At 43.6% G+C, this 70,731-nt stretch overlaps 1 protein-coding gene across 5 annotated transcripts; it reads right to left on the bottom strand.

Moving 5' to 3' along the window:
- Positions 1-25,298: 25,298 nt before the first annotated feature.
- On the bottom strand, positions 25,299-70,311 carry LOC128339688 (glutathione S-transferase LANCL1-like). Of its 5 annotated transcripts, none has more exons than XM_053283994.1 (10): positions 70,287-70,311; positions 55,610-55,707; positions 50,016-50,133; positions 39,745-39,952; positions 36,976-37,111; positions 35,096-35,242; positions 31,738-31,920; positions 31,074-31,250; positions 28,176-28,248; positions 25,299-26,729 (listed from the first exon to the last, which is right to left on the bottom strand). In XM_053283994.1, exons 1-10 carry the CDS (start codon positions 70,294-70,296, stop codon positions 26,653-26,655), a joined length of 1,227 nt encoding a protein of 408 aa, XP_053139969.1. In that variant the 5' UTR covers positions 70,297-70,311; the 3' UTR covers positions 25,299-26,652. The 5 variants fall into 5 exon arrangements, with proteins under 5 accessions (XP_053139969.1, XP_053139968.1, XP_053139970.1 ...); XM_053283993.1 differs by lacking the exon at positions 70,287-70,311 and adding an exon at positions 66,700-66,748; XM_053283995.1 differs by lacking the exon at positions 70,287-70,311 and adding an exon at positions 63,511-63,517.
- Positions 70,312-70,731: the final 420 nt, after the last annotated feature.

The following is a 70,731-nucleotide window of genomic DNA, read 5'->3' as shown; positions in this document are numbered from 1 at the left end:
AGCGTGGGGCACCCTGGGATGTGGGAGGGGGAAATCCTCCTGCTCCCAGCTCCTACCGTCGCTGCGCTGCTCATGTGGGTGGTAAAGGGGAGCAGGAGTGTAGCTATAATTGAGAGGATAGGTTCAATGAACCTGGGCCCCCAGCTCCTGAGCCCCCCCCCCAGCTCCTTTGCAGCAGCTGCCAGAGGTTGTGTGTCTGAAGCCTCATTCACAGTGGAAGCCTCATTCACAAAGCAGGTTCAGACATAGTGCGGTAAGTCCAGTTGGTGGGAACCTTCCATTCCCACGAGTGCACACTTTTGGTGTGAGCTAGACTCGCCCATTTCCATGTTGTGCGAAGTTGTCAGTGTCAGGTTTCCAGCAGCACCTTTCTCTAGGAACCTGGCATTTGTAACCAACTTCACATTTTGATTCCCTATTCAAACAAGGGCAGAAGGGTGATTCTTGCCAATCCCACTTCCCTCTGCTGTCCTTTGGACTCACCCCAAAATCTGGTCTTGAGGTCCCCCCACTCTCCAGGAACATATTTTCAGGGGGTTGAAGAGGGAAGACAATGAGATCAGATAAGAGAGAACTGTGGCCTGTTCTGCACCCATCTACCCTGCCTTCTGCCCCAAAACAGCGCCTGCAGCACCAGTCCCCACTGCCCTATCTCAGTACTTACTCTTCTCTGCAAGAATGCCTTGTAAACTACCACAATAAAATCATGTGCAAAATATGTATGTGAAAGAGTATTTATCTAAAACCCTTTTCAGGCATGCAAAAAAAGAGACAGTGCGGGGGGTGGTGGTGGTTTGCAATATACTCGTATACAGCACCCTGAACCTGGAAGTCCCACCCTGGTGGTGCTGACATGTTGGGAAGCAACATCCACCCCTCACCCTCCACACTTTTGGTGTTTGTCTGAAGAGGCCGATGAGTCTGGGGCGCTCAGCTTTCCAATCACAGAAGCAGCTGCCTCCACGCTTACGATGTTTGCCTCTTCAGCTTCTCCGCACATCAGTACCAGGGCAGGGCTTTCTTTTCTTTTCTTTTCTTTTCTTTTCTTTTCTTTTCTTTTCTTTTCTTTTCTTTTGCATATCTGAAGAGGTCTTAAATATTCATCAGATTGTTCCAAAACCATCAGCAAAAAAATGCTGACTACTACTTAATACCCTATACTTGAGTGAGACCACACGGAGCAGTAGCTGTACAAATTGCCAGATCTTTTTAAAAAAGCTTCAGAAAATCTGAACAGCACACAATTAATGTACAGAAAGTACAGAAGGGCTCTTGCAGAATCAATGCCTTCTGCATCCCATACCTTGGGATGACCTCTTCTCTTCACAAGTTCAGAAAAAGTGTACAATAAATCGTGGAGGATGAAAATGATGGCACCTGCTGTCCACCACCTCCGAGGTCCACACAGTCCTTGTTCCTGTGTATGCAAAGCCCATGTGTGTACAGATAGTACATATGCAGGCTCAATGCGCAGTGTGGGAAATGCACAGCTTCCTTCCTGAATGGTAGGCCAATGCATGTGTGTACCTCTGTATGTGTAGGTTCTTTGTTTACAGAAATGATGAACATATGAAAACCAGAGCAAGGGCAATGGGCACTCCCCCGCTTCAGGTGTTCATTGCACATTGGCTCTGTAAACAAAAATGAAATGTCTTTGTAAAAAGGCGGGCGACTTATAAACTTAATCCCGTTAGGTAACAAGCCATGAAAAAAAATTCTATGCATGTGCTGAGCCAATGGATAAAAAGTGGCCTGTGTTTCTGAACGAATGGAGAAAAGGAGTGCTACGTGGGAGTGTTGTGTCAAGCAGCTGAGGCACTGGCTAAGTTCCAGCAAGGAATGGGAGACAATTATATGACTAAATTTGTACAAAAACCGTGACATAACTCTGGAAGACTGTTAAAGCCTGGGCTGTTCTCCTTCGCACTTGCTGCACCATCAGATGGCACCTCCCAGCAAGCAATGCTTTCTGCGAGTAATTAGTCAAGCCACAGACCTAGGTTATAGAGCTCCATGTGAGTAATCATTTACACAAGCAAAGACATGGGGCAGACCATGTGTCGGTTGTCTAGTACAAGGAATGTACTTTGTGCCAAGAACAGAGAGTTAAGGTAAGGAAGTTTCACTACAGTGTATGTGACACTCAGCTAGAACATTCCAAGCGCATGGAGAAACCTTTCTTTTTGTTTATGTCTGTTTAGAGCTGTTGCTAGGGTAGACTGAAGAAATCCAAGGAGTTCTCAATCATTTGATATAAGCAACGGGCATAAATCTTAGAGGAACTTTGTTAAGACTTTTGTATTTCCATCACAACTATGATGGTCAAGAATGCTATCCCAGGGAAGAGGAAGAGGAGAGCTGGTCTTGTGGTAGCAAGCATAACTTGTCCCCTTAGCTAAGCAGGGTCTACCCTGGTTGCATCTGAATGGGAGACTTGATGTGGGAGCACTGTAAGATATTCCCCTCGGGGGATAGAGCTGCTCTGGGAAGAGCAGAAGGTTCCAAGTTCCCTTCTTGGCATCTCCAAGATAGGGCTGAGAGAGATTTGTGCCTGCAGCCTTGGAGAAGCCACTGCCAGTCTGTGAAGACAATAGTGAGCTAGATGGACCTATGGTCTGACTCAGTCTATGGCAGCTTCCTATGTTCCTATGGACTTTACTTGGTGTAAACTCGACATGTAAATGTATACACTTGGGGAGAATTGGATTTCCATAAGTTCAGAAAAAAATGTGTTGTATGAACTGGAACTTAGACTTTGAGGATGGCCTTGGATATGCCCTTGGAGTCTGAAATCTCTGAGAAGTATGCTTCCTTTTCTTACCTCCCTTCCTGTGGGTGGGCAACTTACAAGTCCCCTCCCTGTGGGTGGGAAGCAAGAGCAGACCAGGAGCCCAGGAGTCTGTAATGCTTGCCTGGGGGATAATGGTGGGGCCAGTCGCTCCTAGGATGTTTATACCTACAGGTCCACACCTGGCTCTTCAGAATCCAGTGGGAACAGCCAAAAAGGAGACCAACTCTCCCTTGAAAAGGGAAGTGATAGTAGGGAGACTTGCTCCATGTGATGAACTGGACGCATTCAAAGGAACAAAGGCAAGCAGAATGAAAGATTGAATATGGGTATACAGTAACACCATAGCTGACAGGAAAGAAGGGATAAGCCACTAACTCCTGAAGGGAAGAGAAAGGAAGGGAAGGGAAGGGAAGGGTAGTGCTTGTAGTGTAGCCCCCTTTGGGTTCCTTACTGGGTGCTTTCAGGAGTGAGGTTAACTCTGGGCTGTGTTTTGCTTGTAACAGGGTTGTAGCATCCATTGGACAAGGGGGTGTGAATGTCCCTGTGCTGCCGCTGCCCTCCATGCCTGCTGCAGCCCTACCTCTTATACTGCCCATAATATTCACCTCTGGGGAAAGCAGGCCACCTCCCATGGCGGTGGTGGGCAGACGTCTCCCTCCCCCACTCCCAGCTGGCCCATGACTTCTCTCAGGACTGTGTGCCTGCACACTCCGATTATGGATAGTGTTGCGTGTCGCATGTTGGGCAGCAGTGATGCGTAGGGGAGCAGTGAGGTGAGTAACCCCCCCCACACACACACAAAATCAAGGGAGGGTCCTCGCAGATGGAGGGGGCATAGATCATGAGCAGAGTTCCTGAGCAAATCTTGCTGTAGGCACAAGATAGCTAGCACGTGAGCAGAATGCCTGTAGGCACAGAACTGCTAAACTGCCATGTCCAGAGACTCCTTCTTATAGTGGTTCCATCCTTTGATGTCTTCTGGATCACAAAAGGTGTTTTTCTGCTATCCTCTGAATATTGTCTTTTAATTACCAAAATTAGCTCAGGATATTTGGTCAGTCCAGAGAGATCTCTGAATCTCATCTTCTGTAAACTCTGTGCTGAGAAGGGAGGGGCGGGGAAATCTGCATCTAAGATGCTGCAAATTGCATTTCCCCCCAATAGGTGTTAAAATTCAGAGTTAGTAAGGGAATTGATCCTATTTGGTGTCAGACAGTCATTCTTACTTCTTGTGTACCTCTTATCTAGTGTGTAATTATATTTAAAGTAACATATATGTCCGTGAGACATTCAATACATTTGTAGCCTCAGTGAGGTGAGATTAAAATCTGCAGACGGATCTCTGTATGCATTTGGCTATGTTGAACTTCCATGGAGAACAATACAGTTAATCACTGACAAGGATTTAACACTAATAGGAAGGGGGAGGAATCAGCCCCCTGGCTCCTTCCACAGACACTTGGTAGTCAGTGGTATTAGCATATGGATTACAGCATTCAGCATTCAGACCTGGCTTCATTGTGTTTCCTTGCATATCCATTTTAACAACACAATGCTGGATCACCTCCTGCTCCAGAGCAGGGGGAGCAACATCCTAGTTCATCTTGAGTTCAGGTATCACTTCTTTAAACTGAAATCAGACACAGGCCTATATTTCACCATACTTCTGAGTTGGTACCTCTGGTTCTGATATGTTATAGACCATTCATAACAGCGTGCCCTCAAAGAGCGCACACCAGCCCCCACTGGGGAACTTTCTCCCTGAGCTGCTGGGCAGCTTGCTATATGCCTGGCTTGTAAAGAAAAGATTGTTGCTGAAGGCTAAGAGTATTTACATGTGCCTCTATGTTCCCTGCTGACCAGCCCAGCCCCTGTGATGAAGAATTGGCCTTCTGGGGTGACATGGATGACCCACTCTCCCAGTACCAATATGAGAATGAGCATTTCCAGTAAAACCGTTTGCCTGTGTTTTATCTTAATTACCATTGAGGAGATCACATTTTATTTTATTTGCTTCGGGAGGCCCCAAGCAAAGACCTCCTCTGAGCAGCCGTGGGCTAGACTCTCGAGGAGGTTTGCACTTTTCGAACTCCCTAAAAGAAATGTAACTCCACTGAGGAATTCACACCAAATTGTTCAGTATGTGAAGCTTAATAAGCTAAACAGCTGCAAATTTAGATGCTGTCATGTGTGATGGCCTGAAGCAGGAGTCTTAAGCGGCATTTGGGAAGCTGGCTTTCACTCTGCTTTTGGCTGGGAAAAGAACAGGGAGACTGCTTCACTGACAGCGCCAATTCGTATTTGACCTAAGTGAACAGTGGCAGGTGCCTATCCGTTTCTAGGCACTATAGCAACTGCGTTCTGCTTCTGCCTTTGACAAAGTGGAAAGTGAATGTGATCATCAGTGTCAGAACTGCTGTCTCTTGTGCCTACCTCTCATCCTGGACAGTGTGACTTGACAAGCTCAACATGTAATGGAAAGCAGTGACAACACTCAGGATTCATCTGCTGGCTCTTTATATGTCCCAGTCCTAGACAGTATTTAGACTCCTTTCACTTCATAATAGGGCTTGCTATAAGTCAGGAGTTCTCTAACTTTGCTCCCCAGCAAAGGTTCCCTCTAACAGGGATTCCCAGATGTTGTTGACTACAACTCCCAGCATCCCCAGCTGCAGTGGCCTCTGGCTGGGCATTATGGATGTTGTAGTCAACAACATCTGGGAATCCCTGTTAGAGGGAACACTGCTCCCATCATCCTGGAGTTGGGGACGATGGGAGTTGTAGTCTCTACACCATCTGGAGAGCCAAGTATGAGAACTCCTGCTGTAAGTCACTCTGCATCAGTAGCAAAGGAACACTGCATACATGCTTAGTAATTAAACTGACTCATGGGATTATCAACGTTTGTTATGGTACCACATGAGCTCAGATAAGTTAAAGTAGTTTCATGCTACCTAGAAAACAGGCATTTGCACATCCTTCAAAATAGGTATATCCAAAATGGTTTTAGTATGTTCACACCCGCTGTAAAGTTATTTCCTGCTCACATCTTTGTAAACAGTAATTAGTTGGTTCAGATAAGTTCTTTAATAATTAATTAAGAGTTCTAACCATGCCATTTAGATGGCTTCACATTTCTCAAGGCGCTCTAAATAACCACAGCCAGGGAGACATGCAGTGGATAGATCTGAATCAGGGAAGCCAAAGTTCAGATCCTCACTCAGGGAGGCCAGCCACCATCTGTCAGTCTAACCCACCTCACCAGGTAGTTGGGAGGGTAACATAAGGAAAAATGCAAATGTGCTTGACAAAAGATTTTAAATATAACAAGCTAGGCTCAAAAGCTGTTGGCTTCTGACTAAGCACTTCATCATTGCTGAGGTGATTGCTTAAAATGCTGTTCTCATTTCCACAGCGGCTGTTTGATTTTATATCTGAAATAAGTTTTCGTGAAAGAGAAACGCAAGTATGTAGTACACTGCTCTGGGCTCCTTGGAGGAAGAGCGAGATATAAATGTAAAAATAAAAATAAAAATAAAAAATAAATAAGTTGCCACTGGATGACCCATCATTACTTCTGAGCATCCCAGAGGAACCAAAATCAACAGGATAATGCAGAAGTTTGTTGGGTGGAGTAAGTTTTTATGGCTTCTTGGTCAGAAATAGTTGGCTGTTCTTATGCAACCCAGCCTCTTCCATACATCTACATTTGCTGTGAGAGAGCCTGGGATAGCCACTCTCCACATGAAGTGCAGAAGGAGAGAGCTCTGAGCAAAGTATTTGACAAAATAATTATTTGCAATTAATTACAGCATGTGGACAATACCGAAGTTATCTTGGGAGTAGAATTACATGTCACCACTTTAGAATGGATGGGGGAGAAAGGCAATTCTGAAACATTTTTACCGTTGCCAACATTTTTATCAGCTGTTGCACCTGTGCCTTTAACAGCAGCTTGATGTGGAGGCATCAGCAATTGATAGTGCTTTTCTGCTCTGAAAGCGCCACCTGCTGATTTCTACACATCACACTGCTCTTAAGATATGGGAGCAGGCCAGGACATCCCCCCCCAGTCAGTTGGCAATCCTACCTAAGAATCACTAAATAAGAGCGTGCACTTATGCTTTTGAAGATTTCCCTCAAGATTTCCATAACTATATTTTGAGTTATGAAAGCCTCAGTGGCTGATAGCCTGACTAACGAAGCGTGTATGCTTCAAGTAACTGTGGGGGCATGACAGGAGGCTGTGTGCAACTCCCCCTTTCCTTCTGTGGGGATGTTGCTCCATCATAGTCCTTGGAGTCTGGAGTGCTCCCTGCACTCTGGAAGGGCCTTGCAAGATCAGAAAACATGATGCTGAGGGATGTCAGCCACTGTGAGCCAGGTTGTTCTACAATTCTGCTGGTTTTCTTATCATAGACAAGGGGGGAAAAGGCCTTTTGTATGATAAGCTTAATTGCCATTTGGATTCACGTGAGGCAAAGAGTAGAAGGTGACTCTGTTGGGACATGAAGGGCTTATGTACAGTTATGACAGGAGCAGCAGTTCCAAGAAAATTATTGTACACTCACTAACATCAGATGCAGGGGGAAGACAACAGAAAACAAAGATTTGGAGATATTAATGTCTAAAACAGAGCACAAGATGCCAGTGAAAGCAAAACATGAGCAGATACCATTTCCCTATAGTATGGGGTGTTTTTTTCTGTGTGACGTGTGTGCAGGAGGCTGTGTCCATTTGCCAAAAGGAAGGACACCAACTGCTGTGCCGCATATAGCGCATGGCTGACTTTGCAGTTGTGCCTCATTGCCCTCTTGCTCAAGGTTTTCTAATTCTGTCTCAAAGCAATATCAGTGTCTCTAGGCAATCAGCCCAGAGGAATGCAAATTACTCCTTCTAGAACTCTCCAGCACCTTAGCCTTTCTCAAGGGGGCATGGCAAAAGATAAATAGCTTCCTGAAACTGCAGTTGTTTACTGAGACTCAAAAGTACAATCAAGAAGTCCACATTTGGTTAAAAAAAGTAATCCAAACTCCATTAAAAGAAAAATCAAGATTTCCCCCCCTGAGTGCTATAGAAAGCTGTGAAGATGGTAAATTGATATGCTTTACTTGGGACCCAAGAGTTGAGGTTTTTTAATGATTCCTCCCCCCATGAAGAGATCTTGCTACACATTTTCAAATATGATTTCAGAGACAAGAAATCTGTTTAAAACTAAAATTGATGTGTTATGAATTCAAATGCTTTGTTAGATACCCACTAAGAGGTAGAATTTCAAGAGAAGCATAGCCTGTATAAAACTTTCTCTCTGAAATAATTCAGTTGTGGATGACTAGGGGGATGCTTCTGGTTAATTTTCAACAAGTTTGTTAATTTTCAACAAGATTTTTATTCGTTTCCTTTAAAAAAAATACCCCACTTTAATTATCCATAAAAAATGATTTGTTCTTTTCAAATGGACGATTGTTTATTGGTGACGATGACACCACTGGAGAGATCACATGAAAGTGGCACCTAAAATGTAACTAAGAAATTAGTGACGGCCACTTCCTAAGCAGCACCTGTTCACAGCTGCTCTTCTTTGGAGAGATCTGTAGTCAACACAGAACTCGTATAATCATGATTCTCATCATGCAGAACCCTTCACAGGGGAAGGAGTTTAGCTGACTGCATCCCAAGCTCAGAATGTTCTGCCTCGAAATGGGTTTTTTTGAGTATTCCAAACACAAAACTGAACACCTTTCAAATGAAGGGCCTGTTCTGATCTCGGAGCTTGGAACCCTGTTCCAAGTAGGGACGTTTCAAGTATTCGGAGTGGCACTAGGGTGGGCGGTGGGAGGTACCTTTAACAATCATTACCTGGTTACCGCTTGGACTTGCCAGCCCTGCCCACCCCCCCATGAGCAGTGGCACCCTGCCCAGTATCTCGTGCTGAGGCTGCCCCATTTATGGCACTCTTGGGGCCTCTGTGCACGTGCGGCAGCCATTTGTTTGTATGCAAATGGCTGCTGCATGTGTGGAGAGGCCGGAAGAGCACGGTCAGAGCACGGTCAGAAGAACACGGTAGATGGGACAGCCTTGGCACGAGATGCCGGGTGGGGTGGTGCTGCTTGCGGGGGCTCACAGGTAGGTGGAACCAAGGTAATGAATTTTTAAAGGTACCTCCCACCATCCCTTGCTACCATCCCTCGCTCCCCCCTGGCTGAGAACACTCAAAACCCAAGCTCATTCCATCCAAACAACATGCTTGACTGGTTGTTCTGATGGAGCATTCTGGGGATTAGCATTCCATTTCAAGATCGGAACAGTACACAAGTCCCGTTCTGTGCACATCCCTATTTAAAATGTGAAGATTAACCACTGTGCAAGATGCTAATTCTGGCATACTTGCTTGCACTATGTGTATGTTTAAAAATAAAATTTATTTGAAAGTTTTGCAAACAATTTGAATTCTTATAGCTTCAATGCCCCACGGTCTGTGCACTTTCACGTTTTTCTTCCCGACTCCTTCCTGGAATGTGTAACAAATACTTCTGTGTAAGTGCACATTTAAAGGAGCAGTGTCTTCCTCAAGTTTCTTGTCTGAGATATGGAAAGGAGGTCCTGGTGTGGTCAGCCACTGTGCTGGCATGGTTCGTTTAGCATGCAGATATGTTATAGATTACGTTCCCGAGGCGGGAGGTTACATGCATACATACATACATGCATACATACAGGTCAAGACAGCCATAAGAAGATAATGTTAACTCAGGAAGGGAGGGAGAGAGAGAGGAAGGAAGGAAGGAAGTTGGGGAAGAAAGATAGAGGGGAAGAGCGAGAAGAGGAGAGAGGAGAGAGAAGAAAAAGGGAGGGGAAGAGATAAAGAAGGAAGGGTGAGGGACAGGCCTGGGCCTGTCAGCAGCCTGAGAGGAATGTGTCCATGGTGGTGATGGCAGCGAAGAAGGGCCTGGTCATCTGCTACTCCTGCTCCTGTGGAGAGGAGCAGGAGCGGGGCTCAGGTGAGGAGGTCCCTGGAGTTAGTGGCTGTGGCTTGGCCAATCGGCGTCAGCAACGCTGCAGCTGTAATCAACAGGGGTGAGGGGGATGGAGCAACAGGATGGAGGAGGAGGAGCAGGAGAATGGCTCAGGTGAGGGGGCTGTGGTGGGGGTGAGAGGAGCAATCAAGTACTAGTGAACAGATGCTCTGCGTGGGTTAAGCTAGTTTTTGTTAACTACTTTGACATGTTAGGATTGATGAAGGCTAATATTGATTCCATCACCTGCCAGCAGCAGCCTTATTGGGACAATCCATCTCTGAATCGAGAAGACCTCTGGGTTTGGAAAAAGGGTAATATCCACCAATATGGGACTCTGACCCATAAGGGCAAGGTGTTAACAAAACAAGAACTGCCAGACAAAGCAGGGTTGGAAATCTACTCTGGTTCAAATGCTTGCAAATAGCTCATTATGTCTTTTGAGGAAATCTTTGGAGCCACACCACTATGAAAAAAAATTAGCCAGTAAACTTCCCATTTGCAAAGAATTACTTGCTCAATTTTATGACACTATTAATTCATGTCAGTGGTATGTAGATCTTCTATATACAAATAAGTGGTCACAAGACTTTGCAGAGGAAATAATTGATAAAATCTGGCCAAAAATGGTCCTCAAATACCTTTCAATCCTCCTCTCTGAATATAAGTGAAATAACCTTTAAAATGCTTACATTTTATTTTATTTTATTTATTTATTTAAAAATTTTATACTGCCCTTCCAAAAGGCTCAGTCACCAGCCAGGCTCGCCTCTATATTTCCAAACAGCTCTGTTGGAAGAATTGCAGAAGTAAGAGCACTTTCCTTCATGTTTGTTAGACATGCCCTAAGATCTGTAAGTTTTGCTTATATTATCTCTATACCAAATAAGCAGATCCCTATATTGTTTTTATTAGACAATCCAGCACTATCTTCTCTGAGTAAATTTCAGAATTAACTTGTAACTCTCTTAGAATTAACTTGTAACTCTCTTACCCAGAATGTTGGGGGGCAATATGCTAAATCATTGTAAACCGCTTAGAGAGCTTCCAGCTATAGAGCGGTATATAAATGTAAGTGCTATTGCTATTGCTATTAGTAATGGTAGCTAAAATTGTTATAGCATCTAAGAAATTGGGTCATTTGTCTATTATAGAAATGCTTTATAAAACTCTTGGATATAATGATAATGAATAACGTGACTGATTTCCAGACTAATAAAGCATACATGTAGCAAATGTGCAGCACATACTATGGGAAGAGGCAATTTTAGTCAATTTCTCCTTCCCTCTGTAGCCATTGTGACTCCTGAAAATACATCCCTGAGGACTGTGTAACCGTTAGGGACATATTTCTGGGAGTCACAGTTAGTTACAGAGGAAAGGGAAGATAGATTTTTAAAAACTCCCTTCCCTATAGCACATGTAGAGTCACTACACATGTCAACTTACAATTTTTTTAAAAAAATTATATAGTGAAAATTATTTTTCTGAGACAACTGCCTTATTTTAGTTATGTAGAAAGGAGAAAAAACACTTTGACCCATGCAGGAAAACTCAAGGTGATTTATACTTGGTAGCTGTCAAAAGTTACATCAAGTTATCAGTCTAGATTTCATTTGATTGTATTTTTGGAGATACACTGATATGATGTCTTATTGTATCAATCAATCAATTTTTATTGGTACGGCTACAGACCAGCAAATAACAGTACAGATCAGAGAAAGAGGGAGATTTCTTATTGTAATACCCGTGGTATTCATTCATTCATTCATTCATTCATTCATTCGATTTTTATACCGCCCTTCCAAAATGGCTCAGGGTGGTTTACAATTAAAACAAAACCATTAAGATCAGTTAATAATTAAAACAAAAATTATAAAACAGTATAAAACAGCAATTAACAATTAAAACATCATAAAACAGCAATTAAACAATCACCACAATTAAAAAACCCTGAAAACCAGGTTACAACATTAAAACCAATTACAACTATTTTAAAAACCTGGAAGGCCAGGCCAAACAGATAGGTTTTAAGGGCTCTCCTGAAGGCTAGTAAAGAATTCAAATTGTGGATTTCTCCCGGGAGTGCATGCCATAGCCTAGGAGCAGCTACAAAGTAGGCCCGCCTTTGAGTCCTCACCAGACGAACCAGTGGTAATTGGAGATGGACCTCCTCCATGTGTGGAGGAGGGATCATGCAGAAGAAGGCACTAAGATAACTCAGACCTAAGCTGTTCAGGGCTATAATTTGGGTACAACTGAAAAAAGAAGTATTTTGCCTCAGGGGAGAATCCTGGTAAATTGTTAGTAGTAGAAGAAGATCTCTGCAACAGTGTTGGAACTATGAATTTAAAGGGGTCTCTGAGCTTTCAGCGCCTTCATTTCTAAACCTTCTGGGATCTCTTCTCAGCCACAGCCAGTCCTTAACCTACTTCAAACAGCTCCTCCATCCATAGGCTATATGGAATTTTAATCCCAGCCAAATTGACAATTATTCCCTTCTCATTGAATTTGGATTGAATGTTTTGTTGTTGGCAGCTTTGAAAATATTCATGAATATTCTGTGCTATCTATTGCACCAGCTCAACCAGACAGCATTAGAAGCTTCACCGCCCCAAGCACAATGCAGTGGATATTTGATTAATGGGAAGGTGGGTACAAATAAGCACGGTTTCTAATGCTGAATGGAATTATCCAGCTATTCAATGTGCCTTGTTGGACATTCTATATGTTGCACTCTGATTATGCAACGTCTATTTATCATACTTAGTGTACTTTAGTTCAGGTGTATGTCAGGAAGCTAACATGTAAATGTAAATAAATATACTCCTCTGTCACTGTAGTCCTGAGAGCTAGGAAATGATATGTTTTCTTTGTAAAACATTAAAAATAAATATCTTGTGAGTGTATCAGGCATCTAGAGAATGCACAAATGTTGTTTATTCCTCCCGCAGCAAGACCATGGTTTATAGTTCATACAGGAGGTTGGCACATTGACAGCCTGATGGAAGGGTGGCAAAGCGTGGGATGGGGAAACTGCAGTTGGCTGCCCCTCCTATAATATCACAGATCTGGCTGTGTCTATAGGAAGTTACAACAGAGCAAGAGTTCTAAGGCCCCAGGAATCAAATGCTGTTCTGCCGTGTGAACTGCAAGGTTTGGTGTGAAGGGCAGTGCTTAACTATAAGGCTGAGGGAGGTGATACATGCTGGCATCCCTTCCCACCCAGCAGTTGATCACTTAATCTGTTATATGTGTATGTGTGGGGTGGGTGGAACGCAGTGGCTAGACCCAGTCCAGACACTTTCTCAGTAGCAATGCCCGAATGACATTGTCTCTGGGACAGAAGAGAAGAGCAGAGGCGTAACTATAGGGGGGGCAGGGGGGGGGGCACGTGCCCCGGGCGCCATCTTTTCTGGTCACGTGGGGGGCGCCGCCATGACAAAAAATTTTTTTTATTATTTATTTATTTTTTTGTTAATACAAATGTTTCCTGCTCAGTGCAGCAGCGCTGCAGCAGTCAAGGGAGCGCATCGGTGCCCCCTCGCCCACAAGCGGTCCCTTCTGCGCCGCCCGCGCCCCCCCCCATTGCTTTGCTGGCGCCTGGCGGCCAGTCAGTGGCCTGGCTTGGCGGCCGTGGTGGGCGCTTGTGAGGAAAAACCTAAGTATAATGTAGTATGTTGGGGGGGCGGGGGGGCACCATTCAGTCCTTGCCCCGTGCGCCATTTTCCCTAGTTACGCCTCTGGAGAAGAGTGCACGTGTGGAGACCTGACTCTCTGAATCAAATCCCCACTTTCTTTCCCTCTTTTCTCTGTGGGAGAACAAAAGGAAGTGGATGCTTAACTATCATCTCCCTTGAGAAAGAACAAGATTGGAGGTAAGCCTATTCCCCCGCTTGTTCCTTCTGCAAAGAGGGATGTGGACAATGGCTCCTTAGCTGATCAGGCCTCAGCACAATCAATCTAAATTCTCTTCATGATTTTATGGTAGGTATCTCCTAATATTTTATTCCAGTTTCTAAAGGATGCATGAATCACTTTGAAATCAGGAGCTGAAACGTTCAATCGGACTGCAGTTGTTTTTTTTTAAATCAAACTTAACTTTAGAAGCTGCCCTTCCTTAATTTCTTAACACACCCCTATTCCCATGGAGATTTATTAGGCTTCTTTAAATGTCCACAACCCCCTGAGACCTTATTTAGCAATAGAGTCAAGTGGTATGTAGCTCAAGAATGCCATTCTGCTTCTCGTGTATCCTGTGTGATCAGAGGTCGTTAGCAGGAGATGTACAACAGCTTTCACTGAAGGATATATCTATCAATCTTAGAGAATAAGGCAGCATGTCAGGACAGAGTGAAGAAGGCCTCCATGGGCTGGAGCCAAGGATAATGGAAGAAGAAATACTGGGAAAACTCCCAACAAAGAGACCATATATTCAGTACTGAGGTATTTAAATAATTTATAGTACCAATGGTACTTTTTTTTTTACTGCAAGCATTTCCTTTAGTTCATTTAATTTGATTGTCGAAGGCATGAGGTATGTGAGAGTATGCTAATTTGCCACCCCCCTCCAGCCTCAAAGGCAGGATGCCCCTGAGTACCAGTTGCGGGGGAGGAACAGCAGGAGGGAAGGCACGCCCTCAACTCCTGCCTGTGGCTTCCAGCGGCATCTGGTGGGCCACTGTGCGAAACAGGATGCTGGACTAGATGGGCCTTGGGCCTGATCCAGCAGGGCTGTTCTTATGTTAATAAAGACAAGAGGCAATGCAACTGGAAGGTGTGGGCACAACTTTATTAAACCGAACATCCAAATAAAGCAAGATAACAACAGGATTGGACTCTCCACCCTCCTTCACAGTATGGGAGTTAACAGTCACTCTGAGCCAAGATGACGTTTCCTTCCCTAAATCAGTGTCACATCCCTAAGGCTGATCCCTGCTCATGCTAGCCAACCCCAAAGAGGTTAAAGTATGCACCAGGAGTATTGTTCCCTCCAAGCCTTAAGGTTGCTGATGCCCCTATGTCAGAGAGAAGTCCTAGTCACAATTTCCTGACCCATGAAGCCTCTAGGGAACAACTGCAACTCTTGTCACACTTAAGATGTGCCTTAGGGTCCTCACCATTACACTTTTCTATTGTTCTTCAGACTCCACTGTACCAAGGTGAACCTAACTAACTATGGCAAACGGTGTGATGTAGACAAGGCTCTCTATGACTGGTTGATCAAGAAGTCAGAAATTCCTGTCCAACATAACAACCAGCCAAACTGTTGCTCAGGATGGGGGTGGTGGTGGTGGGTGCCTTGCAAGTGCCATGTGAGCAGCCAGGCGAGAGAGCTGATGGCTCCTCTATACCCTGCCACCCAGCTCCCAGCCAATAAGTGCACCCCACCCTAGTGCTTTTATCAAGGCTGGGTGGGGCAAAGATGCCGCATCTGAGACAGGTGTATCCTAGCTTGTTATTGGTCACTGAAGGCTCATTACCATGTCTCAGACAGATACTGGAAGATGCACCAGCTCTATCTTTGCTAAGTTTGGAAAGACAAATCCAAAATGGAGGGACACTCACTGAAAACATTTCTCTGCATGCCCTTATAATCTGGATTTAGTGAGTGAATGCCACCCACTGGGTGGTATACGTAACAGAGCATTCTCAGTTGATCTGAGAGATGGTTCTGGAACTTTCAGTTCCATTGACAGCTAGTGTCTGCCTCTGGGCTGCATTAAGCATCAACCCTCTATGTTTGAACTTTCAGGTTCTCATGATGGCCAAGGGGACTTTTAATCAACTCCATCCGGTGAGAACAAGACTGTATCTTGGTGATCTGGACGTTGTGGCTCATTCATTTCTTTTCAGTTTACACTACTTACATGAATGCTTTCTATATTAGGCTGTCTTTCATGAGAATATAAGAACTGGCATGCTGGATCATATCAAATAGCTATCTAGTCCAGCACTTTCTATATCAACAATAGCCAGAATAAAATTTTGTGAAGATTCACATATATGGTGGCACTATCCATCCTATGTTCTTACTCATTAGTATTCACTGGAAACTAGTTCTGAAGACAGAGATTGTACTTGGTTGCTATGTCTAAAGTAACCATTGATATGCAAGAATGCACATCCTGGGTAACAAAAACCAAGGTACCTGGATCTGGCACCAAGCCCATTCCTGCCCTTCCTGTATTTCTTACACCAGGGTTTTCCAACATTGCATCCACTTCTAAAAACTTTAATAATGTGTGGAATTGTCTCTAAGCTATATAAGACACACTGGGAAGTTGTTCCAGAATAACTCCAGCGCAAACCCAGGTAGTCTTTTCTGTGAGCAGTTCCTAATGTCATTCTGGGCTGCAGCCACTGTTACAAGAAAGCTTTTACTATAGGCCTCACATTACTACTTAAAATATATTTTAGCAAAAGAAAGCTAAAGAAAAAGAGTAGAACATGTATGCATGCATGCAAGCTAAATATATTTTAACAAAAAGTGGGCTAAGGAAAAAGAATGGAACAAATGTAAAAAAACTGCAGACTAGTTTGACTAAAACTAAGTTTGCTACTGACGATTCAATCAGTAGCAAAATTGGCTACTGATGATTCCATCAGTAGCAAAATTAGTTTGTTTAGTCAAGCTAGTATGCTATATTTTACATTTGTTCCATTCTTTTTCCTTAGCCCACTTTTCCTAAATAGAACCAGATAAATCTAACCAGATGCTAAGTCGAACCAGATACTTCAGCGGCCATAGGCAAGGGAAACATTACCACATTTAAAACAGGAGATATTACTTTAAATTTCCAGGCACATTCTGCCTCAGTAAGGCACAGTCATTCAGGTATGCAAGACTAAAGATCTCAGGTAACCTTAATGAAGACATTTTATGAAATAGGAGTCTTAGGTTTCAGGGGAGTATGACCTCAGACCTCATGTGGTCTAACTGAGATCCTGAATTCTGAGTTTAGCCAGTGACACTAATAATTGGGTGTTTTGTGTTGACCCTGCCTCTCTCTACAAGGAAGGCTTAACATGCACGTTTCTTCCCAGTAGGAGTCCAGGATGGTGGGGAAAGCAGTTAATGGTCCATCAGTACTATTTAGGCTATATTTGGACTAGGCAGACTCCATATTAGTAGAAGATGCAGATGTTGTTAATTCTGGGACAGGCCTATGTATAAGGGGCCAAACAGGAGCATACTGTCACTAGTCACATCCTCCACCCCATATCCGCATATTCCCTGACCCCTTATGATTCTAATCACAGTCAGGATTTTGCCCTGGATTCAGCACTAATCAGTGTTCAGCTGGTCTCAGCATCATCTGGAAGTTTGCATGTCCCGTTTGCCTAGTTTGGTGTTTTGTTGGATTTCTGTGCTTTGGTTCAGCTAAGCAGGGAGGGAAGGTTGTGTTTGAAATCTGAAACTTGGTGAGATTCTGTTTTAATCTTGAAATGTATAGATATACATATTCTCTAATATTTGCAGATGAAAATATACTTTTGAATGTGTAGTGGGAAGTGTGTACAGTTATGACTACAAGCGTGCTACAAATGGAAAGTAAGTGCTAAAGTGCACACAGAGCACACATTCTCACACCAAGGATTACTGCCCAAACTCCTCACCCATTACACACTACTAGGACCAGGAAGACCTGAGTTCAAATCGCCAATCAGCCATGAAGCTCACTGGGTGACTCTGAGCCAGTCACGTATCTCTCAGCCTAACCTACATCACAGGGTTGTTGTGAGGATAAACATAACCATGCACACCTCTCTGGGCTCCTTGGAGCAAGAGCAGGATATAAATGTAAATATGACATGAGACGTGATGGATCCACCCACCCATGTGGAGATTTCATTTCTAGAGTCTGGGGAGGGATCTGAATATTGAAGAAGCCTCTCTCACCTTTTGAGGTGTAGAGCGAGATTTAAAATCCAAAACAAAATTTTAGCCATTTTTTAAAAATACAGTTGGTGCTGTGGTTGGGTCTTTAAGATACAAAATATGCATAGTGGATCAAGTATGTTGTTGGGTCAGTGTTAGTTGTTGAAAGAGCATGCAAGCTTTTGAGAAGAGTCTTGTTGCTTAATGGAGAGTTCTGTGCAATGCAGAAGCCTTGTACTTGCATACCTTTACAAGCAGGACCAATTAAAGATATCACCTTACCTGCAAAGTATGTATATGCGTTTCAAAGAGGGAGCGATTGAGGTCGTACTGGTTATTCCAGACTCATAAAACTTCTCGGCAGCCTGTCTTCTCTTCAAGAGCATGGTAGTGCATAATGTCTAAACAGAGAGGGGGCAGGGTTCGAGCTGCCTGAAAGACCCACTTTCTGATACAAAAACATTTCTCTCCTTATCTCAGATGTGTAGGAATTGGCCTGAAGATGGGCATGCTATCTGTACATACTTGGTGGCATTCATTATCCATTCTAAAGGCTGAACTCTAATCAGACATGAGGATACAGGGAGGCACATTATTGCACAGAAACAGCAGATTGTGCGGAGACAACACAGGTTGTAGCCGAAGCAGGGAAACTAGTACAACTGAATTATTAGTCTGTTCCGCTTGGGATGAACCATAACAAACAAAAATCCAAAGTAGAATTCACACAGCTCTCTGGGTACAAGAAACTACACAGCAACATTGTTGTTTCCCCCTCCAAAGACTACTTGAGGGAAGGGCCTGGATGCTATAATAAAACTAAGGCAATTGCTGGAAATACGATCGCCTCAATTAATCCGATCAGGGCCAAGTCGTTATGCGAAACATTTGTTCCAGTTCTGTATGCTGTTGCATTCTGAAGGGTAACTATTTATGGGAACAGCTCCAACTGGATTTATGGACGATGAGGAGGTGGAGGAGCCGTCTATGGTTTCAGTTACAGTTCGCCACTGTGCACAGTGCAACAAATTGGGCTGCTGTGAACATCACTAGCACAAGCACTGTCCAATCAAAATTTTTATCACTGACCGGAAATTCTTGAGCCGTGAGGGAATGCTGTTTGCAAAAGGCTAGGTCTTATTTCTTAGCCCTACCCAAGCTCAAAACCTTCCTTGGTTACTCTAGCAGCAGGCTTCTATATCCCTGCCTGCTCCTATTCCTACCACTTCATTAGCTCTTACAGTGAATTAAGGTTCAAATGGACACCTATTGCTGTAGGACTTGGTCCAGGTTGCTTTTCTGGAGATGTAATGGCTGCTTTATATTATACAGAAGCACTCTTACCCCTGGACTTCCAGGCCAAAGTCCAGGGTCTCCACAGCTCCTGGGGGCCTACAAATCCTCTTTATTCTGTCTGGGTGGTGTGGTCGCCCAGCTGAGCATGGTGCTTAATTTACAGGCGATGGGGAGGGGGCGGGGCGGGCTCCAAAGGCCTTTAGGTCCAGGCTCCAAAATTACCTAGGTGCACCTCTGTTTATACATAAGCCTCTGTAGCAGGGAGGCTGGAAATCCGCAGGGCAACAATTGTGTAGAGGACTGTGGAGTTACCTTCCAGTGTACAATCTGTTCTAGCAATTCTAATCTTTAGAAACTCATCCCTTTTCTAGGCCTCCTGTCTGTGAAGAAAAACCTTTTGGGTTGCATACTGACTAAATTAAGTTATGACTTGGGTTATTCCTGCCTAACTTGTCCCATTGATTTAAAGGGTGTTTAGTGACAACTAACTAGTTGGTATGAGAAGCCATGACTGCAATCCTATGTACATCTATTTGAGACCAAGTCCCACTGAAATCACTTCGAATTTACTTGTGGGCTGCACAAATAGATTAGATGTGTAAGTCTTCACAGATGTGTGAGTCTTTCCCCATACAACTTTCTTGTGCCCTGTCTTAGCTTACACATGATGCACTGGCATCCTGCCCCCCTCCAGTGCAATTATATTTATTTACAACAAATATTTATCTCTCTTTTCAATTCACGTTCCCAAAGCGGTTTGCATAGATATAAATAAAATGTCTCCCTGTCCCCAAAGGGCTCACAGTCTAAAAGGAAACATAAGGCACACATGATCAACAGCCGCTGAAGGGATGATGTGCTGGGGATAGAGAGGACTAGCTACTATGAAAGTAAAGTAAAGTTGTGCCGTTGAGTTGGTGTCGACTCATGGTGACCACGGAGCCCTGTGGTTGTCTTTGGTAGAATACAGGAGGTGTTTACCATTGCCATCTCCTGTGCAGTATGAGATGATGCCTTTCAGCACCTTCCTATATCTCTGCTGCCCAATATAGGTGTTTCCCACAGTCTTGGGAAACATTCCAGTCGGGATTCGAACCGGCAACCTCTTGCTCGCTAGGCAAGTTATTTCCCCGCTGTGCTACTATGAATATTTATATACTGCTCTTCAACCAAAGTTCACAAAGTGGTTTACAAAGAAAAATAAATAATACACCAATAAAATGGTTCCCCTGTCCCCAAAGGGCTCACAATCTAAGAAACATAAGGCAAACACCAGCAACAGCCACTGGAGGGATGCTGTGCTGGGGCTGAATGGGGCTAGCTGCTCCCCGCCCCCCCCTAAATAAAGCGAATCACCACTTTAAAAACGGAACCTCTGCTAGGGTTAGGGTTACACATGACTCATGCTCTCATGGGAAGGTCTATGGCCACCCCTTTAGTCTTCCTTTGCACTGGTTTCTGCCTTCTTGCTGTTCATGACAGTAATGGCTATCTCACACTCTCTTTTAGAAAACAGGGGTGTATGGAGGATCCTGGGACAACTGTTTTTAATCCAAGGGCAGCTGTAGAGACATGCCACAACACAGACGCCCCATCGTTCTCAAAGGCTGCAGTTATAATGTATAGAAACCAATAATTCGTGAAATGTGTATTGTAGAGTAGGAAGTGCGAAGCAGTAGTAGAGCCTTTCATGCACCTCCAGTTACAAGCAGCTCACGAAGCAGGGCTGGGAAAGGGGCATCTGCCTGAACCTCTGGAGAGCCACTGTCCGAGTAGACACTGCTGGACTAGACGGACCGAAGGAAGCTTCATATGTGCTCCTGTGACCAAGAAGAATCACACTGCTCCTTCAAGAATCACACTCCTCCTTCCTATTAGAAGTTCAGAACTTCTGCTTTACCTTCCAGGGTGAAGTTTTATTTATTTATTTATTTATTTATTTATTTATTTATTTATTTATTTATTTAATTTACACCCCGCCCAAACTTGCATCTCTGGGCGGCTTAGCACACACTTATTACAAAGCAAAATACAAATGCTACTTGGGGCAGTGCCATAAAAAGGATTTGGGTGGTAGGATTGCCAAGCTGGCAGCCAGAGGACTGGTCTTTCCCTATAAAGTTGCCAGCGTAGCCAATGAGATGTGGGGCCTGAGGAAGTACTTGGCTGTTGCCCTTGACAAGAAGCGAAGAGGGAGGTACCTCTGTCTCCACCCGAGGGAATTGTGAGGTGGCAGCCAAGCCCCACCCTCACCTTAGGTCTCCCTCAAGTAAAGATGCACTTCCCTTGAGTATAATTTCAGCCCCCACAACTCAGCAATCACGTTAGAAATTTAAAAAAAAAGGGGGGGGACCACCTTTGGGTTGCCTATTGATGTGGAAAACCCACTCTGCATTTCTGCATTGCCTCCAGCAATTCTGAGCTCCAAACACACAAAAAACTTTCTCATACAGAAAGATCTTCATACTTCACATTAACACCTGAATTAGAAGAAGAAGAAAAAAATCACATACATCCTTGTAAATTGCAATTTCAGTCAGATTTACATCCCAGCATGTATTTTTCAGAAATCCAGCTGTAATTCAAATTATAATTTATGGTTTATTGTATTTAATTTTTTTATGATGCAATCGGATGCAAAAAGTCTCCAAACTCCTCCACAACAGTAATGGGGAATGCTCCTGATCTGTTTTATAGGTGATCTTCTAGGCTAGAAAACTCTGGTCCTCTTAGGCTAGAAAACCTAAGACGACCAGAGTCCTCCACAGAATCATTATGGGTGACAATAAGGACTGAAAGGCAATGTGTTACTAGAGATGTGCTCCTTCCCTCTGGATCAAAACACTGAGAGTGACCTGGAGTTGGAGAAGCAAATCAGAGAGGCGTCAAAGAGAGACAAAGCTGTAATAATGGGTGACTTCAATTATCCTCACACAGACTGGGCAAATTCAAGTCCGGGTATTGACAAAGAGATCAAATTTCTAGACATGCTAATCGACTGTGCCTTAGAACAGTTGATCGCAGAACCAACCAGTGTGGTGTAGAGGTTAGAGTGCTGGACTAGGACTGGGGAGACCCAAGTTCAAATCCCCATTCAGCCATGAGACTTGCTGGGTGACTCTGGGCCAGTCACTTCTCTCTCAGCGTAACCTACTTCACAGGGTTGTTGTGAGGAGAAACTTAACTATGTACACCACTCTGGGCTCCTTGGAGGAAAAGTGGAATATAAAAGTAAAATCAATCAATCAATCAACCAGAGAGAAAGTTGATTTAATCTGGAGTCCAATGCCACTTTCTCTCTGGTTGATTTGATTTTTTACATTTATTTATTTTGACATTTAAGTCAGGAGGGTCAAATCACCATACAAAGCATAGAACTTATTCAAAACCACAATAATGCTCAGTTGGAATGTATACAAAGCAGGAGGAATGGATACCGCAGAGGATGCTGACCATATCCCTGCTCCAGAACTGAGCTTCTCAGGCTGAAGAATTGGGCCAATTTGATAAGGAGCACCTAGCATCTGGGGCTTTTTCATTTGGAAAAGAGGGGACTATGGGGAAACATGATAAAAGTATATAAAATAATGCATCAAGAAAATTTTCTCCCTCTCTAACGAGTAGAACCAGGGGCCATCCCATGAAACTGGAGGCCGGGAAATTTAGGACCAACAAAAGGGAGTACTTTTTATTTAATTAATTTAATTTATTACATTTTATATCTCACTCTTCCTCCAAGGAGCCCAGAGCGGTGTGCCACATACTTGAGTTTCTCCTCACAACAACCCTGTGAAGTAGGTTAGGCTGAGAGAGAAGTGACTGGCCCAGAGTCACCCAGCTAGTTTCATGGCTGAATGGGGATTTGAACTCGGGTCTCCCCGGTCCTAGTCCAGCACTCTAGCCACTACACCACGCTGGCTTTTCCCTCCATACTGTGTGTTATCTATGGAATTCTATTACGGGATGTGATGACGGGCACTGTTTTGGATGGCTTAAAAGGGGGCTTAGATAAATTCACAGAGGACAGGTCTATCAATGGCTACTACTCTGGTGGCTATAGGTCACCTCCAACTTCAGAGGCAAGATGCCTCCAAATACCCAAATACCAGTTGCAGGGGAGCAACAGCAAGAGAGAGAGAATGCCCTCACCTCTTGACCGCAGACTTCTCAGAGGCATCGGTGGGCCACTGTGTGAAACAGGATGCTGGACTGGATGGGTCTGATCCAGCAGGGCGGCTCTTATGTATGACCAAAATTCAACTAGAGAAATTGTTTTCCCAGCATGAAGATACAAAACATTACCTGTTGAATTTTGTGATTTCTTCCAGTTAAAAGGTGCAAGATCTCTGGCAGAATCAAGCTAGAGATTTACATAACAGGCAGTATAAAAATATGATCAATAAAGTAAGCCAGCAGCCAACTTGTATCAGAGGTGCCCTGAGACTCAGACAATACCAAATCCTAGCCTGATGTATGTGCTGGTATGGTTGTCAAGAGGAGAAAGAACTTTAGTACTTGCCATGTATGGGAAACTGCTGCCACTTTTTGTCCTGTAGAAGCATCAGCTGTTGGCAATAAGCACTTATAGTATGAGTGGAATGAAGAATGCTCAGCCATTCAATAGGCCACAAACCATCTGAATCTTTTGCAGTTTAAAGGGGACTGGGAAGTGGAAGAATTTTCAGACGGCTGGTTGAAGGGGAATGTTAGACATCACAGCTGCTATGAGGTAAAAGGTTACTCTTGACTAGTTAAGCGTGTTTGTATGTAATGGTCTCATCTTTGTCCCTTAAAGACAGCAGTCCTTTGTGGGACTCTTTAGGTTGCCTTGTACCATACCACAGTGGTGCAGCCATCACCCCTACAATACTTCTGTGTAGGAGGGTCTCCAAAGAACTGCTGAGAGCTCACCACAACTTCCAGTGGTATAAAATGGAAAGGCTCCACCACAAGGGCATGCCTTCCTAGAGGCTGCTGGTGTAGCTAAGGGAACTTTCCCCATGTCGGCCTAACAGTGAATCAAGCCACTACAAGGAATTTTCACTCTGCTGATTCACACAAGCACCCACCAGTGTATGGGATCAAAACTGGGTCATGCCAAGAGTGCACCTGCCTTGATGTCACCGCAAGATGTCCCGACACACTGTCAAGGCACATCCTTTATTGATGTAAGGGGGATATTCACCTGAATCACCTTTCTACACACATACTCCATGAGGAGCGATTCAGATGAATGCCCTCTCCTCCAATTAAAGGATGCCCCAACAGTGTTTCAGAATGCCACAAGGTAATGTCAGGGTGGGCATGCTCTTGGTGTTGCCCAGTCCCTGGCCAGTGCTTGTACAAACAGGCCAACCAACTCTTGAGCAGCAGCTACACAAGTGTGAGAATCTCCAATTCTTTAAAAGGCCTTTTAAAACCCATCTCCTACATGGGATCACTGCTGGGATCCACATGGATGCTGGCGGTTCTCACGGCCAGCCAAGCCACGGTTTGGCTCTTTAAGCCTGAGCTTGGCTTCTTGTGAAAACAGACTCTAGAGCTAAGCCACTTTAGCACTGTGAAAGAAACTGTCATGTACAGCTTGAGAGAACAACCATGTCATTATGGCATGACTGAAGAGGTATTTGAAAGCTAAAGCATACTTCAGCCAGATGCACTTTTGGAGGTGTAATTTTTTGCTAAAATAAACTAATGTCCCTAGGGAATTTAGCAACTTCGCTAATTTACCTTGATGGTTGCACTAGAACATGTACAGCATCCTGCAGATTGTCAATGTAACACAAAAACATTGAACTACCGCCACCTGCTGGAGGGGAAACACCGGTCTTTTAGAGTTATCCTTACAAATAATCAGTGAAAATCTCAATGCTTTTAGATAGAACAGTTCTCATGAACATCACCCTAGTCACACATTATGAACCGTGTACAATGTATGCAGGTACAGTTTATTCACATGTTATGTTGAAGACAGCTACAGGAGTACACTACCCATTTGCATCCTGCATTTCATGAGGCCTGTACCCAGATTCACTTTTAACATGAGTGCAGGTACAGTCATTCACACAAGATTATGTATGTGTACAGACATCTGAACATTGGTACAACATAGTGTCCAAATAGAGCTCCTGCTCAGACATCATGTTGCACAGGTGTACAGAGTCTGTATACAGGCAGGATACAGCCTAGCATACAGCAGGCTCAATTTATAGCACACTCTTATTTTGAATATTTCCAGATGAATTCTCTATCCCCGAATATGCTATTTTCATCTATTCAGTACACATTTAATCTTTTAAAAAAGCAAACCAGGGTATTTGTTCAAAACATCTTTAATGTACGCAACTATGACACTCAGCCAACAGCAGATTAGCCTCACTGTGTTTCAAAGACTTCAAATTAATTGTCCACACAATCAATGCTGAAATATTTTGTTGGGAAGTCAATGGCACGGCAAAGTTTCCATAGTGAATCCTTAATATCGGCCTCACACAGGTTATGCTATAGGTTTGCCTAACTGAATTTAATATGGCTGTCTAAAAGATAAGGTCAGCATTCTGGTTATCGTGTCCTTCTTAGCTGCTGATTATAATAAATACGGGAAGATCTAAAGTCATTGGATGAGGGAAGACTAAGGAACTAACACCTCCTAACAACCACCAACTGGAAGGAGTAAGCAGTAAGCTGCCAATAACATTTACCTTTGCACATCAGTTACATGGCTCTAGCTTAATGTTTGGTGTCCACCTAATTTCATAAAGGTGTATAATAAAAGGTGCTTTTAAACATATTCCAAGAAGCTGCAGCTTAGACCAAGCTATCAACAGGCTGATATCAAAACACTGAGTGATAGATAGCCCTTTATAAAAAGCTCTCCACAGTGTGTCGCTGTGCTACAGGGGACCCAAATCTGTTCACTACAGACAGAAAAACGTGTAGGCCTATGTGTCAGCCTATGCAGTACATGCTTGCTGGGCTTGGGAAACCACAGATGTCTGAAACTAAAATGCAGTTTCTTCCGTGGATGCTTTAAGGGTTATAAATTTGCTCACTGACCACTGACAAAGAAAGCAAGAAGCAGTAAAGAAAACCTTTCCATATGAAGCAGAAAGATAATAGTTAGACTTTGGTACATTCCTGTCATAACTGTAGGAGACTCTGCAGTCTTCTGGGGGACATCATAGTTAAGCAGCTTGATAGGCTATTAGCTGTATAACTACTAAAAACCAGGACAAACCAGCTTCATATGTTTTATCTTTTGTAACTTCCAAAAACAAACTAAATTTCCATCACTATCAGTAGAACTGATGATGCAGATATTCAGAACAGAAAAAGGTTCTCCCCCTTAGTATCAGATACATAAAATAGCAACATTCTTGCATTTTTTAAAAAATACACTCCAAAAACAAATATTGTACAATCACCTGTGTTAACATCCCGAGTGTTGTCTTTTGTAAACTTAAGGGGGAAAAGGCTAGTAGCTTTTAAAGCAGATCAGATACCGAAGAGAATGAAAAATACTGACAATCCAAATATTTTTCTCTGTTAGCTAATAATAATAATAATAATAATAATAATAATAATAATAAATGAGATGATGGCCCATTTAATCTGCCTTTTCAGATGTAGTGAAGTGCAACAAGCTGTATCAGTAATTGTTGAGATGGAGTTCATAGTTCAAACGCAGGGAACTTAGCTTTAGTCGGCACCAGTAGGTCAGAAAGAAAATATATTGTTCCAGCCATTCCTAAAAAGAGACAGAAGACAAACAATAGTAATTATTTATAAGCAGAACTACCATAGTGTTTCCCTAGTTTCCCTACAGGAGACAAGATGGATCCTCTCTTCCCGGTAGCAGCCAGAGAGTAGGGATGTCCACAAATTGTGATTTGACACACGATTTGGAACACATCCCCAACCCCTTTAAAATGGAGGAGAGCAGGTGCATAACTGCTCCTTTGCTGCTCACTGCCACTTGCTGAATTGGCGGCACTCCTCTCAGCTATCTACATGCACCAGCAGTGCTCTCCCCCAGCTGCCCTTGTGTGCTGCCATCGCACAAGTTCAGCTGAGGGAGAGTGCTGCCCGCGAGCTTAAGATAGCTGGGAATAGCGCCGCCAATTGAGGAAGTGGCGGCGATTGGCGGAGGATCAGGAATGGACCTGCTCTCTTCTGTTTTAAAGGAGCTGGGGATGTGTTCCAAATTGTGTGTCGAATCACTATTTGTGCACATCCCTACCAGGCAATGAGGCCCACAGGAAATGCTGTCATAGGCATACTTCAGTGGCTTCTTTGGATCGTGGAGAATTAGCTGATTAACAGTACTGCAAGCCAAAGCAAGAGGCCATTTAAACATGGAACAGGAGCACAGGCAGTGCCAGGTAAAGTAAGAGTAGCATAGTTAGGTGGGACATGTCAGTTCAGCTGTAGCTGTAGGCTAGTCATGACCAATGTTTCTATGGTTGGAGGTGCTTTAGCAGAGCTAATGTAGTACCATGACTAAGAGACAGAATCATGAACTAGGAAATCAGACGAATATTGATATACTACTTTTCAACAAGAGTTCCCAAAGCAGTTTACATAGATATTAAAAAACATAAATAAAATGGCTCCCTGTCCCCAAAGGGCTCACAATCTAAAAAAGAAAAAACATAAGAGACACCAGCAACTGCCACTGGAGGGATGCTGTGCCCAGTTGCACTCCCCCTGCTAATTAAAGAGAATCGCCACTTTTAAAAGGTGCCTATTTGCTCAGTTAGCAGGGTTCAAATTTAACCTCTAGGTAGCAGTAAAATATAATAGCAGTATAATGTTGTATTAGACTGGGCTGAAGGCCAGTCCAGAACTTTAGTAAAGACAATCCCAATATAGTATGGCTGGGATTTGAATACAGGTTATCCAACTTCTCTAAATACCCAGGAGTCAAGGACAAGCCTTCCATAACCAGAGGTAACAAACCCGCTTGGCTCTACAATGTTTTGCTTGAAGTTTGCTCTTCAAACTATAATTTTGAATCCATTTTGATTCAGGCCACATCACAGTGACATTTTGTGAACCTATATGAGTTGTAGTGGACTGGTGCACAATTTGGAACAGGGGAGCATATTTCACTTTTCCATCATTAGTCTTCCATGTTACTATCAAATAATTACATTCACACTGGAAAACAGGGACAAAGGAGAAAAGAGATTACCTTCGAAGAGCGAAAAGGGAGTATCTGGTGTTCGACACCCATGCTGTCCATAACTCAAACACCATTCTGCAAACTAAGACAGGAAAAGGTTTAAAATACCAAGACGCATTAGGCAAGGTTTCACTATGGCTAGCTGCCAACACTAGACAACAAGTTCTCCACAGATCACCATTTCTCACAACAGTCCATTTTTTCGCCTTCATTTTTAAGGGTAGATATGCTGAGACAGCAAAGGACTGGCGGGGTAGGGCGGTAATGGAGGGGTGGTGAAGTACTCGGCCTGTTGCTGGCGACCTGCTTACAAGCCTCCCCCAATAATGGCCTCAGTTGCTGTTGTGTTAGGGAACATCCACATCCAGCACTAGAACTGTCAACATCAGAATGTTCCCAAACTGACAGTTTGGTTGGGGAAATCTTACACCAGGCCTGAAGGGGCAAGAACAGCTCTGCATGGAAGCCAGAGCCCTGAGGGCTGGGAAGCTGAATGGAAAGAAAACCCAAGGGACAGGAAAACTCAACATCAGGGTGCCTAGAGGCAGGGCAACTACACAGGGGTGAAGCTGACATGTTCTGTGCTTCATTTTTAAAGTGAGACATACTATAGCATAAGCCAGTTTAGAGACCATGACACGATTTTCAGATGTACAAGGCCCCTTTTGCAATTATTCAGTGGTGGAGAACAAGTCTGCACATACGCAAAGGACACTCATTGTTCGATTGGACTAGGATCCCAGGGATAGCACAGCTGAGTCCCGGCACAAATGAAGTTCTCGAAATCTTCGTCGAGAAGGGCTGATGGTTACAAAAGTGAATGAAAAGAGGGCCGAGAATCTGGCTGGCTGGAGGAAAGAGTAGCACCTTCACACATACGGAGATGCGGGCCATATGTTAGATCGGTACAAGTGTTGAACAAAATGTGTGAATAGGGATGTTTGATACAGTATGCAATCATCTGCATACAGATCGGTATGCAGGTACAGTTATTCACATGTTATGCTGAATGCAGGCACAGCAGTATACAGGTGAAACTCGGAAAATTAGAATATCATGCAAAAGTCCATTAATTTCAGTAATGCAAATTAAAAGGTGAAACTGATATATGAGACAGACGCATTACATGCAAAGCCAGATAAGTCAAGCCTTAATTTGTTATAATTGTGATGATCATGGCATACAGCTCATGAAAACCCCAAATCCACAATCCCAGAAAATTAGAATATTACATGGAACCAAGAAGACAAGGATTGTAGAATAGAACAATATCGGACCTCTGAAAAGTATACAGTGTACTGTGCTTGATTGGCCAGCAAACCCGCCTGACCTGACCCCATAGAGAATCTATGGGGCATTGCCAAGGGAAGGATGAGAGACATGAGACCAAACAATGCAGAAGAGCTGAAGGCCGCTAATGAAGCATCCTGGTCTTCCATAACACCTCATCAGTGCCACAGGCTGATAGCATCCATGCCACGCCGCACTGAGGCAGTAATTGCTGCAGAAGGGGCCCAAACCAAGTACTGAATACATATGCATGCTTATACTTTTCAGAGGTCCGATATTGTTCTATTCTACAATCCTTGTCTTCTTGGTTCCATGTAATATTCTAATTTTCTGGGATTGTGGATTTGGGGTTTTCATGAGCTGTACGCCATGATCATCACAATTATAACAAATTAAGGCTTGACTTATCTCGCTTTGCATGTAATGCGTCTGTCTCATATATCAGTTTCACCTTTTAATTTGCATTACTGAAATTAATGGACTTTTGCACGATATTCTAATTTTCCGAGTTTCACCTGTACTTCCCATCTGTATCCTGCATTTTAGGGAAGGGGCATGGCCAGTGCTGGGTGCAAATGTGTGGCAGCCTCACATCCTCTCCAGCTGGCAAAGCGTTTTGTCAGAGAAGCTCCTAGCAAGTGAACCAAGTGCTCACTGGCTGGAGTGGGCAAGGGGCCGCTCAGTGTTCGTACCTGGTGTGCTGGGGGAGGGGCTGATAATGGGAGGGTGCCCCCCTAGACTCTCGTGGCCCAAGGATATTTGTGTCAACACCCACCCATCCATGCCGTAATCCCTACACACCTGATTGTGACCTAGTGAAAGGGGGCAAGAAGGGAAATGTATGGAAGGCTGGTGATATTTCACACCCACATTAATCACTAAGTACCAATATCACATCATGAGAGCTGCATAAAAAGAACAGGTAATGCAGTTTTATTACTGTGGCCTACATATGAGAGAGCCAGCGTGGTGCGGTGGTTAGAGTGCTGGACTAGGACCAGGGAGACCCGAGTTCAAATCCCCATTCAGCCATGAAACGAGCTGGGTGACTCTGGGCCAGTCACTTCTCTCTCAGCCTAACCAACTTCACAGGGTTGTTGTGAGGAGAAACTCAAGTATGTAGTACACCGCTCTGGGCTCCTTGGAGGAAGAGCGGGATATAAAATGTAAAAATATAACAACAACAACAACAACAACGATGACGATGAAGAATAGCACATTAACAGAAATGCCTTTGCAGGCATTTTGCAACATCTTAAGCTGCCAGTTTTGCAAATTCCATCACAACTTACCATTTCCTGGGTTTGGTATAAGCCCTAACAAAAAGATAGATAGCTTGGAGCTTATGACTTAATGGCAGCATGTAAGCTTCCTTTTTGCAACCCACGAGCTCTTTAAAATCCAGACAAAAAAACCCCAGAACAAAACCCAACTTTCTAACTTTTGAGGACAGATCACAAATAGTTTTGTTGGGTGCAATAATATTTAGCAGGACACAATGCTTTGCTAAATCTAACATCGTAGGTCCATATCCTTAAGTCAAAGTTGTTTCCGAAGACTTATGAGGCATACCTGAAAAGAAAGTTATCTTGTGTGTGTGCGTCAGCTGCTGCTCACCTTGCAAGCTCTGTAGAGATATTTCATGTCTTTAGTAAGGTTGTAGAGAGCCAGGAAGGCATATGCATTGCCAGCTGTACCATGACACAGGCCATAACCTTTCTTCAGCAACCCGTACTGCCAAATCACTTCAGCACACTGCATAGCATCACTGAGGTACTTTTGATCCCCAAACACCTGTTGAGACAAGCACCATTTTGCTCTGCTGTATTACTGGCAGCCCCTGCATCATCTAAGCTTGGCCGGGGAAGTCTCAGGCATACTTTTGCTAATTAGCTCTTCCATCAAGGAATGGCTGCTCATTCTCTCTCTCTCTCTCTCGGACAAGAACACAGTGACTTTGCCATTTACCTTCAAAGATTTTTGGAGTGATAAATGGAAGGGGCATTGCCATTATTTAAGTCACAACTGGCTGTCACCATTAGTCAACCACCACAGAACAGGACACATGGTCAACTCTCTGAGCAATAAGAATGTCCCGCAATCAGGATGCATGACGGAGATGTCTCCAGAAATCATTTGTAAAAGTCTAATTTCCATTTTAGTAGGGGGTAGAGGAGTTATTGCATTAGAAGATTATAGCCTCCATGTAGGGAGGGACGGACACTTGCTAGGTTCCTTTACAGTTAACACTAATCTCATCTCTCTATGGAAAGTTACTTACCTTAAAGGCCTGAAGGAGCATGTAGATAACGCCAGGTGCACCATGGCACCAGTGAACGAGCAAGTCTCTCTTATCATCAATGCATGGAGGGTAGTTGCCAGAGCGGAACTTCAACTGGCAGACATAATCCACGCTTGGCTTGACCACATCATGCAGCTTTGCTTGGCTCACACCAAGATTGGGCTGAGACAGACAAGCAACAGTGTTAAATCAGATACAGGCTGCTACTGCCATCAGCTTTTCATGCTGGTTTCAGCTTCATTAAAAATGCTACTTCTTCAGCCTCTTCAAAATATATCTTATACATTAAAGATGCTGAAGGGAAACCTGTGGCGCATGGGGTCTCTTGTGTTAATGGTTATACCCTACCTCTTCATCACAGGGATCCACAAGGTGGCTAATATGAAATATAAAGCCATAATAAAACCTTTTACACAATGATCAAATAAAAGAATCAAAAGAATTCAGAAACAGCAAGCGCATCGGATCATATACAAAGCTGGGGGGCGGGGGATAGACAGCATCTTCAGAAACTTTCTAGAAGGCAGCAAAGAGGGAACCTAACAAATGAACAGGGGAATGCATGCCAGAGGTGCGGAATCTCTTGTTCCTGATTGCTACCCACCTCTCTTAGACAGTGGGGGCATTCTGAACAGAACATCTAAAGAACAACAACAATTATGTACCTGCTGCTTCTCAACAACATTTCCAGAGCGGTTGATACAGAGAAATAATAAAGAAGAGCTGAAAAGTTGGCCGGGCTCCAGTCCCAACCTCCCTGCCTGTTAAGTCTCTCTGCCTACCAACCCGAGTTGCTGGTGCCAGCTCAACGTAATGATTTGAGACCCTAACTTTGCACATGTGTTGTGGGGTGGGCAGCTCCCAGCAGAAAAAGTATCGCACTGTGACTGGAAATGGAGATTCCCTTAAGGCAGGGCATCAGAGTGGAGTTAGGAGGCAGAACAGATCTTGGCTGAAAGCAAGGGAGGGGGAAAGTGCAGAGTAACTCATCCTCATCCTTGGGACACTGGAGTGGATTCTGACAGCATAGGGATTCTCCACCCTCCTCCCAATAGTGGGGGTGAGGAGCCAGAAGCTAGCAGGAAGCTGTTCTGTAGCCAGCAGCTCACAATGTATATCTTATCCCTATAGTGACCTCACATCTGGATGAAGGTGAACTTCCATTTCAGACCTGAGAAATGTGAAGGAAATAAAACTCAGCACACTTTCTTGAGCAGAATTTTTGCCTCTGAGCCAGAGGAAGAACATTGGAGCTTCTTTACAAGAAATGATCAAAACGTAATCCTGCCTTTCAGGCCATTCCTGTTTCGTCCAGGCTGAAAATCCAGGGATAGACTACTAGACTTTGCCCACCTATTTATTACATTTGTATCCTGCCTTTTCCTCAGAAGGCCTTGTCCAAAGGTCACCTACCTACATTCCAGTAGTCCCTACTTATCAGGGACTGTCCTTACTTCCCTGATGCCTATTTCTGGTAAATTACTGTTCCCGCACCCTGTATTGCTTTTTGGGGAGATGTTAGAAATACCTTTTCAAAATGTTTGCTACTGGGCACTAAAATTCTTTTGATTCTAGAGATTTCAGGTCTTTAGAAGTTAGATTCCAAACTACATCTTTATGCTACTGCCCCATTTATTGAATGCATGCACATTAACACCAAACACCAGTGCATTCACATTCTATTCGGTATTCTTAAGTTTTTAAAAAAGAAGCCAACACGACCACCCACTGTTATGGTAACCTTCTTTCAGAAGGCTGTACAGGACAGGCTGTTGAAGAATAAGGAATACAATGTCCTACAAGCAGAGAAGAACTTCCATATGAACTGCCATACATACAATCAGAGCACTGGTCCAGCTTATCCAGTATTGCCTGCCCTAGTTGGCAGAGGTTCTTTTCAGCTCTGTTACTTTTAGCTGGAGATGTCAGAACTTAGGATCGTCTGCATGCAAAGCATATGCTCTGTCATTGACCTATGGTCCTTCAGCAGTGTATAATGGGTGGGAGGAGAGTTAGGAGTGCTCATATGGCAAAAAATAAGTGTTTTAAAAGTCACAAGAACCCTTGTTTTTATCCCTTAGCAAAATGTGTATGTGTATATATGTGTGTGTGTGTGTGTGTGGCAGGGAGATGTATCCAATGAACTTCTAAGTCAAGCAAGGATTTGAACCTTGGTTTCCCCACAGCCAAGCCTAAGGTTCTACCCACTGGACCACACGGGCTACACAAATGTTTATCTAGGTAAGCATAAGGAACAACAGTTTATTATCTCTCGAAATTTAATCTCAGGTTTTGGAAATTCCAATACAATTCTCTGAGCTTTAAAACAAACACATAAAATTAAATTTAAGAAGCAAATCAGAGATTGAGTGAAGCACTTATGGCCTATATTCTTCCAGAATGGTTGCAGATCCAGGAATATCACATTTAAAGTAAGCAGCTGGCTTGCTGTCACCCTAGGGGTGGGAGGTGGGGGAATTTCCCCTCCCTCTGAAGCCCATGGCAGCTCCTGAAAATGGTCCCTGAGGTTTGTGCTCCTGCCCTCTTGCCACTGGCACAACACTGCAGGGGTAGTCTGGATGTCAGACAAGTCTTCTATTGATTCAACAGAAGCTGGAAAAGACTTCATTGTTGAACTCCAGTTACAAACTTTCAACAGATTAAGGGGGAAAAAGACTCTTATTTTCATCTGCAAGCACTAAACCCCTTGGAATAAATCTTATATAAAAATAAAGCAATCCACACATTGGTATCCAATAAACTGGAGGGGGGGCACCCAAGAAAACCACCCCTGAGAACGTTTGTGTTTTGAGTAAAGGCCACAGAGATACGGCTGTCCCAAGGGGAGAAAGAGAGACAATGGTCGACATCCCCACTAACAGTGTGCATGTGGAATGAAAAGACCTCCTGTGCAGCACTTGCCGTCTCACTACTGCAGTGCCCTCCCCGCAGAAGAGTGCTGTGCAACCGCTTTCAGGTCATGTGGAGCATTTCCGTGGTGGGGAGGGGTGGACTGGCCAAAATATTACACTCCCAACCATGCAAGTCTCTGTGCTGGGGTAGTGGAGCCATTAGCAGTATGTGCATGGGGTTTTTTTTTTGCTCCCCGCGCACAGTTAGTGGGGACGCCAGCCAATGAGTCATGGTTGAGATATCATTTTAACTCTTGTCTCTCAAATCCCGGTTCAACTTTCTAGCTTATGCAGTACAATATGGGCTCATGAAATTCTATTTGCGCCCAAATTCTTGGCGATGGAAGAGTGTGCAGGCACAAAGCTTCCCATGCTTTCCATATGGGTTAGAAGGAGCCCTCCCAACTCTGCAGGATGCCTCTTACCTGCATGAGAAAGTAATAAATCCCAGCTAGGCCATGGGCTGCTCCTACATAGTATTCTTGGTACCATTCATACATCAGTGGGCTTTTAGATGTGAAGTTCCGTCCTTTGGCCAGCTGCTCACCAGATGCTATAACTGTGTCACAGATCTGCAGGGGAGAACTAGAAATACATTACTGTTGTTCCGAAGTGGTCACTTCAAAATTTCACCGACGTCTGAAAGAGAGAAAGGAGCTCTGTGGGGAGAGCAGGTTTTGCTTACCCTCTCTGCAGACAATCTCCTGTCTGTTCCTGGGTGGGCAGACTGTCACCCAGATGAGTGGCAGGGTCAGGGTGCTGGGACACGTCGCTGCTCTGCACTCCCCGCCCCGGCCCCAATAATGCGCCACGCGAGTGCTCAGTGCATTACTGAGATTCTCTCCCCCCACCTCCCGCCCGTGTGCCAGCCACTGCTACAAGCAGCCGGTGACACACAATTTAAAAAATGAAGTTAAGGAAGCACTTGCTGCCTTCACTTCATTTTAGAGGGAAGCTACTTTGGTGGGTTTGCCACTGTGTAGCCTCTGGAACCGGGCACAATCCCGGTGGTTCACATGAGTGTGCAAAACCGGGCTGGGCTCCCTTAGCCCGTATTTGCACGCTCGTGTGAATAGCCTCAAAGACTCAACATATACCATTGCTGCCCCGAGGCTTTGGAGCACACTTCCTGCTGAAATAAGAGGCTCCCCCTCTCTTACAACTTTTAAAAAGGCTTTTAATTAGATATTGTTTTAATTGTGTTTTTAATAGCTTCAACATTTTAAATTTTAATTGTTGTGATGTTTTAATCTTTTTATCTGTTTTTGTTGTTTTGTTGTGAACTGCCTGGAGACTTGCATTTTGGATGGTATATAAATGTTTTAAATAACAAACAAACAAACAAACAAGCAAGCTTTTTGGCCTAGAGAACTTCTCTCATTGTGAGTGGCTAAGAAACTGTCACACCACAGAAGTGTAGCTAATGTGGAGTCTTTTATGCCATAGAAGAATAATACACATCAAAGTCAAAATCCAACTCTTCCTTTGGCAGAATATTTCTTGTATCTGCCATACTGGGTACTTTCCCTTATAACTATGAAGTATAAGAAGGCTTAGGTCAGTGTTTTTCACTTTAAGGCCCAAAAACCAATGGCTTATCCCATTCACTCTTAATACAGCTCATTGACTAATTGTTTATTGGATCTGCATGAAACTTTGGCCAAAGCTGGATATGCTACATAGTTCCCTTGGCACAGACATGACAATTTTCACGTTGTAGTGCTGCGCTTTGACCAGCATTGGGAGGTGGGCTCCCTTAAGGGAAATGGGGCTTTCTTGAGCTTCTGCGCCATCTTGGAAGAAGGCGTGCACGAACTACTTGGAAGTGTAGCCCTTTCCCAGCGTTTTCCTCACAGAGCTCTTAAGAGAGGGCTCCATTTTTCTTAAAGGGCCTTCCCAACACTGAGAAAAACACAATACTGTGCAGAAGTCAGAACTGTGGAAAATGACTCTCAGATTGAAGGGTTTTGGGGTTTGTTTGTTTTTTGCCAAAGTGGACTCCACTTGAAAAAATAGTGAGAATCACTGGCTTAGAATGTTACATGTGTGCATATGTGTACGTGTGTGTGTGTGTGTGTGTGTGTGTGTGTGCGTGCACACTCCCCCCCCCCCATCTTTATAAGGACACTGTAAGTGAAATTAGTATCATTATTTGCAGACAGAGGCTAGCCTATGGTCATTTAGTGAGTTTATGGCTGAACTGGAATTTCAACCACGGACTCCCTGACTGCAGACCAACCTTGCACTAGTCCAGTTTCACACACTCAAGGCCATTCTGGAAACCAGAGGGTACACTGTACTGTACCTGTTGGATGTAGTTTCGGTGGATCTTTTCCATTCCAAAGTGTTTGTTCACAAAGAGCAAAGCATACAGATATCCCATATGACCATAGAGCATCTCAGAAGGGACAGGCACGTTCACTCTGAACAGATCCAACAAGCTTGAAAGACAAACGTTTACATGAAACATGGGAATCTTTTCAAAATAAACAAACAATATTTACAGCAATATGCAAAGTTGTCACTTTGTGGGCACTATACTAAACCAAGAACTTTACACAGATATTGAGTCTGAGGGTATTCCAGCCACCCCTTAACAGTAAACTTGAGGCTCTGCTTGCCTTGAGTTAATTGTACCAGCACAGTCGCTTCTCCCCAAATTATTTTATAATTTTATATAGTTTTAACTAAAATATTATATTAAATATTAATTAAAAATAAAACACATGTGTGTTCAAGAAAGAAATGGAAGCAATAACATACAATAATTATTGAACAGCTTGTATACAATATTATTCAGTCAACTATTTAGGGTGCATTAACTGGTGCCAAATATTGAGTCAATGTAATATTAACCACTAACACCAACTCTTGATTCCTATAGGAGCAGGTGACTGGGTTGGAACATGTAAGCATGACTACTCAAGAACATTCCTTTCAATTGTCAAACTATAAATCCCCAACAAGTCTAAATATATTTCTGCAGCATTAGCTGTGACTGACAGCTTTTTAACTCCCCTTCCCTGTAGCCCAATCACTCAAGATGTAAATGAACCCTCGGTTTTGCTTCCCATAGCTGTTCCAAAAATGGTTTTGGTGACCTTCCTTGTCAAATTGGCAAGCAGGATGCACGTGATATGGTTCCCTGCCCCATCTCCATAGACAATAACCATTGCTTCCAAAGGGACAGAAAGAAAGAAGCACTTTGTGTTTCCCCTTTCAGTGTTGCTCCAGCAAACTGAAGGCAAATTTATTTAAACAGAATAAAGTGGTTAAGGAACAGCCCCAAGCAGACAAAGAACCACAAGAGGCGTATTGAAAAATTGGTCAAATTTAACACATTTTTAAAAGTTAAACAAAGTATTTGGATACTCTGTACAGGAGTACAGCACTATAATTACAACATGTAGGATCTCAGTTCTGTTTTATGTATGAATAGCAAATTGAGGTAGTCAAGTACTATCAGTCTGGAAGCAAAACGGGACTATCTCAAAATAAGACAGTGATTTTTATATGTTCAGGGAGATTCCCTAGGTACACAGAATTATAGAAGTTTGTTTAAAAAAATAAAATTTAAAAACGTTTTAAACCTCAAGAATGGCCCTATATATGGAGTGCTGAGGCATCTGGTGGGCCACTGTGGGAAACAGGATGCTGGATTAGATAGGCCTTGGGCCTGATCCAGCAGGGCTGTTCTTAAAAAACATGTCAAGAAAAAACACATCAAGTTGCTCAGTGATTTCTCCTTCCCTGGGGCTTTTAAAGAGCATATCTGATGAGTGTCAATCCAGGATGGTTTAGGCCTCAGAAATCCTGCCTCTGTGAGAATTCTTACAGTGCCTTCCCAACACTACAATATCAGTGCTCTACTCTCACAGTACCGTTAGATGGCAGTATAGGATTAAACTCCATTCCCACTCTGTAATATGACAGAGGTTAAGTGTGGAAGGAACAAAGGAGAAATTTCTAAAATGAAACAAAGAGTGGGATTGTGTTGACGTTAATATTCTTATGATGGAGAATATGCTTCTGTCTCCAGAGATACTGGGTCCACACTTTTTATAAAAGCTAGACTCATATCAGGAGGAAGATCTGCAAATTGCTCACTCATGCTCATCATCCTAATATTAAAATGTATCATAGTATGAAAATTAAACATTTCAGAACCTGGAGGAGATAAGCTGGAGAATCTATTTTTAAAACGACAGAGCAGTACACAACAGGCAATATTTAAATACACATGGATAAGAATATAAACAGGAAATACGAACATGAGAAACAATATATACAAAGGCGGTTTACAGAACATAATATACTGTACAAACAGGAGCAAGCTTAAAGTAGTATTCAGGAATTTCTTAGTCACAAAATAAAACTTACTTATACTCCGCAATAGAAACTGTGAAGTATGGCCCCTGTGTAACTTCTGTTCATATCTATGGCATTATAACATCAAAGTGAATGTGCAGCAGCTGTGCTTGGAGGACCATGAACCAAATCACTACTGTTCTTCATGTGCTCAACAGATCAAATGATCTTCATCATTACTAAACCAGTTGAGCAAAGTATATGAGCAGCTAGAATATTTAAATACATGTCTAGCTGAATCACACCCCATACAAAGATATTATAGACATGGGAATGATTAATGGAGAACATATACAGTTTTGCAGCACTTACCCCATCTTGGAACTGACCACACTGGCAGTCAAATACTTGAAAGAAGCCACACATACATTGAACTACAAAATGTGTCAACTCCCTTCTCTCAGTCCAAAGACAAGATCAGCTACACTGGCAAGAGAACACGTTGCTTTAGTCAACCTACAATCTCTACATAGCCTGAAATAATGGATGCTACAAGCTGAAAGTGGACCTCCATATAAGTCCTTCCCCAAAAGATATCTGCATTTTCATGTAATTGGCCTCTTGGTTTGACTGGCCACTTTGACAGTCTTTTTTCAGATATTTCAGCATGTTTACCCTAGCTAATATGTTTACTCATATACTCATTCCTAGTGTCAAAGGTGTAAGTCAACAAGAGGCATCAGCTCAAATACTCTCAGGACATTACCGAGCAATGCAATCTTCTGCTTGTTTATCATCCTGTAGCTTATGGTACACAACAGCAGCCACTGCCAAAGGTCCAGCATCACCACACAGGAAGGTGATGGATCGTTTTGTCAGGCAACTAAGGCTCTTCTTCACATACTCATGAGCCACCTGAAGGTAGGATGGGTCTCCATATACATCATATAGATGTACATATAGCAAAGCAATGCCTGCAATGAGATTTAGAGACGGTAGAAGATCAAAGTCCATTGTCTGTGATGCTGCACAATTTAACATTTCAATATTCATTTCAGCAACTATGTCACAGTGAAAGAAATGTTGTGGCAGTTGACATTCATCTGGGAATGGTGACCATTCCAGATCCAGCTAGTGAATTCAGAAAATAAGGAGATGCATTAGGTAAATGTTAATTTTCACTATTGGTATTCACAGTGTCTTTGAAAAACAGATATGTATTTTTCAATAATTCCCTCACAAATGCCCACAGTTACTGCAATTTTGATATTTATTGTGATATATATACATGAAATCCATTTGCAAACTGTGTAGATAATAGTTCAGCTGGATGACCAAAAGACTGAGCTATGAATCAGGAAGCCCACAGTTCAATTCTTGCCTACGTCATTAACTTACAAGACGACTTAGGCAAGCCATACTCTCCCTCAGCCACAGTCCCAAAGCTGAAATATGGAGATATGACTACTTACAACACTGTTGTAAAGACTGCAGCAAGATAAAGTAGGTGAACTGTTTTTTTAAAAATACTCTAGAAGGCCTGAATAAATGATAAATATCATCACTGGGTACTAGAGCAATCACACACACACACACACACACACACACACACACACACACACACACACACTCTGATATTTTATAGGGGAACACTTCTGAAGTCTTTTGAAGCCACAACCTGTTTTGAGCCATGTACATAATAGCAATCATACCAGAGCAATAGGAAGAGGAGCAGCAGCTAAGACCAGAAATAAGCTAAGCTCCTTTTGTATTTTAACTATCACGGACATTTGAAGTCAGGCGCGTAGGAAGCTGGTGGTGGCGTGGGTACAACCTGCCGGCAGCAGCCCCTAGGTGCTCATCAGACGCAGGGGGCACGGCCATCTGGGGAAATGGGGCTAAGTGGCCCCATTCACAAGGTGTTTCAGCCTTGTGAGAGTTGGTTAGATCTAGGTTAAAACCCAGCGCTGCTTTGGACTTGCTGACTATGAGTAAGGGAAGCCAGAATTCATGTCGCGGGTCATGTCTGGATGTTGGAGGTACAAAATGGCAGAACCCATTTTAAAACCTTCCAAAAATTGGATTCACCCCCCCTCACTTACAGGTGAATGGGGAAGTGGGGGGGATCCCTATGAGTCACTGGTTGGGCCTAGAGCCTTGATACTTGCCACACATGTGGGGAAGGAGAGCAGGGCTCAGCCACCTTTTTGCTCCCCCTTTTAATATCTCATGAATGGATGGGCATACAGTTAAGAAATCTGACACACATGAAGTCCACATTGTCATTTTTTTCCAAGACAATGGGTAACTCCTCTTATTTGGGGGTGGGGGTGGTGGAAAGTAAAGATGGGGGGGAGGCTAAAACTGGCTTGTTTCGAGTCAGAATTTTACCAAATGTTCTGGATCTGAAGCCCTCCCTAGGATCATCATTCCACCTGCATGTGGAGGAAAAAGGACATTCTTTTGATTTTAATTAATTTTTGTCTTCTCCATTCTAGAAGCACAGAGTCAGTAAAAGTGAAAGTAAATTAAGTATTTCTGTTTTTGTGGTTAGAAAGAATTTCTGGGAGAATAAAATAAAAAGGAATGTCCTTTTTCTTCCATCTGAGGGTGGAATATTGGTCCTAGGCAAGACATCAGATCCAGATTTGTTTTTGTAAATTTCTGGCTTGAAACAAGCCAGATGTCACAATTTTTAGCCATTTTTATCCCCCTCCCAATGAAACCACCAAAAGTCAGAGGAGTTACCCATAACTTTTATTGGATCTCCAACCCAATATCCAACATGGCCAGGGGGCAAAGAATCCAATTTTGAAATTTTCAGAATTGGATTGGTCAGATTCAGATCGGATCCAACTTTTTCAAATGTACACAGGCCTCACAGATAACCAAAACTGACATAAGTCTGCATTAAAGAGTCCAGTTGGACCTTCCCCGTGCCCTTCAAAAATTTCACTTCTGGACACTAGGGAAGGGGGCTGCAGAATGGCAATTCTAGCAAATGATGCTAACTTTCTTTTCCACAGACATGTCTACAATTTCCCCAAAAAGCAAGAATAGGGAGAAAGATTTACTCTGAGTAGGTGCCACAGAAATAGATTTTCCCTGGTAAACAGAAACAGCTGGAGTGTATCTTCCGCATAATAGAGAAGCTGTCAGCATGGCCTTATTCAAAATGTCTTCACAGGAGAGAGCCTCCTGCCTAAAAACTGAAGACATCATTGAAAGGAAGTGTGGACTGAGGGCATCCTCAAAGAATATCACAGAACCTAGTGGCCTGCATCATTTCCACAGAATCTTCTTTTATCCCTTTTGTCTCACTTTCCATCTCATTAACCATTTCTAAGATGACACAGGTCTTCATGTTTAAGCCTAAATTAATAGAGCCAATGTTGGCAGATTTCAATGCAGTTTAAAAAGGGAGAAGAAAAAGAGCCGACTTCAGAATTGCTTTCTACCGTACTGGGGATAGTTTTAAATTTCGATCATTTTTCTCATTTCGCATGGGTAATCTCCAAAGCTTCATACTACAGACAATTCAATTCTGCATGTATATTAAGGGCCAATTTCCATTTCCTGCTGAAGTTAATAACCTTGCCCGCTCTCTAGGCAGTCTCAATGTTAGTATTTCCAACAAGGGCAGCTCAGAGGCATGTTACCATCAGTCACTTCTGTTAAGTCGTGCACCTGAAACTATTTTTCAAGAGAGAAAGCTTTATGCTGGAAGACAGCCATCTTTCCAGGACTTGCTTAAAACAATGCAAGCTTGAGACCTTAACAGACATGATGTCCACCTACACTAGCGAGCAATTAGCTAGTTCCTTGCTTGCCCAGATAGCATACAAATTGCCTTCAGGCAAGTATGAGAGCAATCAGTCTCCTCACAATCACTGCAAGATTTTGCTAGGCCTGCAGGATGCCATGGCAATGCTTGTTGGAGTATTCTGACCCTTTGATACTGGGAGAGGAGGATGAGATAACTAGGCACTTCCTTCCCTGGAAACACTGGGGTGCCATTGTGACCGTCCCTCCTGACCCTTTACAAGGAAGGAGCAACCATGTCCCAGCACTTCTTAACATCCTGTGCTCTGGTGACCATGCATTAGTGAAGGGGTATCAATTCAGTCAGAAAAAAGCAAAATCAAACCATCTGCTTTTTGCATAAAAGAGCTGAGAGAGGTAATCAAATGAACACCATGGTAAATATAAATCCCAGATTTGCAAGATTTGTTTTGAACTGCTTGGGCTTTGCTTGCATTTTGCAAAATTTAAGGGAAAGTTATTGTAATCTTGTGGGGAAGTTTAGGGATAAAGATTTGGGAAGAAGACTAGGACTCACAGGAAAACGGAGAGCAATTGTGTAGAAGGGTGGAGGAACAGGGATCCATTGGAAGGTCTGGGATTTATGTTAAATTCAGACGTTCTCCATTTTCAGACTCTCTGGTTGAAACTTTATGATGTTTTATCTTGTAAACATCAGGGATAGATACTTTTCCTTTAAAAAAAGAGGGGGGGGCTCCATTTCTGACAGAAGGTACATGCTGCACAAGAGGCAATCATAAGTTATTGTCAAATATTAAATTGTGTCTTATTTAGTGGATAAAACTACCGAGGCAGTCTAATGCATTAAAAACTGGTATGAACCTGCTCTTCCCCAATCTTGGTATTAAAACAAGACAGCCTCTTTCCTCTGTGTTGGCAAAGAACAACGTACCATACAGAGAGGAGGCATTGTATTGGCTGTTTCCCAAAAGGAGCTGCATCACTGACAGATTTGTCCAAATGTTACACTTCTAATTTTTGAGCTGAAGTTTACTAATTGTTTTAAATCATATGTAGCAAGAGCAGGAATATTCAAAATAATCTGAACACACAAAGCAATACAGCTATAATTTAATACTTTGCCAAAAAAAGAAAAACAGTGCAATGGACAAAAATATCCATTTAAGACACCAAGCAGATTTTCATTTATGATGCAAATAAGATTTGCCACCTGCAAGCTTATTTTGGCAGCAGAAACAACTTATGTAAATATTTAGGTTGCTTCCCTTAAGCAGATATCCAATTTGCTGCTTTAGAGTTAAAAATAAAACAAACAAACCCATTATAATACTGGGTTCAACAATCAATTTCTCATCTTCACATAAAGTTAATATTAAATAAGACATTTGTTTTAAGAACATATGAAGCTGCCATATATTGAGTCAGACCATTGGTCCATCTAGCACAGTATTGTCTTCACAGACTGGCAGTGGGTTCTCCAAGGCTTCAGCCTCATCTTGGAGAAGCCAGGGAGGGAACTTGAAACCTTCTGCTCTTCCCAGAGCAGCTCCATTCCCTGAGGGGAATATCTTAGTAGTGCTCACACTTCTAGTCTCCCATTCATATGCAACAAGGGCAGACCCTGCTTAGCTAAGGAGACAAGTCATGCTTGCTACCACAAGACCAGCTCTTCTCTTTTAAATGCAGCAAGAATCAGAACTGGTCTTCACTGTACCACACTTACATATGAACAAGTCCCACTGAATGTAAGGGGGATAGACATTTCTGAGTAGGTTTAAATAAGACTGCATTGCACATAAAGTCCTTCTTACCTCTCCACACATCATGATGCCAAGAACGTGCTTCTGTTTCAAGAATTCTAATGAAAGTGAAACAAGCAGGGTCTTTTATGCACAGCAGGTTTTACCGTGAGTTTACGGGCTTTACTGCAAACTCAAAGTTGTCCAAAAAATCCGACACAAATAATGGATTTTTTAACCCCGGATATAAATCCGGTTACACTCTCATGCACAGTGAAAAACCTGAATTGTGTGTGAACTGCTCCCTGATAACTCACAGGGACTTTGGGGTACATCTAGCCGATATGTGAAAGCACCCCCTCCATTCTGGAAGAGATGCGAGTTAAAGGGCTTCTAAAACCCCGTGTGAAAAGCTTCCAGGTGATCTTGTTGGGCTTCAGAACCCCAAAGTATAATCCTTAGGAGAGCTTTTGTTCCAGCTCCTTCGAGCAACACCAAATCAGAAAGAGAAAGAATTATGCAGAATTATGTTTGCTAATATGTACCAACAATTGATTTCATTTAGCAATTTGGCCACTTTACATCTGTTTTCATTCAAGGTAAGATTTTGACAACCTACCTTGACCTATAAACTCATTCTAAAACTGCCTATTCCTCTGTCTCTTGACAAGGAAGCTTTCAGAACCCACAACAAGCAGAGCTGTCATGTGATATGCGCAACTCTCACATGAAGATTGTAATGCATAGTCAAGCTCTTAGCCCCAGGTCCAGACCTGTTTTCTCAGCACTCTGCAATGGTGCCTTGCCAGGAAGGGGATGGGAGGAAGTGATAAACTCAGCAGTCAGAAAGCCAGGGCCCCCATTCATGGCTAGGTGGTGCGTATTGCTCCCATCCAACCATGATCCGATCTTACTACTGGATGAGGAAGGGGCAGTCCCTTCCCAACATGCAAGGGAGAAGAATTTGAGACCAAGCAGGGGAGGAAGAGCTCTCACTTCATGTTTCTGTAATCATCAAAGGATGGAAGAGGATCCTTGAAAAGTGAAGGTGGAATTTTCCACCTCTCAAAAGAAAGCTGGCAACACAGAAATCTTATGGAATCATGGCAGGGATCTGGGGAGGGAAAGGGGTGGGAAGGTAAGGGTATATATGCTTGATACCTGGCAGGAGCTTAATGATGAGGAGAGAATACCTCTGAGGGAAAGAAGCTTTTAAAGCTCAGCCCCAGCATATGCCACACATTGCTATCATTCATCAGCCAACTACCTTCCACAGAGAAGGAACTGGGAGAAAAAGAGCCATGGTCATTCATTTCCAATATTTCTGATTAGCTGCCACATGAGTGCCAATTGATTTCAGATTGCCAGGAGATTATCTACATGAGAAGATACTCAACAAGCCTTTCCTACAGAAGCAATTAAGATGGAATGCTACTGCCGTGGCCCAATTAATTTCTAGCAACCTGAAACCACACTGAGCAAATTAACAAAGCTAGGTTGGGGATGGGGGACGAGGGAGCCAGAACAGACATGTCCTGCAATAGCAACACATTCCACTTCTCTGGCTGTGACCCAGGTGAAATCCTTCAGAAGCTCATACTCAATTCCAATCATATTAGACAAGCTTGTACAGTTCTGAACCCAGAAGGAGAGAATAAAGAACAAGCAGAGTTTAGCTACTTTTCTGCCCAATACAAACAAGCTGAATTCTGCCTCTCAGGTGGCCAAGCATCGCCCCAACCCCCTACTGTATGCTTCTAGAAACCGCCTCAAGCAAGGTATATTTATACAATGCAATAAAAAACAAAAACAAAAACTCTTCACCTGGCCTGCATTCTGTTACTGAAATTCAAGCGTTGCCTGCAGAAAGAGGAGCTCTACAAAACGGAAGACAGACAGTGCAAGATGTTCTTACTTTGCATGAACTTGCTCTGTTCATTTTAGGCTGCAACGTTTGGTTGTCCGCAACCCAACTGAAGGAATTTTAAGCAGACTTTTATGCAAATTTAACTGACAGATTCGTTGACTAAATGTGCTTGTGAACAAAATAAAGATCTCAGCAAGACAAATCTTGAGAAACTGAGCAATCACACCCCAAAATGCAGTTTAATGTGGGTGTTTTGGCTACTGTTTATACCAGCAGCATATTACAGGCATGTTCTGTATGCATATGGGAATTTGCCAATCCACCAGGGAATTTGCCAGTCCACCAGGAGACATGCTGTCATATGCATGCAGTGGGCACTTTCAAAAAAGGCCCTACAATGTCATTCTAGAAGTCCCTCAGTGCCACAACCCAGAAGGCCCTAGTAGCAATACACCCTGTGTCTGAAAGTGGGAGAACCCAGAGATGGGCCTCTGAAAAGGTTCTTAGCAACCAGACAGGTTCATATGGGAGTAGGCAGTCACTAAGAGAGTAGGCAGATATGGTGCAAGGTGTGAAAGTACCAAGGATGTTCAGCATAGCAACTAAGGCTAGATCAGCCTTAGGAGACAGTAGTACAGGAAGACAATTCTTCTGCCCACAACAATCCACTCCAGATTCTGGGCCTTAAGCAATTTGGCACAGCAGCAGATGAGGATGGACAGACAAAGGGAGAAACTAGAAGTCAGAGATCCAAGATTTGGACTTTATTTATTATTACATTTATATTCTGCTCTTCCTCCAAGGAGCCCAGAGTACAAGGTTATGTTTATCCTCACAACAACCCTGTGAGGTAGATTAGGCTGAGATATGCATGACCGGCCCAGAGTCACCCAGTGACTTTCATGGCTGAGTGGGGATATGAACTCTGGTCTCCCCGGTCCTAGTCCAACACTCTTCGTCTGTTATCTACCTCAACTAAAGTTGAATACTATTGGCCTTTCCCAGGGTTTGATGCTTTCTTTGGGATACCATAAAGCCAGAATATGTCTAAAGAAAAGGCTTCTAGACATATATAGGTACATAGGAAGCTACCATATACTGAATCAGACCATTGGTCTATCTAGCTAAGTATTGTCTTCACAGACTGGCAGCGGCTTCTCCAAGATTGCAGGCAGGAATTAATCTCAGCCCTATCTTGGAGATTGTGCCAGGGAGGGAACTTGGAACCTTCTGCTCTTCCCAGAGCGGCTCCATTCCCTAAGGGGAATCTCTTACAGTGTTCACACATCAAGTCTCCAATTCATTTGCAACCGGGGCGGACCTTGCTTAGCTAAGGGGACAAGTCATACTTGCTACCACAGGATACATTGTCCTCGGCCAAGAAATGTTCTCGTCTTTACAGTTGCCTTCTTTCTTCCTTCTTGTCAGCAACTTATCAAACTTGACAGAGATCAGTCTTAGGAAAGCCTTTTTCATTTGCTGGTTTTACCATCCGCTGTGTTGACAGGCTATATGGCTGGAATTCAAATTGCAGAATGTCTGTGTCCATGTGGGTCTGGGGAAGTAGAAGACTTCTTATTGTTGTTGTAGTAACTTCTACAATGGTTGTTGTGATGTATTTAGTCCGCCAGTGCTCATGGTTTATCCTAGGAAGTCTTTGGAGTTCTATACACATTTTTAATTAGCTGACACCAGGCCCCATGTTACAAGAAGAGTAGCCAGCTTTTTATAGTTCTTGCCATCAAAGTACATGGCAAGCTTATATAATCTGCCTAATGGAATTATTCCGAGGATCTTTTTGAGTGTCCTATGATTTATCTTATCTGTTATTTTAATAATCCAATTTTTGATTCAAATATTTTGGTTATGAATAAACAAATGGATTGATTTTGACACTTGCTGCCTGTTGCCATCTGCCAATTTTCAGTCTTCCTCCAAGTTTGGTTTCATCTATACAACTGCTAGAAGTAAGCTGAGAATACGTGTCCATCATTTCCTTCTTGCGCCTCTCCCTGCACCTTGTCCTGGCAAAATAATGACTATCTAATGACTCAGTTTGTGTTTGCAGTTAAGGAGGAGAAGCACATAAAAAGCACAAAAAGGAAGGTAAGAAAGACTAGGAATGGAGTCCATTTTGGGATAGCAAACAACTTGTCTGCAAAGAAACAGTGAGCATATCTTCTGGGAACAGATAGTTTTGGTTGGAGATGGAGTTCCAGTGCATAGACCTTTTGCACCAACTATCCTAATGACCACTAGAGAGTAGAGGTAGTTAGTGAGGGTCTCCTTACTTGTCCCTGCTTTACCTCTACTCTATGACCCCTGCCTTGACTCCTGAGGTACCTCCTGTAGAGACTCAGTCCTCTTCCTTTCATTTCCTTAGAGAGTAGATGGAAACATCTCTCCCTCCCTCCCTATTCAGTATGTATCTGATAGATAGGACTAGGCCTTTCCTATCTAAAATGCACTGCACCAATACATCTATTTAGTTTAGATTGTACAATAATCTCCATGCGTGTTCTTCAAATAACTGCAACAACTAAACTCTGCACTCTACTCTGTAACTGGAACAGGTAGCTTTCTTTTGGCACTCTGCTAAATAATTAAAACCCCCAACAGTTTTGCTCTATGTCTATATAAGAGTTTTTGAGTGTGGAGTTTTTGAGTGTAGAGGAAAAGTTATGCATGTGGATGTGGTTTTGGGAATTACCATAATTTTGTTCCCCAAACCAGCTGACCACATTCAGCTCAACATTACCAGGCGACTGGACTGGACTGCAACTCGTTACCTGATGAATGGTTCCAATATTCATTTGGCTGCACTAGAAATCACCATATCCCACAAGCCATAAACTCATCAAGAAGCCAGCATAGAACGGGCAATGAATATAGAGGAAAAGTACTAGTTTGAGAAGTGGGATATTTTTCTGTAATCCATCATTTCTATACAAGTCTTCAGAATACAAAATGCTTTACAACTCTTTTTTCATGCATCTATATTTGCTACAAAGGTCTCAGAGGTCAAAGGAGGTCTTAGTTAAATGACCCCAGTTCCAGTATGATCCCCGAGCAGCAGTGCACTGGAAGGGTGGGGTGTAAGTATTTTAAATAAACAGGCACGGATTATGGGCTAGATTCAAACCTGTGAGCGTCATTCACTTTATGCTGGCATTTATGCATTAGTTTATATGGTGCCATCGATTCACATTCTGTTTTGCAGAGTTAACAAGAGGACAGGTCCCTGCCCCAAGGAGCTTCCAATCTAAGATAGCATAGGAGGAGGCAGTAAAGGGAGGAGAGGAAAACAAAGGCAATAGGTAACAGGGGTATGACATGTATTAGGTTTAACTGCATGTATATCCCCTCATTACAAAGCTTTTGAACCGATTATATTTGATTTCTGCATCTTATCAGTAAAACAAGAGCAGCTTAAAAAACAGAATAAGATAACATCACACTCTTTCCTCTACAAATTCAGTGTGAACTACATGAGATTTCTGTGGCTCTTGCCTCTCCAGGTATTGACCAGACCAAGACCTGCTCATCCTTAACAAGAGAATATTGCACACCCTCCAGTCCCTACGCCTCTTAGTTGAAGACACACACTTTCTCTGAAGATCATATGCATTTATTTCAACACCATCTTACCTGCCCAGCCTGTATAGCCAGTGCAGTCCTTGGGGTCAGCTTTTTTCAGGCCCCTTTCCATCTGCTGGAGAAGCTCTTTGACCTTATTGTTCAGGTGCTGAGTGAACTCGGGAGTCAGCTGTGGGCATTAACAAAAATATTCTTGTTAGAAGATATACAGTGGCCTGTCAAGTTGCTGTGAAAAAGCATGGCAGGAGTGCTTTGCTTAGCACTTTAAATGGTTGGAGGGTGGAACCCTTTCAGGTGTCTCGAGGAACAAAATGGCTAATTACTTAAACCGCAGTGAGTGGGAGAGAAAGAGAGAGAAATATCACTGCTCACAATTACCTACAATCTAAACTTGTTTACTTGGAGATAAAAGCCCTACTGGTTTCAATGACACTTTCTTCCAAATAACCAGGATTAGGAATCCAGCTTTCAATATGTAAAGTTGTATCCCCAAGCCAAAAGCACCTTGATTATCTGTGCCTTTATTACCTCTGGCTACCATGCTACTGTACTTTACCCAGAGGGGTCCTTGAAGGCTACTCAAATTTTCAACAGGAGATTCTGCTAGTTGACTGCAGTTCAACAATAATTTTTAAAAGGATCAAAATAGCACATTGCAATGCTGTTGGACAGGTGGTGCTGACTCACCGTCAAGTGTAGGATAAGTTGCTTTACAGAGCATCGTGGGAGACCCTGGTATATGCTGTGGTAAGCATGTAACCCTTGAAGGGGAGTGGTGCATTTCCAAACAAGCAGTCAAGCATGTGTCAAAGAACCAGTCAGTTACAGTTCAAGTCCACTGCATTTTCCGAAGCATTTGAGGACATGTTTCTTACCTTCACACTTTAAATGTTTAGTGTAGAAACACAGGCTTGCCTGCACTGCTGTGTAAAGTGTGGAGCAGTTCTGGCCACAGTTATACCACCAGGTTTTGAAAGAGGGGAACCTCATACATACCCAAAAGAGGCACCGCAGGAAGCTTGTTGGAGAAGTGCACTTAAAGGACTGTGTTTGCAAAAAGTGGCAGCCCCTCAATTACCACACTTTAGTGCCATGAATATAATAAAAGTGTACAGAAAATATCTACTTTAACTTCCTGCTTCCCTAAAGATTTCTATTTGGATGATACAAATAACCATGTTTCTGTTGCTCAGAAGGTAGGAAGTAGTCAAGCGGTCAAGCTAAAAACCAGTTACATAAAGACATTTTCATAGGAAAGACTCTCTATAATCTGCATTTAATTCCTTCCACCAGAAATAAGGAAACAGATAGTTGTTATTTCAGTTTTGCATGTGGGAAGCTGAAAAATTCATCTGCACAGCAAATTTATTTATTTATTTATTTGGTTTAAAAAATGGCTCAGGGTGGTTTACACAGAGAAATAATAAATAAATAAGATGGACCCCTGTCCCCAAAGGGCTCACAATCTAAAAAGAAGCATAAGATAGACACCAGCAACAGTCACTGGAAGTACTGTGCTGGGGGTGGATAGGGCCAGTTACTCTCCCCCTGTTAAATAAAAGAGAATCACCACTCCTCCACTCTATCCCTTGGCTCAAACCAGCTTTCAAACTGAGCCTCTTTTATACATATCTGGAGTGACACAGTTGACACAGCCTCTTCAGTTGTTCCCATGCTGCTCCTAGGACTGTGTAAAAACATCTGTGCATGTTGTCAGGCTTGTTTGGCTGTTTATTGTTATTTATTTAAAATATTTATACCCCGCCACTTCAATACACTACTGCTCGGGGCGGCTCACAACAATAAATAGATACAATATAAAATAAAAGTAATAAAATTAACCAAATTGAGTAAACAAGTTAAAAGTCAGGTTAAATAACACAATCAGTATTAAGTTCAAATTAAAAGTTATTTAAAAAGCTTAAAAAACCCTGAAAATGATAAAAACTAAAGAACCTGACAGATATAACCAAAGATGGAACATTAAAAAGCCTCCTTAAATAGGTGTGCCTTTAGTTGTTTTTTAAAAACAGTGAGGGAGGGAGAATGGCAAAGCTCTTCAGGGAGGGCATTCCAAAGCTGAGGGGCCACAACCAAAAAGGCCCTGTCTCCAGTCCCCGCCAACCGGATCTCTGGTAGTGGTGGGGCCATGAGCAGGGCCTGAGATGATGAATGGAGAGCCCTGCCAGATTCATATGGGTGAATGCAGTCCTACAGGTACCCCAGCCTCAAGCCATATAGAACTTTAAAGGTCAAGACAAGCACCTTTGAATCTAGCCCGGAAGTGGGCCAGTTGCCAGTGAAGCTGCCGCAGAATAGGAGTGATACTAATGAAACAACTTGCACCCACGAGCATCCTTGCAGCAGCATTCTGGTCCAGCTGAAGCTTCCGAACAGTTTTCAAGGGCAGCCCCACGTAGAGCGTATTTCAGTAGTCCAATCTGGATGTTACCAACGCATGAGTGACTGAGGTCAGGTCTGACTTCTCCAAGTAGGGTTGCAGCTGGTGTACCAGCTGTAGTTTACACAACACATAAGTTACAGTCACCCTTTGAGACTTCTAATTTTACCTTTAGTGGCACGGTGGAGTGGTGGGGTCACTGCACTGCTTGGCCGCCCTGGAAGGTCCAGGGTCTTGGGAAAGGGGAACCTGATTTAAGAGTGAATCCTCCCACCTGACCTTCTGAGGTCAAGAAGGAGCAATACTTCAGCAGTTCCAACACTGCTAAATAGTCCTGAAAGCACAGAAGGACTGCTGTTAAGGGCCAAACAAGATTCTGTGGGAAGAGTCTGGTTTGTTTATTCCTTTGTTGTCTCTGGAGTGTGTGTGTGTGTGTGTGTGTGTGTGTGTGTGTGTGTGTGCACTTTATAAATCAAAAAATGTGTGTAGGAGAGGGGAACTAGCCCTACTGCTGCCTTTTGAAGAACTCCTCTTTTCAGCCTGGTTCATTTCTGGTATGGGAATAAGGCTGAGAGGAGAATGCCAGAAGCAACAAGCATGAGTAGCTAAGGCAGGTGAAAATTCAGCTGCCCTCACCCAAACATTTTTTGATGTTAGGATACACACACACACACCCACTTTAGATGTGAATAGAGAAGACATGTGAACAAATAAAAGTGTCTGCTCCATCACATATGGTAATATGAAAGGTAGCCCAGCTATGCAGGCAAGAGACTTTATCTGTTTCTGGGATCAGTGTTTAAAGGGGTGAGGACCGAGTCTTCACGATTGAGATGGCTTTAGAAACCATGGCATTCTCACTGATATCCCAATTTTTGATCTACTCTCAGTTCCTCTGCCTTTAATCATGCTGTCTGAGAACAAGCCAAGTAATGATTTTATTTTACTTTTGAAAAAGGCAAGCATTAATCAAGAGATTTTTGCTGTGGTATGTCAAGCTGTGGGACTTTATTACTTGAAGCATAACATTTTGTTTATTCCCCTATAGACACATTTAAATTGCTTTATACACATTAAAAACACTTGACAATGAAGTTGAGCAGCAGGACATAAATTCATTTGGAAGCTTTGGTAAGATACCTTTGGACCTCCCCAATCTCCATGGAGTCATCCTCTCAGTCATATCCCACTGAAACAGCTGTGCATCCTGCCAAGCTAGATTGTATACTGGTGTCCAGGGAGAATGCAAAGTGGTGACAATTAGATTCACTGATAAGAGTATCTCTGGATAAGCGATTCGCAGGTGGGATGGACCACTGGTGTAAATTTTGCCTACTAGTGAGACCTGAACCAACAGTTTCAAGATCTTTGAATATCCCTATCAGCTTAGCTGACCCCCATAGTACACAGCTTCATGATGCTACTGTTGAGCAGCTAACTGGGCAAAGAGGCACCTTTTAACGTGGTGATTTTCTTTATTTAGCAGGGGGAGAGTAACTGGCCCTATCCACCCCAAGCACAGTACCTCCAGTGACCATTGCTGGTGTCTATCTTATGTTTCTTTTTAGATTGTGAGCCCTTTGGAGGCAGGGATCCATTTTATTTATTTGTTATTTCTCTATGTAAACCGCCCTGAGTCATTTTTGGAAGGGCGGTATAGAAATTGAATGAATAAATAATAATAATAAATAAATAAACAAACAAAAAACAAGTCCAGCATGACCCCAGCCTTTATGAAGGGTTATTAGCAGAGAAGAAAGTATGCATTAGAGGAACTGGAGTGTAATTTCAAATTTGTTTCTGGTCCATAAAATAAGAACCTTCTAAAAACAAATGCTTCCACAGCATTGCACAAGTTTGCAATGACCCTGATATGCCAAAGTGTGATGCCTCAGTTCCCTAGGCATCATTACTATAACATGTCCTAACATTTCTCCCTTGTTTTGAGATGTACGATAGCAAAGATAAAAAAGAGCCATCCTGAACAGAGCAAATGCAGTGCTGTCAAAATGAATATTATTCTTCATATGCTCAGATTCGTGGGTGTCAAAGACTCAGCACAGCACATTTTTTGCAGTGATGTTATAAAATTCACTACCCAAGCTAAATATCCTACTGTGAAACTGCATATTATCTTTGGAAAAGCTGACGTGGGGATGGTAAGTGTCTTGCCCAAGGGCACTGACAAAGCAATCATAGTTCAGGAATACTTAAGCTTTCCTGGGCATTTTCTCAGGCCACACCTCTCTCTAAAAAGAAGTTGGATCTTTTCATCTTAGTTTTTCAGGAGTTACAGTATAATCTAAATCAAATCTTAGATTCAGAAAGAGATAAACACATTCAGTTTAAGATAGGCCTCTTTAAAGGCAACATTGTGTACTTCATTAAGACAGGCCAACTTTCCCTTGGCCCCTTTATACTTTGTGCATGCACACGCAAGTGTCTGTCTGTCCTTACCGGATTGGAAGGACTCCAATCCTCCTCCCAGTCAATACAGAACAATCAAATCAGCAACTTGTAAACCCATCCACTGTCACTGCCTGACAATGCTGGACAACAGTGGGCAATTGTATCTTTTCAATAAGCTCTTTGCTTCTTCACTGAATCCATAAAACATACCAAGGAATTAAAATTCTCTGATCCAGAAGCTGAGGATGAATTTCATATGCCAAAAGATCTTTGGCCTTAACTAAAGTACCTGATTTTTCTTTTCTCCAACATAGTGAATCTCATAACATTAGAAAACCTTTACCTATCAGTCCCTGAAGAGATACATTTTTTCCTCCCTAAGGAATCTGCAAAGTGTCAGGAGTCACTGAGTGATTAGCACTGACATTGTACAGATGGGAGTCAAGTGATGCTAGTTAGGTGGGCAGATGGCTCTGGAAGGCAGGATGATAGATTTTCATTTTTTGATAGAAGCTAAACTCCTGATGACCATGTCCAGATACAGTAAACGAGAACTGAAAAAGAGGTGTAACTATCGCTGTTGGAGAGGGTCAGAGATATTTACATTCACCATTCATCTACAGACAGCATCTCTCCTTGCATTCAAAATAAGGTCAAGGAAAAGTTCAAGGATAAGTAAAAGACTTCAAACCTGAATGATTAAATCCTACCAATTACTACTGCTGAATGGGAACATCTTGAGTTGAAGTACATCAAGATTTCACACAGCCATGCAATATGAAGAGAAAAGTAGCTGCTGTAAAAGAAAAATTTAAGAAGCAGTACTAAAACTCACCCTCCCTGACGAATCAAAGTACCCCGTGGCCAAAGATTTCTCATAGTCTGCAAATGGATTCGGGAAAGCCCTCTGGGCCATTATGGCAAAGAGCAAACCTGCAAAATTAAAATAATATATATATATATATACATAAAGAGATCCAGGAAACCTCCGACCCTCTTTCTGACACACCAATAAATCCGTGATCCCGCTGCAACGGCTCACATTCTACTCGATTTCAAATCTACAAAGAATGCAGGCCAAGGTTTGCACTTTGCTGCTACTGCAGCAGCATGCTATAGTCCCCCTTAGCAGAGCCCACAGTAGGAGGAGATGATGGTAGCAACAATAATAACCCAGATCAGCAAAGGAAGGATCGATTGTATTGCAAACCTAGTAACTCGACTCGACCTTCTCTTGCAGCGGGGGGGGGGATATTTTGAACACAATCCCTCTCCCCACCCCCGCATCCCTCTTACCCTGCACCAAGAGACAACAAACAATCTGTGACTCTCCTTCCACTTCCTGTCAACGCACACCAATCATTGCTCGATCGGGCTGCATGTCTCTACTACGCACCTCCAACGTCTTAAAGTGACAGTCACGAGTTAAGCTCTAAAAAGCAGTTCCATCGTTGCAACCCAGAAGCTTTAATTGGATGGCTTCACAGCTGATCTCTCCAGGATAGTTGGCTCTAAAGCCGTTCTCCGTCCCTACTCGTCATTCCCTGTTGAAACCTGCAGCCTGAACTTATTCATATCTGCTCCAAAGCAAGTCCTGATAAGTTCAGTAAGATGTACTCCCAAGGATGCGTCGAACTGCACCCCGTGAACGGAAAGCCTATTCCTCCTCCTCTCTCCTGCCTCGCCTGTATCTGCTTTTTCGAATGTTAAGCGCGCAAGCTCCTCAGGGCAGGGAGCTGTCTTTCTTTTCCTTTTTGTTTTTGGTTACTCTGTAAACGTGCAGACACATTGAAGGTGCTATGTGTAAAAATGATAGTGATGACACTCTAGTGGCTGGGAGTGTAAAGCTTTTTGAAAGGCAGCCGTTGGGAGGATTTCTGTTTCCTAAAGAATATACAATAGCAACTTAATCTAAAGGAATTCACCTAAATGGCGGGCTCGGTTTTTCTCTCATCGTACGATATGATTTATTTTTTATCATAACTGTGCACGTAATACTACACGCACAGCGCCTCAGAGACTTCCTACACATTTTTCTTTAAATGCTCATTAGCTGCACACAATCCGCACGTCTTCCCTCAAACGTGTTTCTGTTGCGGGAATACCCATTTCCAAAGCACAGAAAGGAGGGGAACGTTGAGAGCCACCCTCGTGACTCCAGCTGAGCTGCGATTCAGTTTTCCTCCACATGCAAGCTTATCACCTTTATTTACTGTTTGTGCTCTTGTGCCTTTAATGGTAGCCTAAGATGCTGAAGTGTAGTGAGTGGGGCTCTTTTCCTACTACCTCTGTGCCAGGTAAAGCTGCTTTCTGTGTATCATGCTACGGTGTGGTGATGCTGCTGCACATCATGTGGCTTGAGAGAACAACCTCAAATGGTCCTGTGCAGCATTAGGCACACCTGAGGCTGGTGAGTTCAGAGAACGCTCACCCCCCATTTCGGAGAAGTGAGCTGAAAGCCCCATCTGGAAATGCTCCTGGAGATTTGATTTCTAGCAACTGGGGGGAAAGAGCTGAATCCAGAAGAATGATAACTTAGGGGAGGCATGACTGCAAAGGAACAGGCTGCAAAAAGGTAGCGGCCTTAATCATGGGTAGATGAGATTATGTTATTACAAATATTATGAATATTTATATACCGCTTTTCAACAAAAGTTCCCAAAGCAGTTGACACAGGGTATACTCTGCCACATATGTATGTGCACTATATTTTTTGAACAGCATCCTCAAATTCTCCACATAAGGCAAAAATAGGGATGGTGACTTACAAGGGGCAGGTAAGAGAAAATAGAGACAGTTGGAGCATACAGTATATGGTCACTGTGTCAGATTTATGTGCTGTCTGGCCACACGGTGGGGACCTCCGCTTTACCATAAATCCCCCATAAATAAATCCCCCAACCAAGCACCTATTTTCCCTCATAAATCCCCCAACCAAGCCCTCATAAATCCCCCAACCAAACACCTATTTTCACCAGATCACTACTTGATTGCCCCACTCCCAGCCCCATTTCACATTGCTGAAAGCACTTCTTTATCCTTTATGTCACAGCATGCCTGTGGCAGTGATATAATTTGTGTAGTTCCACAAGCCTCCCCTGTAAATTAAGCATCATCATGCTCGGATGGGCAACCACACCATCCAGGACAGACTAAAGAGGATTTAGGGGGCCCATGGGGCTGTGGAGGCCCAATTGGCCCAGAAGTCCAGGGATAAGAGCGCCTCTGTCTGGAACCTGGAAAATCACTGTCCCTAATTTTACCTCTTGTGGATGGCTTGTTCAGTTGCCACCCACCCCCACCCATGTAAATTGCTTGAGTTATCATTCTTCTGGATTCAGCTCTCTCCCCAATCGCTAGAAATTAAATCTCCAGGAGCATTTCCAGATGGGGCTTTCAGCTCGCTTCTCCGAAATGGTGGGGTGAACATTCACATATCGGCCAGATTTACCCCAAAGTCACCTTAAGTGGCGCAGCAGGGAAAAGATTGACTATCAAGCAGAAGGCTGCCGGTTCATATCCCCACTGCTACTATATCAGGCAGCAGCGATGTAGGAAGATGCTGAAAGGCATCATCTGATATTGCATGGGAGGAGGCAATGGTAAACCCCTCCTGTATTCTACCAAAGAAAACCACAGGACTCTGTGGGCGCCAGGAGTTGAAATCGACTTGTTGGCACACTTTACCTTTACCCTGCGAGCTATCGGGAAGCACTTCACACACAATTTGGGTTTTTCATTGCACATTAGAGCCTAGCCCGATTTATGTCCGGGTCATTGGGTGGGAGGCAAATTTGAACTCACAGTAAAGCCTGCTGTCTGGAAATGCTCCAGGTGGATGGATCTATCATGTCTCTTAATGCACCTGCATGTAAATGGGTATACAACACTAAGGCACAACGCAATGCACAGTATATAGAGGGTGAAATCCAGTCTTCAGCAATGTGCAATACTGGATGGTGGCTTGGAAAGTTATCCTTCCCTGGCTTCTCCAAGATAGGGCTGAAAGAGAGTCCTGCCTGCAACTTTGGAGAAGCCGCTGCAGGTCTGTGAAGACAATACTGAGTGAGATAGACATAAGAACAGCCCTGCTGGATCAGGCCCAAGGCAGCCCATCTAGTCCAGCATCCTGTTTCCCACAGTGGCCCAACAGATGCCTCTGGGGAGGCCCCATGGAAGAGCTCAGGGCATGCCTTCTCTCTTGCTGTTGCTCCCCTGCAACTGGTATTGAGAGGCATCGTGCCTCTGAGGCTGGAGATGGCCCATAGCCATCAAACTAGTAGCCATTGATAGACCTGTCCTCCATGAATCTGTCTAAACCCCTTTTAAAGCCATCCAAGCTGGTGGCCATCACCACATCCCATGGTAAGGAATTCCATAGATTAATTATGCGCTGTGTGGAAAAAGTACTTTCGCTTGTTGGTCCTAAATTTCCCAACCTTCAGTTTCATGGGGTGACCCCTGGTTCTAGTGTTGTGAGAGAGGGAGGAAAAATTCTGTCTATCCTGTCCACTCCATGCATAATTTTATACACTTCAATCATGTCTCCCCTTAGTCGCCTCTTTTCCAAAGTAAAGAGCCCCAGATGCTGTAGCCTAGCCTCATAAGGAAGGTGCTCCAGGCCCCTGATCATTTTGGTTGCCCTCTTCTGCACCTTTTCTAGTTCTACAATATCCTTCTTAAGATATGGTGACCAAAGCTGTACGCAGTACTCAAGATGTGGCCTCACCATAGGTTTGTATAAGGGCATAATAATATTAGCATTTTTGTTTTTGGTTCCCCTCCTAATGATTCCTAGCATGGAATTAGCATTTTTCACAGCTGCCATGCACTGAGATGACACTTTCAGTGAGCTGTCCCCAAGATCATGACCATGACCCCAAGATCTCTCTCCTGGTCAGTCACTGACAGCTCAGATCCTGTCAGAGTATATGTGAAGTTGGGGCTTTTTGTCCCAATGTGCATCACTTTACACTTGCTTACAATGAACTGCATTTGCCATTTTGTCGCCCAGTCCCCCAGTTTGGAGAGATCTTTTTGGAATTCCTCACAATCTGTTGTGGATTTCACTACTCTAAACAGTTTAGTGTCATCTGCAAATTTGGCTACTTTGCTTGTCAGCCCAACTTCTAGATCGTTTATGAATAAGTTAAAGAGCACTGGTCCCAGTACTGATCCCTGGGGGACCCCACTTCCTCCCTCCCTCCATTGTGAAAACTGTCTATTTAGTCCTACTCTCTGTCTCCTGTGTCCTGGTAACTGTTAATCAGTTACCGATCCACACATTAACCTGTCCCCTTATTCCATGACCACTAAGTTTACTCAAGAGCCTTTGGTGGGGAACTTTGTCAAAAGCTTTTTGGAAGTCCAAGTATACTATGTCAACCGGATCACCTTTATCCACATGCCTGTTGACCAATGGTCTGACCCAGTATATGGGCAGCTTCCTATGTTCCCCTATTTTCATTTGTGAAATGTTGGAGCATATAAACTTGGTTTATCTGCTTTGGTAATCTAGAATAATAAAATAAGCTCTGCATGACACCCTTCTCCTCCACTGCTATACAATTACTGTCTTTCCGTATGTCATCAGCAGCCTCATAAAACATGACTTACTTGCTTATTTTATACATTAAAGCAGGGCTGCTCAACTTCAGTCCTCCTGCAAATGTTGGCCTACAACTACCATAATCCCTGGCTATTGGCCACTGTGTCTGAGGATTATGGGAGTTGTAGACCAAAAACAGCTGGGGGGGGGCTAAATTGAGCAGGCCTGCACTAAAGCAAGTATTAAATGAACATTTTGACTGTAATTAAGTGGCATGCTTGATTTGCATAATTAGCAAACAATGTGCACTATATGCAAACTAGGCTGCCTAGGTTTGGCAAACTGGAATATGGCAGATCCAGTCTGGACGGCTTTATGGATTAGATCAGGGATTCGCAATGCTGGGTCTCCAGATGTGATTGGACCAACTCCCATAATCCCCAGCCCCAGTGGCCTTTGGTTGGGGATTATAGGAGTTGAAGTCCAACAACATTTGGGGACCCAAGGATTAGAGGATCATGTCCATTACTGCTAAAACAACCTGAAGTAATCACTCTACCAAGATTTCCCCTTGTGCAGAGCACTGTTCCCTCTAACAGGGATTCCCAGATGTTGTTGACTACAACTCCCATAATCCCCAAGCAAAAGCCATTGCAACTGGGGATTCCTGGAGTTGTAGTCAATAACATCTGAGAATCCCTGTTAGAGGGAACACTGGTGCAGAGGCAGAAAAGTTGGAGAAGTGGGATTCTGTTGTATTCTATTTAATGATCTTTTGTGTTTTGTTGTTTGTCCCAGTAGGGGTCCAGTAGAGAGTGTGGGGGTGGAGTCAGAAAGACTAGGAAGGAGAAAATGGAGTTGTTCTGAATAAAATCCCAGTTAAATCTACCTAAGATTATTTGAGTTTACAAGGGAAACAGTTATAAAACATTTGGCGACGAGATTTTGAACCAGCTATGCTTGTGAGCCTGCAAAGCTTGTGAAAGTTCCTGTATCTTGCTTTCATTGTATTTGTTAGAGATAGAGTTCCAGTGCATTGGCCTTTTGCACCAGCTCTCCTAATGACCACTAGGGGCATTGAGAGTAGGTGTAGCTAGAAAGAGTCTCCTTACCTGTCCCTGCTTTACCTCTACTCTCAGACTCACAGGCATTTCCTGTGATGAGTCAGAATCCCTTCCTTTCCTCTTAGAGAGCAGATGGAAACATCTCTCTCTCTCTCCCTACCTATTCATTATGTTGCCTTTAGATAGGATTAGGTCTTTCCTATCCAAAGTGTACTTCACCAATAAATCTACTTAGTATTTAGGTTCTACAAGAACAGAGGCGTAACTAGGGAAAACGGTGCCCGGGGCAAGCACTGAAATGGCGCCCCCCACTGCGCCCCCCCACCCCCCCAACATACTACATTATACTTAGGTTTTTCCTCACAAGCGCCCGCCGCTGCCGCCAAGCCAGGCCACTGACTGGCCGCCAGGCGCCAGCAAAGCAATGGGGGGGGCGCAGGCGGCACGGAAGGGACCGCTCATGGGGAAGGGGGCACCGACGCACTCCCTTGACTGCTGCAGCACTGCTGCACTGAGCAGGAAACATTTGTATTAACAAAATTTTTTTTAAAATTTGGTCATGGTGGCGCCCCCCACGTGACCAGAAAAGATGGCGCCCGGGGCACGTGCCCCCCCTGCCCCCCCTATAGTTACGCCTCTGTACAAGAATCTCCATGTGTCTTCTCTAAATAGCTGCAACAACTAAACTCTGCATTCTACTCTGTAACTGGAGGGGGTAGCTTCTATAGTGCTCTGTTAATTAATCACAAAACCCATCATGGGTTCAGCAGCATTACTGGGCCCACATTCCTGAACTGTTGCATTCTACTGTTGTTGCTGCTGCATCTTGTTTATCCAGCTTCCTGAATTGCACAACCACTGAAGGCACTATTTCCTTATCAATCCTGAACAGTGGATGCCCACTGCAGCATGGCTCATATCCCACCACCTTTTTTATTGTCCACCCAGGAACCTGCTCTTCTCCTGGAAACAATAGAGGTCCTATTTCTGCAATTACCTCCTCACTATACAGACCCCTGTTTTTACTCCAGCAAAGCAGAAGGCTATATTGCTTCACTGCCTGGGCCGTGAAGGCCAAAAAAATATAATCATTTGCCCTTTCCTATCAACTTCAAAGCGGATGCCAAGCCTTATGATAGGGGTGTGCATGGAACCGATTCTGGTGGTTTGGTTCAAATTCAAACCCATTCGAACCGGACCGCTGGTCCACAAGTCGGTTCGAATCAAACAGCCCCTGGTTCAGTTTGAGGGTTGGACTGGGCTGAACCAGTTCAGAACTAGTTTGAATCGGTTCAAGGAGTATGCTTGTAAAGGGGGATCCGTTGAGGATTCGCCTTTACAGGCAAAGGAGGGGGAGAACCCTGCCTTTAAAATACTTCTAATGGCAGCTGAGGTGGTGGTGGCGGCAGCGGCGGCGGCGAGAGAGCACCTTACCACCAGCAGCAGCGGGTCTAGCACTTGAGCATACTCCAGCCGGGGTCCCGCACTCTTGCACAGTTCCAGCCTCCGCACATGTATGGAGGTCATTTTTGTGGTCTCTGCACATGTGCAAAGGCCATTTGCACAATGACGCAAATGTGTGTCACCACACAAATGGCCTCTGTGCATGCACGGAGGCCAGAACCAGGCTGTGCTGGTACACTGGACCCAGCCAAACTTTAGAGGAGACGCTGGTGGTGCTGGTGGTAAGGTGCCCCCTCACAGCCTCCCTGGCTGCCATTAGAAGTATTTTAAAGGCAAGGTTTCTCCCTTTGCTTGCAGAGATGGCTAGGAGGGTGGGAAATGCTATTTACTGTGCCAGATTGCTCTCTCTCGTACACCAAAACTAACCTCCTGAAATCCAGGCTGTTCAGTCTAAATCCTTCCAAACCCAGTCTTCTCATATGGCACTGCCCCAGAAAGTGGCAGCACAGGAAAGGAAGAGCTACCAATGCTACTGATGTGGAGACTCTGCCCACAAAGCCAGTTTTGCTTCCTGTCCTGCACAGAGGGTCACTTGCAACAGGTGCAAGAAAAGGGGACATTTTGCTAAGGTTTGCAAGTCTGCTGTCCACTCCATTACAGATTCACCATATTATACATTTCAAACATAAAATTCAGATGAAGGCAAAGTGGGGAACATACCCATAGTATTGCGCCAACCACTTAAAGAGGAACTCTTAAGATTACAACACACTGACATCATAGAGCCTGTCAATTCATCACAATGGGTCTCTCCCAGTATTCTTGTATAGAAATCAAATGGTACACTCTGAACGTATGTAAATGTAAGAGATGTGAACTCCAACATGGCAGAGGATTGCCATCCGTTACCCAATATCAATGAGATGCTGCTTCCTCTGAAAGAGGCCTCAGTGTTCACAGCTTTCGACTTGTCTTCGGCCTATCATCAAATTCCTCTGCTCCAGACTTCTTGCAAATACACAGCCTTCATTACCCCAGAGGGTATTTTTCAATTCAGAAGATTGGGTTAGCCTCTGCAGCTTCCATATTTCAAAGAATGGTGCATGCAATTTTGGGGACTACAGATGCCATCATTTACTTTCAGGATGACATTTTAGTGTTTGACAAAGCTATTGAGCATGATGCTAAACTGACAGAAGTCTGAAGAAAACTCCGACAACACAGACTTAGTATCTTTGCAGAGAAATGTCAATTTTGCAAACACTTTGTGATGTACTTGGGATACACAATATCTCAGAGTGGCATACATCCCAAAAGAGACTTTGTGAAAGCTATTTGGGAAGCACGAGAGCCACACAACAAGGATGCACTTTGATCATTTTTAGAACCCTGTATTACTCTATATTTGTTAGACAATTTGTCTCAAAAGTTGCTCTATTGCATCTTCTTTTTAAAAAGAATGTAGCATTTAATTGGAATGCATCCTGCAAGGCAAGTTTTCAGACTATCCAATTGTCGATTGCTGAAAGCCATGCTCTCTCTTCTTTTGACACTGAGAGGCACACGATTGTAACCACTGATGCTTCTGACTATGGTTTGGATGTTATCTTCACCCAGCAAAAAGGGGACAGGGAAGTTACAGTTGCCTTTGCTTCCAGAATGCTTACTGCATCAGAGAAAAAGTCTGTCATTGAAAAAGAAGCTCTAGCATGTTTCTGGGCACTGAGGAACTTCAGGACTGACTTGTGAGGTAGAAAATTCACTTTATGGCCAGACTACAAACCCCTATGTGCATTATTTACTACTCAGGGATCAAGTGGAGCAACCCCAAGAATAGCCAGATGGATCACCAGACTTATGGATTTTGATTTCCAGGTGGAATATCTTCCAGTTCCAGGTCTTTGGAATATCTTCCAGGTCAGATGGTTTATCTCAGCTTCCACTTCCAGGCCAAGAGGAGGTCCCTGAAGCTGAGGATGAAGGAGTTTTAATTGAGCCAATAGCTTCATCCACTCATGGATCGATCACATCTTCTGAATCGAAAGCGGCCTTCAGTGCTGATCAATCCTTACTGAACTTAAATCTTATATAACTAATGGATGACCATGCAAAAACAAGGTACCTGAACATCTTTAACCATACATGCACATAACAAGTGAGCTGACCCTTCTCAATTAGCTGGTGCTGAAGACTGATCATTTGGTGAAGTGAAAGTGATCAAAATTGCCCACAAAGGTCACCTGGGCATGAGTTTGACTAAAAGGCAAATCAAAGAAAGTTTAGGGTGTCCAGGTATGGACAAATTGAAATGTAATCAGGCACTGTATGGCCTGTGCTGCAGTTAATAAATCACAGAAGACCTTTACCACCCCTTGACTCCAGTAGAGTATCCCAATGGTTTGTGGACAAGATTTGTTCTGGATATAATGGGGCCTTTCGACACCAAAACAAAGATTTGCTATAATGATGGTGGATTACTGTTCCAGATGGCCAGACGTTTCATTTGCTGACAACATTACTACAAACAAGATGATGCAGTTCGTTCACGGCTGCAGATTTTGTGAGAGAAGGTCTTTTCAAAGAAGTAGTGACTGACAGGACACAGCTTACCTCATTTGAAATGGAGCAATATTTGCATAACCATGGGATAAAACACAAAACTATTTCCTTGTACCATCCTTGAGAGAATGGCTTAGTGGAAAGAATGAACAGGTTAGTGAAGGAAAGTTTACAAGTGGCTACTATGCAACAACAACCCTGGAAAGAGGCAATCCATGAAGCTCTACTTGCATTATCAAACTACTCCCAATTCTACTACAAAATCACAATTTGAATTGCTAAGAGGACGCAAAGCTACCACCAAACTTACCCAATGACAACAATTGGTAGAGTTTTCCCTGCCATCTCACCTTGCAGATGCAGAGATTCATGACCAGGTAAGGCAGAAGCAACAAAAATATAAATTGTATGTGGATCAGAAACAGGGCATGAAACAACAAACGTTTCTGGGAGGGGGCAAGGGAGACTTTCTTTGAGTATGGTTGCCTTCTAAAGTGAGAAAAGGATGTTCCCAATATTCTGGATAGGGGTGTGCATGGACTGGTTGGCGTGATCCAGTCTGAATTAGGATTGAACTGTGTGTATTCTAACCATTTTGGTCGAACTGATTGTCTGGTCTGGTTGGTTAGATGAACCAGCTCAAAGTGGTTCAAAGCAGTTTGCAATCGAACCACTCGAACTGGCCCAGTTCATGGCAGTCAGGTTTGCTATTGAACTCATTCTGCGCATTCCTATTCTGGTCCAAAGCGAATAATTGAAATCCTAGGACATTCTGACATATTGGATGATGGAAAGAAATTGAGCAGTTCAAGACTTTCCACATGTATACTACAAGACAAAAGAGAAGAGATTCTGATCTCAATAGAGGAACTGAGGATCTCACAGATGAGGCTGATTAAAGTAATGGGCAATCCTTGGTAAAGGTAAAGTGTGCCGTCGAGTCGGTGTCGACTCCTGGCAACCACAGAGCCCCGTGGTTGTCTTTGGTAGAATACAGGAGAGGTTTGCCATTGCCTCACAAAATGAGATGATGCATTTAAGCATCTTCCTATATCGCTGCTGCCTGATATAGGCATTTCCCATAGTCTGGGAAACATACCAGCGTGGATCTGAACCAGCAACTTCTGGCTTGGTAGTCAAGCAGTAGAAAAATCACAAATAGTTCCTGTGCCAGGGAACCCAAGACCAAGGTGAAGTGTGCATGACAGGAGACCTCCTAAAAGCCTTCAAGACTGTCACTAAATTTTAAATCAATTCAACTAGCTGACCCCGCACAGAGCATCTGTGTGCTCTTTGGGGCCGGTGGTTCCCCCTCCCCCCACCTTCTGCCCCAGTCTCTCTTGTCCTCACCCCAACCTTCTGCCCAGGCCTGCACCACTAGCATGCTTTCCTTCCCTGCTGGCTGGGCCCAGTGCGGCTCTGGCGCCCTCCCGGGCTCCTCCTGGGTGCGGCTCTGCTGCCCACCTCCTATCACCCCCACCGGGCCTCCTCTGCCCTCCACCTCTTCCTGGCAGCCCAGCCGCCACCTCACCACAGCCGGCCTGGACCTGCCGCCGCCGCTTCCTCACCACAGCCGGCACGGGACAGGCCCAGACGCCTCTCCTCGCTGCCGCCTCCCCCCTCCTTGCTGCCTCCTCCTCCCCCCTCCTCACCACTGCCTCCCTGCCACCCGCTTCTCCCCCCCCCACTTTCTTTTCCCCCTCCCAGCAACCAGGCCTGGGCCTGCCTCCACTGCCACATTTCCACCAGCCAAACATCCCCACGCGTCCCCACATCTCCACACATTTCTGGTCGTCTTAGTGAAATAATTATATAGATAATTATATAGATAGATTCTGGTTATTATAAATGGGAGGGATGTGTTTTCTTCTATCTGATAATCTTTTGTGTTTTGTTGTTTGGATGTTCATCCCTGTGGGGATCCTGTAGAGAGTGTGGGGCTGGAGTCAGAAAGAAAAGGGCGGGAAAGGAGAAGGAGAAAATGGAGTTGCTCGAGATAAAATTCCAGTAAAATCTACCTAAGATTACTTTGTGTTTATGAGGGAAGCAGTTATAAAGCGGATTCCTCTACAGGCATAAGCCTTTGGAGGTGCAGCTTGTTAACAGGGCCCCACAGAAATTCCACAGAGTCTTCCTTCAGCGCACAGGCTGCTACAGCACCCTAGTCAGAAGCATTGTGTTGCTTGTTCCGGATTCCCAGCACAGTGCTGAATGAGGACAAGATCCTTCAGATAAAAATTCAGACTCTTTCCATCTTGGATCTCCATACACGGCTTTGCAGTTCTTAATTATTGCTTCCCTGTATAAAATCTATGGAGCCAGATTTTATAGTTTCTAAGTAAAATAAGTGCATAATTACATTAATATTGCAAGAGCAGGAGGATGATACAAACCAATTGTGCTTCGTTCAGGATTTTCTCCAGACATAAAATCAATACTTGAATCAGAGGACATGCACAAGTCCCACTGATCTAAACATTTCAATTAGATATGTCCCATTGATTTCAGTGGCATTTAACTGTTATTCATAATCAGAATCTGACTGGTAACCAATTTTTCACCTACTTTCCTTAAGGAAAGTAAGCTTATGAGATCACCCAGCATTATGTTGGTCTGTTCTCACAGGCAGCCTAGCCTAGGTTAGGCTGCTCATGTGGAGCGCCGGGATCTGGGTGCCTAGAGCACCTGTTTCACAGGGGTATCCCCCAATGCACGACACTGATTGCACAATGCACTGTGTGGGTGCATTGTGGATGTCCTGGCATCTGGAGATCTGCGTTGCATGTAGCAGTGTGGATCATGTGGGAGCACGGTCTGCATTTCCCACCAATGTTGGGGAATCATCTGGGGGAACGGTAAGGTTTGCGCAGCCTTCCCACCCCGCTGCCTGCCCACCCTGCCTCTGCTTGTGATAATAGCCTCTCTGTGTGTGTCCATGTGTGTCCCCTATCAGCTTTGCAGTGCCTAGACCACTATGAACCAAATTTGTTACAGCTGTAGGGACACATAGGGACACCTCGACTGCGTAGTTTGTGATGATGTTTTCCAACCCTATTCAAGATGGCAGACATATGAACATTTAATGCACAAGTGGGCTAATTTGTCTAACCAATTTGAACCAAATTTGGTACAGTTGTAGTGAGTGACACATAGGGACACCTCAACGGCATAGTTTGTGATTATGTCATCCACCCCAATTCAAGATGGCAGACGTGTGAATGTTTAAGGTTCAAGTGGTCTAATTTGTGAAGATGGGAATGATCAATTAAGATTATAGTGAAAAGAAAGTAGGCAGACTAGTTCTTACCAGAACAACTTATTTTTCAGTCATTGATGTAATGTGGCTAGTAACCTCAAGTTCCCTTTCTGCCTGTAATGTGTACATAGGAACATAGGAAGCTGCCTTATACCAAGTCAGACCCTTGGTCCTTCTCACTCAGTATTGTCTACACAGACTGGCAGTGGCTTCTCCAAGGTTGCAGGCAGGAGTCTCTCTCAGCTCTATCATGGAGATAGCAGGGAGGGAGTTTGTGCTATCTGGAGCTTTGGCTCTACTTGCATTTTGTCCAGCACACTAGCATTCTTAAAGGCATGCTTTGGTCTTGTGCTGTCTTGCAGTAGGGGAAGGGGTCACACTCAATGATTTGGGGTTGGGGCCAGGGAACTACAAAAAGCAATGACATCATTTCACGTGTTTCCCTGTATTCAGTTGTAACTCCATGCTCAGATCCAATCTGGCCATTATTTCTTACAATTTTGTGAATATTTAACAAGAATATCTGCTCAACTCAAGCTTCAGATGTGGATCCTGAAGCCTATACATCAGATTATTTGCAAATGATCCCCTGGTTGCTGTGGGCAAGTGATTCTGAAAAGGTAGCAACCACCCTGCACATTTTAACAGGAATACAAATTACAGTGCTTATCTGCCAGCACCAATGCAACCACCAGGGAGCTTGGTGAGACTGATTAGTCTATTGGTACACCGCAGCCCTACAAAGTATTAAAAGAATGCAGTCTCTACAAATGACATAAATTAAAAAGAAAAAATCTTTCAGGTTGTGGTAGAATAAAATCTCCACCCTGAAACATTCATTTAAACTGAACACCCCTCTGAAGACTGTTATTTCTCATAGTGACATGTTACTTAAATATTCTCTTTTCTTGTCAGTAAAATGGTCTTTCTTCCTGATCCTCCATTGACTCTTTCCTACTCAAATGCACCTGGAGCTGCTGGCAGGTGGCCGAGGGAGAATGAAAGCAACAAGCAGAATCTCTTACTCATGGCTTATTTAGAAACAACCCCGTGTATGATATTAATACCTAGGCTGAAGTCCAAAGTGGGCTTGAGAGATCTAACCAAAAGATACCTTATCTTTCCCTTTAAAATAATGTTTCTTTCTGTAATATAAAACAGTTTTGTCAAGTGAATATCCTCGCCATAAAACAGTGATGCTGCCAGTAACATTGCTATCCGTAAATATTAGAATGGCAGCTCTCTCGGTTTGATCTCTGTCAAATATTCAGGAAATTTGTATAGTGGGAATTGCAGTGGTAGAACTTTTCATCTTAGAGGCACAGTCTGCACATTGATATAATGTGATGTAAAACTTTTGCCCAAAGGCCTTTCATAAAGAATGCTAAAGGTTTGTCTAGCTGAAGATTCCTTCGACTAGTTCTGCAAACAACAGGGTAGCAGTGGGAATGCTAGAAATCTTCTCACAATATGCCATGGGGTAACCACTTCATGGCAGTGTTGCTCTTACCACCATGCAAATTCCAGTCACTCTCTAAAACTCAGGTTAGGCAGGCTCAGTGTGGCATGTATTATGGATGGCAGATGTTCATTGGTCACATTCATTGAGGTCATTCTCATGACCAATATCAGGGTAGGGCAGGTGGGCGGGGTGGGGGCGGGGAGGCAGGGTTCAACCTACCTTCCACCATACGGTTGCTCTGAATGTCTTCAGCGTGCGAGCCACCCAATCTACACTGCCAGGCGCAGCTTGGATCAGAAGAGGCCGGGACTCATTTTCCAGGCCTCCAGATATCCCACAAGGCACTGCGTGACTAACACAGTGCCTTGGGGGATTTCCCCATCAGACAGGTGCTCTATTGGGTGGAACCTGGAAAAGGTGAAAGGAAAATGCTTAGTGGGCTCCACCAGTAACAGAGCAAATAGCAAAACTTTTGCTTTTGTGACTGAAGCTGGCAGAAATGGAGGGATGACCCTGTGTTTGGGTTCTAGTGTGGGGTGAAGGTGCTGTGCAGTGAAGTAAATGTAAAAATTTAGACCCTTCCTCCTACACAATTTCCCCACTGAAAATCCCTCCTCCCACTCCCCGCCCCCCGGCAAGCTGTTATTTTCCCTGGGAGGAAAAA

This window comes from Hemicordylus capensis, chromosome 1 (assembly GCF_027244095.1).
Source record: "Hemicordylus capensis ecotype Gifberg chromosome 1, rHemCap1.1.pri, whole genome shotgun sequence".
NCBI lineage: Eukaryota > Metazoa > Chordata > Lepidosauria > Squamata > Cordylidae > Hemicordylus > Hemicordylus capensis.
The sequence above is the reverse complement of the archived record's forward strand: the minus strand, read 5'-3'. Positions and strand labels throughout refer to the sequence as shown.

Excerpts from the sequence above, each read along its gene's own strand:
- LOC128339688 (XM_053283993.1), bottom strand. The coding sequence starts at position 66,733 with ATGCTAGTGGTGCAGGCCTGGGCAGAAGGTTGGG. Across the intron at positions 50,134-55,609 it reads ACTTTGATTCGTCAGGGAGG|CTGACTCCCGAGTTCACTCA; the intron begins GTGAGTTTTAGT and ends TAATGCCCACAG. Across the intron at positions 37,112-39,744 it reads GCAGAAGATTGCATTGCTCG|CTTGTTGGATCTGTTCAGAG; the intron begins GTAATGTCCTGA and ends TTGTCTTTCAAG.